At 43.4% G+C, this 69,448-nt stretch overlaps 9 protein-coding genes and 1 pseudogene across 11 annotated transcripts in view; 5 read left to right on the forward strand and 5 right to left on the reverse strand.

Moving 5' to 3' along the window:
* The window catches only part of LOC308342028 (histone H2A type 2-A), a 548-nt gene extending 84 nt beyond the window's left edge, over positions 1-464 (reverse strand). The window contains exon 1 of the mRNA XM_080802208.1: positions 1-464. This exon is cut by the window's left edge and continues 84 nt beyond it. Coding sequence (XP_080658334.1) covers positions 26-418 — 393 coding nt within the window. The 5' untranslated portion in view covers positions 419-464 and the 3' untranslated portion in view covers positions 1-25.
* A 255-nt stretch (positions 465-719) lies between these two features.
* Positions 720-4,760, forward strand: LOC308341820 (histone H2B type 2-E-like). Its single transcript, XM_080801842.1, has one exon. It carries the CDS (start codon positions 775-777, stop codon positions 1,153-1,155), a length of 381 nt encoding a protein of 126 aa, XP_080657968.1. The 5' UTR covers positions 720-774; the 3' UTR covers positions 1,156-4,760.
* Positions 4,761-6,851: 2,091 nt separating this feature from the next.
* On the reverse strand, positions 6,852-9,593 carry LOC308341629 (cell division control protein 42 homolog; annotated as a pseudogene). The gene is made up of 2 exons: positions 9,549-9,593; positions 6,852-7,418 (listed from the first exon to the last, which is right to left on the reverse strand). The product of its transcript is annotated as a cell division control protein 42 homolog (transcript).
* Positions 9,594-11,359: 1,766 nt separating this feature from the next.
* Positions 11,360-11,771, reverse strand: LOC308341081 (histone H2B type 2-E-like; the record flags this gene model as incomplete). The annotated part of the gene is made up of 1 exon (XM_080800731.1): positions 11,360-11,771. The coding sequence occupies one exon, from the start codon at positions 11,769-11,771 to the stop codon at positions 11,391-11,393; it is 381 nt and encodes a 126-aa protein (XP_080656857.1). The 3' UTR covers positions 11,360-11,390.
* A 310-nt stretch (positions 11,772-12,081) lies between these two features.
* On the forward strand, positions 12,082-12,629 carry LOC308342224 (histone H2A type 2-A). Its single transcript, XM_080802523.1, has one exon. It carries the CDS (start codon positions 12,128-12,130, stop codon positions 12,518-12,520), a length of 393 nt encoding a protein of 130 aa, XP_080658649.1. The 5' UTR covers positions 12,082-12,127; the 3' UTR covers positions 12,521-12,629.
* Positions 12,630-13,641: 1,012 nt separating this feature from the next.
* On the forward strand, positions 13,642-14,052 carry LOC308342225 (histone H3.2; the record flags this gene model as incomplete). Its single annotated transcript, XM_080802524.1, has 1 exon — positions 13,642-14,052. The coding sequence occupies one exon, from the start codon at positions 13,642-13,644 to the stop codon at positions 14,050-14,052; it is 411 nt and encodes a 136-aa protein (XP_080658650.1).
* Positions 14,053-29,018: 14,966 nt separating this feature from the next.
* H4C14 (H4 clustered histone 14) lies at positions 29,019-29,330 on the reverse strand (the record flags this gene model as incomplete). The annotated part of the gene is made up of 1 exon (XM_080801916.1): positions 29,019-29,330. One exon carries the CDS (start codon positions 29,328-29,330, stop codon positions 29,019-29,021), a length of 312 nt encoding a protein of 103 aa, XP_080658042.1.
* A 7,400-nt stretch (positions 29,331-36,730) lies between these two features.
* Positions 36,731-37,141, forward strand: LOC308340598 (histone H3.2; the record flags this gene model as incomplete). Its single annotated transcript, XM_080799903.1, has 1 exon — positions 36,731-37,141. The coding sequence occupies one exon, from the start codon at positions 36,731-36,733 to the stop codon at positions 37,139-37,141; it is 411 nt and encodes a 136-aa protein (XP_080656029.1).
* A 934-nt stretch (positions 37,142-38,075) lies between these two features.
* On the forward strand, positions 38,076-48,087 carry LOC308341776 (histone H2B type 2-F-like). 2 transcript variants are annotated; one of them, XR_013966720.1, is made up of 2 exons: positions 38,076-38,815; positions 47,106-47,251. XR_013966720.1 is itself a non-coding variant. In XM_080801779.1 (2 exons), exons 1-2 carry the CDS (start codon positions 38,116-38,118, stop codon positions 47,164-47,166), a joined length of 438 nt encoding a protein of 145 aa, XP_080657905.1. In that variant the 5' UTR covers positions 38,101-38,115; the 3' UTR covers positions 47,167-48,087. The 2 variants fall into 2 exon arrangements, 1 of the variants encoding a protein (XP_080657905.1); XM_080801779.1 differs by having other exon boundaries at positions 38,101-38,492; positions 47,106-48,087.
* Positions 48,088-53,241: 5,154 nt separating this feature from the next.
* On the reverse strand, positions 53,242-62,356 carry FCGR1A (Fc gamma receptor Ia). Its single transcript, XM_080800049.1, has 5 exons — positions 62,128-62,356; positions 61,707-61,727; positions 55,835-56,086; positions 54,416-54,700; positions 53,242-53,665 (listed from the first exon to the last, which is right to left on the reverse strand). Exons 1-5 carry the CDS (start codon positions 62,156-62,158, stop codon positions 53,457-53,459), a joined length of 798 nt encoding a protein of 265 aa, XP_080656175.1. The 5' UTR covers positions 62,159-62,356; the 3' UTR covers positions 53,242-53,456.
* Positions 62,357-69,448: the final 7,092 nt, after the last annotated feature.

A 69,448-nucleotide genomic window follows, 5' to 3' on the forward strand; every position in this document is an offset into this window, starting at 1 on the left:
CTGGCTGGGCCTCAGGACGCCGGCCTCACTTGCCCTTTGCCTTGTGGTGGCTCTCCGTCTTCTTGGGGAGCAACACGGCCTGGATGTTGGGCAGGACGCCGCCCTGGGCGATGGTGACTTTGCCCAACAGCTTGTTGAGCTCCTCGTCGTTGCGGATGGCCAGCTGGAGGTGGCGGGGGATGATGCGCGTCTTCTTGTTGTCTCGGGCCGCGTTCCCCGCCAGCTCCAGGATCTCCGCCGTCAGGTACTCCAGCACCGCCGCCATGTACACCGGCGCGCCGGCCCCCACCCGCTCGGCGTAGTTGCCCTTGCGTAGCAGCCGGTGCACTCGGCCCACCGGGAACTGCAGGCCGGCGCGAGACGACCGCGACTTGGCCTTGGCGCGGGCCTTGCCTCCTTGCTTGCCACGACCAGACATGACGGCCACGCTCCCGCAAAACACCTCCCGATAGGCCACCGACAAAGTCGCCGCGCACCACCCCGCTTCACCCTTTTATAGGCAGAACCCGGATTGTCCACCCAGCCCTTCCATTGGCTGAAGCGCATCTTTGTCCTCACGGCCAATAGCGTGGCTCGGCCAGAATCCGCTCATTTCCATAATCTCGTCCCTCCGCGCAGGAGCGCCGCCGAAAACTCGCGAATCACCACGCAGCCCAAGCAGAGCCTTAATTTGCCTACGGCCTCTCTAAGTAGCGAGGCGCTTCCGGCCGCCTGGGCCTTACTGCGCTGCGTGCGCCTGCGGACGGCTCTCGCGTGTCGCTCGCGCTTCCCGCTATGCCCGAGCCGGCCAAATCCGCTCCCGCGCCCAAGAAGGGCGCCAAGAAAGCGGTCACCAAAGCCCAGAAGAAGGATGGCAAGAAGCGCAAGCGCAGCCGCAAGGAGAGTTACTCCATCTACGTGTACAAGGTGCTCAAGCAGGTGCACCCGGACACCGGCATCTCGTCCAAGGCCATGGGCATCATGAACTCCTTCGTCAACGACATCTTCGAGCGCATCGCCGGCGAGGCCTCCCGCCTGGCGCATTACAACAAGCGCTCCACCATCACGTCGCGGGAGATCCAGACGGCCGTGCGCCTGCTGCTGCCCGGCGAGCTGGCCAAGCACGCCGTGTCCGAGGGCACCAAGGCGGTCACCAAGTACACCAGCTCCAAGTGAGTCCCCGCCGGGACGCGGCGCTCGCCCGGGGCGCCGGCCGCTTCGCTCCAAAAGGCTCTTTTCAGAGCCAGCCATCTTCTCCGTGAAAGAAGCTGTTTTTTCTCTACTTGTATTCAAAATTCTCTTTTCGTAACACTTAGTTTTATCTTCTTAGGCAATATCAGTCTTTTCCTTTGGAAAACAAGAAAGGAACCCAAGATGGGTTCTGATTTTCTGCATGGTGGAGAGCTAGGTGTAGAGTAGGTGTATTCATTCTGAAAAGTAACAGCTCTAACTTTAACGGTTAGCGATGCGTGGCAGTCAACGTAAATCTCAAGTAAAGATTGTGGAAGTTAGTGTTAAGGAGTATTTACTGTAAAGCAGTTAGTTGGGATTGTACTTTGTGACTGCATTTTCCTTGCTGTGGAGAATTCATGTGTTATAAATGCGAAGCAATGCTTTTGGAACCACTTCCAGAACCTCTTTCCTTTTCGCGTATCTCGGTATCTGAATTTTGTCGTTAAGTAATTTCTAGTTTACATACCTCTCCTGTTCCAGTTTGGTATTCCTTTCAGGTACACTAGTCAGTACGTAGTTCTCAAATTGGAGACGTTAAATTGTCAGATAATAAAAAGGGTACTTATAATCTATAATAGAACATTTTTGCTCAGGTGTTAAGAAGTTACACAATTCCCCATAGTTGTAATTTTGATATTTTACAATCTGGATAAGGAAGGAAGGAAAGAGGGTTTATAGATTCTCAGGGATTTCCAGAACCTGGGCCTGCTAATCATAAAATGTCCAGGAACTCAACATTGCTAAAACTTTTAAGTCTGAAAAATGTTTGTCACTTTCTTGGAACAGTTGTGTTTTCTTCCTCTCTGAAAATTGAAGCACTAAATATTAGAGAATAAAAAGGGTTTTCTCCATTTTTGAGACTAGATGTTTAAAAGCAGTGCTTCCTAATATTTGAGGCCATTCGACCCTGAATCAGTCTGTTTATCCCTAAAGCCACACATTTCCACTGAACCCAGATCACGGGCACTGAGTGGGGAGAGGCAAGGATGGACAACCTCTGGAACATTCCAGGTGATTCACATATTTGATAACCACTGACATACTGTCTATATAGTTGCCATATTAGTTGGTGAGAACCCGTTGGCAGTTTTCAGTCACCACCCAGACAGTTATTCCTTTTTTCTTAAATTGTCCTTTCCCACATAGAAAATTAGTTTTATATATCCCCTCATTAATTCAGGGCACTAAATACAGCATAGGACTTTGCCTTTCTACCTTCATTAGTGTTTGAAAACACATTTTAAAGAGGTCAAGTGAGAACAGAAAAGGTACTAAAATAAAGGTGTAAAACTAAAACTTCCTGGAAAAAAATGTTAAGTGCACTGCAGGTGTCCTAGCTCATCCCCTTGTGTATACTCTTTTTTTCTCATGTACCCACATAAAATCCCAAATATGATCCTCCAGCATGATTTTTATTGCCTCCTGTCTGCCCTGCCTAATTAAAAAACAGTAACTTATTTCTTAGTATTCTACTGAATCCATCCCTTCTTTCCAATGGTTAGACCCCAGGAAACATCTTCCTGCTTTTGCACGTGCCTTTGCTTGAATCTACTAAGAGATTAGGCAGGAGGCTGAAGCATGGAAATGGGAAGGAGAAAAGAAAATAGGGGGAGGTTTGAGTTTACAGGGTAGGAATATAATGAAAACATTTTAAGAGGCACACAGGATGTTGGGCAAATGCTGTAATTACATGTTGGAGAGGGAGTCATCACTATTTGGTTCTGAGGATTCTCCGAATATTGGGTAGGAAAGCAAAAATAGCTAATTCTTAAAGGTGGAGGTGACTCAGTGTAACTATGTTATCCATCAATAATTACCTTTGGCATCAAAATTTATACTTACAAGTGTGAAAACAAAACAGACATCTGTTCAAGGCTCCACCTTGAGTATTGGTGCACACCACTTCCTGCAATAAAGGTGAGGGGAGGGAATCATATTTTGCACCCTCAGATAAATAAAACATGCTGGGGATGCAGCAGTAAACAGAAGAAAAAGTCCCTGTCCACATAAAGCTATGTGTTCATTGGTAGATGCTGAAAAGAAGCAAATGAAAGAAATATACTATAATCAGGGAATGATAGGTACTATGGAGTACTACAGAATATGGAATCCAGTGTGGACAACAGGTCTGATCACTTAATATTTGAGCAAAGGCCTGAATAGATAGGATAGTGAGCCATAGCCTACCTTGGAGAAGAGGATTCTAAGAATTGGGAAACCAGTGCAAAGGCCTTGAGGCAGGCACAAGTTTGGGGAGTTCAAAAAAAAAAAAAAAAAGGAAAAAAAAAGCAATGCTAGTACGGCTGAAACACAGCAAGCAAAGAGAGTATCTGCAGAGAGAAGAGATCAGGGAGGTAGCTGAAGGTCAGACCACGTAGGCCATAGAGAGGCTTCATAGGCCATCGCAAAGATTTTGTTTTTTATTCCAAGTGAGTTGGAGTGTCTTTGGAGAGTTTGATCAGAGTAACGACATTATTTGACTTATTTTTTTAAAGCTCATCCAGGATGCTATGTTAAAAAATAGACTATAGGAGAGCAAGAGTGGTAGCAGGAGAGAGGTAGGTGGTATCACTAGAGATCTGAGAAGTAGTGAAGACATATTTTAATTGAAACTGATGAGCTGAATGTAGATTATGACAGGAGAAGAATAAAGGATTAATTGCAGGTTTTTGGACAGAGCATTCAGAAAGAGTTGCTATTTACTGACATGAGTGATGTGTAGGTTTGGAGGAAGAAATCCAAAAGTACTGTTTCGGACAAAATTGTGAGACTCCTGGTAGCTATCTGAGTGGAAATATCAAGTAGGAATCAGATAGGAAAGATCAAATTCCCAAATGGGAATATGAAAGATGGTAATTTGGAGTTCAGCGAAGAGAAAGGGGTTGGGGGTAGAAAGTCTGGTTGTTGCTCTTTTGTAGATGATCTGCTGTCTCTTTCTGAAAGCACTTAGAATCACTAGAACATGTCAAGATGTGTTCTCTTCCTGGAAATGACTTAGCTTTGGTCTACGGAGGCCAAACTAAACTCTCCTATGCAACTTCATTTTCAACCTCAGACTTTAGAAGACAGAAGAACCAAATGTCTAAGCCAATGTAATTGGAGCATCCTTGGACTAGTGCCAACACATAAGTCACTGTAATCTTTAATGAGTAGAGCAAGTATGATGAGCGAGAGATAACATTCAGAGTTCTAGTTAGTAGATGGATGATCATTCTCAAACATACATAAGCCCTTTAATGAGATGAAAAATCGTATGTTCTTGATGAAAGTGCATCAGTTAACAGATTTGTTTTATTGTGGGACACCTGGGTGGCTCAGTTGGTTAAGCGGCTATCTTCGGCTCAGGTCATGATCCCAGCGTCCTGGGATCGAGTCCCACATCGGGCTCCTTGCTCGGCGGGGAGCCTGCTTCTCCCTCTGCCTCTGCCTGCCACTCTGTCTGCCTGTGCTCGCTTGCTGTCTCTCTAACAAATAAATAAATTTTTAAAAAAATTAAAAAAAAATTTAACAGTATTTGTTTTATTGCAAAAATAAAATGGATGATAATGTCTATGAAAGCTGTTTCTGTCATACGTAATGTCTTTAATCACAATTTTTAAAAAAATTTCTCAAGAAAGGGGAGTTCAAACCTATAGAAAAATTGAAAAAAAAATAGATCTTCAACCATATCTTCATCTAGATTCACTAATTGTCACAATTTGCTGCATTTGCTTTATCACTTTTCACGCACACTTACACATTTTCTGAATAATTTAAAAATAAGTTGCAAACATTCTGACATTTCTCCCTAAACACTTTAGCATTTCTCCCTTAAAAATAAAGACATTGTCCTATATCACTACATACCATTATTACATACAACAAATTTAATACTGACTTAATATTAAGTTATATACAATCCATATTTAAATTTCTTCAATTGTGAAAAAAATATCCTATATATAGCTGTTGTATTAGTTTCCATGGCCTAATTGGAAATAGTCTTTGCAGTTGTAACAAATTACAGTTGATCCTTTTTTTTTTTTTTTTTTTTTGGTGAAGGGGTTTTTATTTGTTAATACATCTGAAAAGAATGCATATACAAAGAACTGGGACATGAGAAAGCATTGGTTCAACAGTAATCAATCTACAAGAATTAGGATTAGGGGAAGATGAAGAAGATTACCCAAACATTTTTTAAAAAATTGGAAACTGCTACCAAAATAAGTGGATAAAATTCCTATTAACACTCACAAAGAGTCTTAAGACTCCATGATTTTTTAAAAATTAAATTAGAGCCCTCAACTAGCTACTCCAGGGCTCCCATATGCAAAACAGAAATAAGGGGATTCCCCTGACTGGTCTCACGTTGTTAAATGTTCTCCCCACCCCACCTGCACTCCCAACTTCTTCATCCTCCCAGCTTGAAAGAGGATGTGCATCATTCCAAAGATCTGTCTCCTAGCGCCACCCCTCACATTTCCTCGATTTACCAGGTCTTCAACTGTATTCTAGAACACCGTATTGTACACTATTAAGCTGGATATCTCTGCTAAGCGTGTAAGACAATGACTGATGGGGAAAAAATGTTCTTTAATTACGTACTCAATCCATTTGGTGTACTTCCAATGGTGCAATACTTTTCTTCATTTATCAGTGAAAGAAGTTAGAAATTAACTTCAAAAAAAAATCAGCAAATGGCAAACAAATTTCCTTGAAAGTCACAGTCACATATAGAGTGTGCATCCTAGAAGAGAGGAGGGGCAAGACACGTTCCACCCACTTTCGTGAGTTTCATCAAATAATGGACCTACTTAAGGGTAGAGAGAAAAGGCAACTTTCAAAAAGGAGTTGTTTTTTTTTTTTTTTGAGACTTTTTTTTTTTAATAGAGATCACAAGTAGGCAGAGAGGCACGCAGAGAGAGAGAGAGAGAAAGGGAAGCAGACTCCCCGCCGAGCAGAGAGCCTGATGCAGGGCTCGATGGGGGGCTCGATGGGGGGCTCGATCCCAGGACCCTGGGATCATGACCTGAGCTGAAGGCAGAGGCTTTAACCCACTGAGCCACCTAGGCACCCCTGAAGGAGTATGTTTTTAAATGAGGCATTTACTATACTCCTTCCTAAGAGCACGAGGTGAAGAACAAGTTTCCTAAACTAGATCTAGGAAGTGGAATGTGGAATCAATCCGTCCTCCACCCCTTAAGGGCTGTCCAATGGTTAATGAATTTAAAAAACATGACTAAATAAAAACAACCCCCCCAACACTCCCTGTACTGCACCCCACTGCCCCCACCAAAACCAGAAACAAACAAACAAAATTAAATGTCCCAGATTATTCTCCAGAGTGGATGGAGCCTGGAAGCAACTTCAATATCCTACATTAATCTGCTAGAGTCATCACAAGCATGCCTTGCTTTTAAACAAATGACAAAACAATAACTAGTACGAATCACTTTTCTGACAATACACAATTACTCAAATTAGAGAGGGGTAAGGGAACCATACGTCCGGGCCTTGTCTCACATGAGTGCATGTGGGTAGGTGCAGACATTTGTCATTATTGCAAAAATGAATTTTAATCTTTAATCTTGAGTTTGATTTAAAATAGCTTTTAGTATGATGCTGACACCAGCCGTAGGGAAAGGGCTCTGGAGAGACGTTCACAGCAGCACACACCGGCGGCTCTTCTCTGGTCCGGCAAGCTCCAAGGAAGCCCATGTTGCTTCGTCAAATACATTCTTCAGGCCTTTCCGTGCCAGTGCAAAACACTCCACACACCCAACTGCCTTCAGGTCCCCAGGCCAGCTTTTCAACCGTCCCTGGAGTGATAGGCTTCTGTCTGTTGTTGGCAAGTTTCTCAGTCATAGAGGGGTCATCTCAGATATGAATTTGGATCCCAACAAGCAAGAAAGGAGTGTTTGGACAATGGGGTGTTATCTCAGGCACCCACTTTTCCTTCACATTTTCAAATGAGGATGGTGAGACCACTGACGAACAGATGAAAATATACCTGTTTGTGGATAACTCAGTGGTCGTAATCTGTCACAATCCTCTTGCCCTGCAGTGTCAAGAAGTCCAAGAGTATATGCCCTCCACCAATCGTAACTGACTGCATCCTTGTCAAAAACAGCCGGTACATGGGCAGGTGGAAATCCGTTTGTTGTGTAGGATATCAGGAGACATGTTTTACCAACGGCACCATTGTCCACAACAACACTCTTCATTGTCTGCAGTGCAGACACCACTCTGTATCCACTTGAAGTATTTCAGATTCGATGATGACCTCAGCTTCTCCACCGGGGCACTGGCAACACCACCTACAGTTGATCCTTGAACAACAATGGGCTTGGGGCACGGACCCTTGAGTAGTCAAAAATCTGCATATGAATTTTGATTTCCCCCCAAACGACTACTAGTCTACTGTTGACTGGAAGGAAGGCCTTCTGATAACATCAGTCATTAACACATAGTTCGTGTCATATACTATTTTCTTATAATAAAGTAGGCTAAAGAGAAGAAAATGTGATTAAAATCATGAGGAAAATACATTTGGAGTTCTGGCCGCATTTATCCAAAAAATGTGTACAAGTGGACCTGTGCAGTTCAAATGTGTTGTTCAGTGGTCAACTAACTGTATTACAAACTTTGTGGCTTAAAACACACATGTATTCTCTTACAGTTCTAGAGATCAGAAATATAAAATCAGCTTCACCAAGTGGAAATCAAGATTGTACTCTCTCCAAAGGCTCTATGAAGAGACTCAATTTCCATGCATTTTCCAGCTTCTAGGCGGGGACCTTTCTCTGCTCGTGGTCCTTTCTTTCCTCTTCAAAGGTGTCATATCATCTTCAAATCTCTCTCTGCTTTCATCACCATTTTCCGCCCTTGACCTTTCTGCTTTACTCTGATAAGGGCCCTGGTGATTACATTTGGGGCTCACCCAAATAATTGAGGATAATCTCCCTATTTCAAAATCGTATCAGTAAAGTCCCCTTTGCCATATAAGGTAACATTCACAGATTCTACAGACTTAGATGTGCATGTAATTGGGGGCCATGTGCAGTTTACCACAGCTGTTGACTACTGTTAGGCATTGAATTTTGTCCTCTAAAACGATATGTTGAAATCTAACTCGCCAGGGCCTTAGAATGTGGCCTTATTTGGAAGTAGGGTCTTTGCAGTGATGTACAGGCATAACTCTGACATATTGTGGGTTAGGTTCCAGACCACCACAATAAAGCAAATATTGCAATAAAGCAAATCAAATGAAATTTTGAGTTACTCAGTACATATAAAAGTTATGTTTACACTGTGTTGTATTTTATTAAGTGTGCAATAGCATTATGTAGAAAAAAAACAACCCGATATATATACCTTAATTACAAAATATTTTATTGATAAAAATGCTAACAATCATCTGAGCTTTCAGCAAGCTGTGATCACTGATTACAGGTTGCCATAACAATAATAATGAAAAGTTTGAACTGTTGTGAGAATTACCAAAATGTGATAGACATATTGAGTGAGCAAATGGTGTTGGAAAAATGATGCCAATGGGCTCGCTCCACATAGGGTTGGCGCAAGCCTTCAATTTGTAAACAGTGCATTACCTGCAAAGCACAATAAAATGAGATTTGCCTGTAATCAATTTAAAATGAGGTCATTAGGGTGGGCCCAAATCCCATGTGACTATGAACATGAAAATGTACAAACACACAGGAAGAAAACTGAGCCAGAGGTCGGAGTTATGCAGTCACATGCCAAAAAAATCACTGGAGCTACCAGAAGCTGGGAAAAAACAGAGGATTCTCCTTAAGAGCCTTCAGAGGGACCGGGTCCTGGCAACACCTTGACTTCAGATTCCTAGCCTCCAGAACTAGGGCAGAATAAATCCCTGTTGTTGTTGTTTTAAATGATTTTATTTATTTATTTGAGAGAGAGTGAGAGAGATCACAAGTAGGCAGGGAGGCAGGCAGAGAGAGAGGGCGAAGCAGGCTCCCCACCAAGCAGAGCTCCCGATGTGGGGCTCGATCCCAGGACCCTGAGATCATGACTTGGGCGGAAGGCAAAGACTTAACCTACTGAGCCACCCAGGCGCCCCAAATTCCTGTTGTTTTAAGACACTCAGTTTCTGGCCCTCTGTTATGGAAGCCCTGAGAAACTCATACAAATACTAAGATTTTTAGTAATAGAATTACATTAAGTTTTTAAATAAAATCTCAGATTTCTTTAAATCCCAGACATTCCTTCTGGATGGTAATATTAATCTTTGGCCCTGGTGAAGTATTGATTTTAATTTAACTTGGAGACTTGGTCCAAATGTGCAATTGGAGCACCTCTATTTTTTTCTTATCTACCTCATTTAACCTCTTTGAGACCTTTCGGGACAAACGGTCTATCATTGCTTATGCTGGGAAATTGTGTTATTATTTCCCAAACATTTCAAGATTCAAACTAGTTTAAATGAAAGTATGTCAGATAAATGGGCTTAACTGGATGTCCGACGGTAGAACAGGGCTTCCAGTCTGGCTGAATTCCATGAGTGGTTGGTTCAGTTATCCGATTCTCCCCTGAGGATGTACTTTTTCCTTTACTGGGATCATGACCCCAGCTGAAGGCAGACACTTAACAACTGAGCCACCCAGGTGCCCCCCAGTATTCCATTTTGATTTACGGCCCCAGTTGTTCAGAGGCGTTCTGGGGGGCTCAGTCGGTTAAGCATCTGACTCTTAATTTCAGGTTAGGTCATGATCTCAGAGTCTGGAGGATCAATCCTGCCTCATGCTCCCGGATCAGCAGGGAGTCTGCTTGAGATTCTCTCCCTCTCCCTCCCTGCCTGCTCCACCCCCCTGCCCCCACTATCTCTCAAATAAACAAATCTTTAAATGAACAAAAAAACCCACACAGCACTAATTGTTCAAACCAAAAACTTAGGGGTTTTGCTCTTACATAATCTTATTTCTCACCAAAACCAGTCCATTTTACCTCCAAAATATAATCCTAATTCCAACATAGCTAACCATCACCATTACCATCACTGTATTCCAATCCAAAGTGTCTAGACTTCCTAGGGGTTCTCACACTTAGGCACCCATTGGAATCACCCAAAGGATCTGTTAACACAGATTATCAGGGCCCGAAATTCTCACTTTTAATAGATTTTTCTGGGTAATGCTGATGCTCCTGATCTGGAGACCAGATTTCAGGAAACACTGCTCTAGTCCGCAACACTACAATAGCCTCCTAATTGGTTTTTTTGCTCCTGCTGTGGGCAACCTAGGGTCTATGACCACTAAGCAACCAGAGTAATCTTTTTTAAGGTTATACAGATCCCCGCCGAAAACATTCCAAGAGTTCCCAAAACACTGAGAACAAACTCTCAAGCCAATCAACTTCCTTTTCACTTTCCCAACCATATTGGGCTTTCTGCTGCTCTAGCATTTCAGTCTCTTTCCTGCTTCAGAAATTACCCATTTCTCGTTCCCAATATGTGAAAATAGACGTTAAATCGGACAAACTAATCTAACAATTCTTGGGGAAAATCACTATTACCGTATTTTAGGCAGGTTTTGTGGGATTTGATTAGGGGTAGAGAAGGCAGAAAGAAGGCACCGTCACGAAGGGTTAATTCCTCTTTCAAAATCAGCTTCAATTTTCCTAATGGGAGAATTTTCCATAAATGATATAGGGAGGTGTTTGTAAATCGAGGATACCGACTCGAGGGATTTGTTGGAACCAAATATAAAAGCCATCACTTCTTAGCATACATAATGAAATATTTAAGTACACGATAGGATTGCTGGTTTTATCCTGACGACTATCTTATCGTGCATAAATAAGTTTATGAAGATCAACACAGCCTTTCTCAGTCTAACGTAGTAGTGTACATGTTCAACTGCACGTAGCAAAACCAAAGCCAGTTTCAAGAACAGTCCTCTCCGACAAGCCACATCATACCTACACCCCAGTTCGTTTTTCACCAACCTAAGTAGGCATAAACTATTCTATCGCTTAACTGAAAAGAAACGGAACAGGCATGAATTTAATGTACTAGAAAGAATCCCAATAAACATAGTAGGAGTTATACATAACACAGCACGTGAACAGCTTCTTTCACGGAGAAGATGGCTGGCTCTGAAAAGAGCCTTTTGGAGCGAAGCGGCCGGCGCCCCGGGCGAGCGCCGCGTCCCGGCGGGGACTCACTTGGAGCTGGTGTACTTGGTGACCGCCTTGGTGCCCTCGGACACGGCGTGCTTGGCCAGCTCGCCGGGCAGCAGCAGGCGCACGGCCGTCTGGATCTCCCGCGACGTGATGGTGGAGCGCTTGTTGTAATGCGCCAGGCGGGAGGCCTCGCCGGCGATGCGCTCGAAGATGTCGTTGACGAAGGAGTTCATGATGCCCATGGCCTTGGACGAGATGCCGGTGTCCGGGTGCACCTGCTTGAGCACCTTGTACACGTAGATGGAGTAACTCTCCTTGCGGCTGCGCTTGCGCTTCTTGCCATCCTTCTTCTGGGCTTTGGTGACCGCTTTCTTGGCGCCCTTCTTGGGCGCGGGAGCGGATTTGGCCGGCTCGGGCATAGCGGGAAGCGCGAGCGACACGCGAGAGCCGTCCGCAGGCGCACGCAGCGCAGTAAGGCCCAGGCGGCCGGAAGCGCCTCGCTACTTAGAGAGGCCGTAGGCAAATTAAGGCTCTGCTTGGGCTGCGTGGTGATTCGCGAGTTTTCGGCGGCGCTCCTGCGCGGAGGGACGAGATTATGGAAATGAGCGGATTCTGGCCGAGCCACGCTATTGGCCGTGAGGACAAAGATGCGCTTCAGCCAATGGAAGGGCTGGGTGGACAATCCGGGTTCTGCCTATAAAAGGGTGAAGCGGGGTGGTGCGCGGCGACTTTGTCGGTGGCCTATCGGGAGGTGTTTTGCGGGAGCGTGGCCGTCATGTCTGGTCGTGGCAAGCAAGGAGGCAAGGCCCGCGCCAAGGCCAAGTCGCGGTCGTCTCGCGCCGGCCTGCAGTTCCCGGTGGGCCGAGTGCACCGGCTGCTACGCAAGGGCAACTACGCCGAGCGGGTGGGGGCCGGCGCGCCGGTGTACATGGCGGCGGTGCTGGAGTACCTGACGGCGGAGATCCTGGAGCTGGCGGGGAACGCGGCCCGAGACAACAAGAAGACGCGCATCATCCCCCGCCACCTCCAGCTGGCCATCCGCAACGACGAGGAGCTCAACAAGCTGTTGGGCAAAGTCACCATCGCCCAGGGCGGCGTCCTGCCCAACATCCAGGCCGTGTTGCTCCCCAAGAAGACGGAGAGCCACCACAAGGCAAAGGGCAAGTGAGGCCGGCGTCCTGAGGCCCAGCCAGCCCTGGTATGGAAGGGGACACCTGTGAAATCAAAGGCTCTTTTAAGAGCCACCCACTCTCTCAAATAAAAGAGTTGTTACAGTAGCCAGCTTGCTCCGTTCCGCCTTTGCGGGTGGTGGGCCGATCCCCTCGGAGACACCGCGGCGAGGGGAGGGGAAGGGGTTGCCCTTCCCCCGTTGCTCGCCTCCAACCCTGAGCTCTCGACCATCTTTATTTTGTTGGGTGGCTCGTAGACCTCAGGACTGGACGCAGGGAGAGGGGTCAGGCCTCTTGGGGTGCAGCCACGCTCGATTGGGTCAGGAGTACTGTTGGGCGGCCCCGGACTCTTTTTAAGTGGGGGCCGAGGGCGCAGCTGGCCCGCTTCCCGAGGCCTTTGCCCAACGCACACGTGCACCCCCTGCCGGCCGGCAAGGGAGCGGGCAGTTTGCGGGAGTGCGGCGGACCTGGTCCTGGGCTTTACTGAGCGGGCTGTTGGTCAAGTAAAAGTGAGGGACGGCCTTGGCAGCGGCGGTGCGGGCCCCCACTTAGCTTCCTGGAGGCGGGATCTCGCGCTCGGAAGGCGGAGGAGGGGTTGAGGGGATGAGGTGAGACCACTTTCCGACCTGAAAAGCCCCGACAGGCGGGGGGGGGGGGGGAAGGCCCGTCAGACGGAACGAGGGGGCTCTGCAAGGGTAACAAGGCGTTTTGGGGGACGGAGCCAACGCACGATTGAGGTCGAGTTGGGGAGACAGCGTGGGAAGGAACGGGGAGCCGTGTGTTCTACGGGGCTGAAGGGCTGGGGAGGAACAACATCCTGACCCGGTTGCGAGCCAACACGCCCCTCCCCCGCCCGCCGAAAAGAAAGGAAAAACAAGGTGCGGAAGGCTGTTGGCAACCTGGAGAGTAAGCGAGGCGGGCGAGGCAGGGAGGATTCTGCCCAAGCCAATGGGTGACGCCAGGACGGGTGACGTCACGGCCAATGGGCAGGCAGCGCGGGACTTTCAAGTGTTGTCCCGCCCAATCGGAGACAAGACGGTGCCTATAAAAAGTGGGGCGGCGGGCGGAGGCGGCGTTAGTGTGGCTGCGGCAGCGCGGGTGACGAGGTGATTTGGTTGGTATGGCTCGCACGAAGCAGACCGCCCGCAAGTCGACCGGTGGCAAGGCCCCGCGCAAGCAGCTGGCCACCAAGGCGGCCCGTAAGAGCGCGCCGGCCACGGGCGGCGTGAAGAAGCCGCACCGCTACCGGCCGGGCACCGTGGCCCTGCGGGAGATCCGGCGCTACCAGAAGTCCACAGAGCTGCTGATCCGCAAGCTGCCGTTCCAGCGGCTGGTGCGCGAGATCGCGCAGGACTTCAAGACGGACCTGCGCTTCCAGAGCTCGGCAGTCATGGCGCTGCAGGAGGCGAGCGAGGCCTACCTGGTGGGGCTGTTCGAGGACACGAACCTGTGCGCCATCCACGCCAAGCGCGTCACCATCATGCCCAAGGACATCCAGCTGGCGCGCCGCATCCGCGGGGAGCGGGCTTGAGTGAGCGCTCGGCTCGAGGTTCCATCCCATCCAAAGGCTCTTTTCAGAGCCACCCACGACAGCACTCGGAGGAAGCTGTGCCACTTAAGTGTCCAGGTGTCCGTCCACCCCGGACACGTGATGTAAAGGTCACGCGCCGGGTCCAGGTGCCCTGTTAGCTGTCTTTTCTCTTCGAGGCGGCTAGCTCCCCCCACACACCAAGTTCCGCTTCTGCGAGATGCCGGTGCGTGCTCGCTTTACTCTGGGACGCGGGGGGAGGTGTGTGGTCTTTTCGTCGCTCCACCGTGACCTAGGTTGTAAGCTGTCCGAGCAGGAGAAGAGGGGCTTTCAGGCTCGAGGGGAGCCCGAGACGACCAAGAATCCTTAGGGAACGCTTGGGACTCGCCTTCCAGAGCGCGCCCCACGCCTTTCTAGGCCACCGGGAGTGGCGTTCGCGCCAGCGACCTCCACTTCCCCGCCGGAAGTGGCCCCGAGAGGCACAGCGCTCCAGCTGGGGAGGGAAATCGCCACCTTCTTATGGCCCGACCTCTGCCGGGTCAAGTTCGGGATTTCTGAGTTTTGAGTGTACCTAATCCTGCCATTTTTCACAGGTAGGATAAGTCCTATCTTTTATCTCTAAGAATTAGGGTCGCAGGGACCGGCTGGAACGTGACTGGTGAGCTGGGCCTTCGCTGATGCACTCTCCGCATAGACCCGTAGAAGTGAGACTCGTGTGTTCTGTGAAGGTCTCTAAAAGCTTGGACTCCTGTCTGGATTTTCTGTTCAGACTCGGAATTGTTTTTTTTTGTTGTTGTTGGTGGTGGTGGTTTTTTTTGTTTTTTTTTTAAGAATTTATTTATTTATTTGAGAGACAGAGATCACGAGTAAGCACAGAGGCGGGCAGAGAGGAGGAAGCAGGCTCCCCGCTGAGCAGAGAGCCGGATGTGGGGCTCGATCCCAGGACCCGGGGATCATGACCCCAGCTGAAGGCAGAGGCTTAACCCGCTGAGCCACCCAGGTGCCCCCAGACTCGGAATTGTTAGGACACGTGGGAACTCTTCAGGTATCTGAGAGGTTACCCAGAGAAAGAACAGATAGGGGGCTTCTGAGTGAAAGTTCTTGGGAAGAGTAAAGAGACAGTCCTCCTTTGGGAGATGAATTTCCCCACAATCAGAAAATAATGAGGGTGCAGGCCTTAGGAATGGTTCTTGCACCATTTAGGAAGTGAAAGTGCAAGCCCTCTGGAGTGGGATGGAGTCTTGCCGACTCCCCTCCACAGAGCTATACAGGTCTGAGATGCTACGGGTACAGGTGCAAATGCTCTGCTGGTCTTAGATGACACCTCTTTTTAACCTTAGTCACTTCCTTGCCCTGGAATGGGCCAAGACTTGGGTTTTCTGTTTTGTTGCAGCGCAGTGACAGGTTAAAAACATTCCAGCAGAAATTCACAAGGGAAAGAAGAGGAAAGGAAGGAAACAGTTCTGTTTTGTTTTGTAAGTTCCTGGTCCCTCTCCTGAAAAGCTGGAGACCAGTGTATTTTCGTAGGGACTGGGTCACACCAATCTCCAGGGCATACCCCCAGCCCTCAGTGCAGGATAGTTCCATGGGTCTTGTGTCTGTACTATCTGAGTTAAGAAGTAGCTTTTAGAGGTGGGGGTGGGAGAGGGCACCACCTTTGCACCTATCATCTCATCCATCCATCTTTCAGGCACATAATAGGGCTTTCTGAGGTACAATCTGAGGCTCTCAGGTGTGGCTTGTCCAACATCTCAGGCCCAGGAGTGGCTGAACTGACCCTGGAAGCTGTGATGTTGGTTATAGGTGTCAGTCCTCTACATCTCGCACTTGCCCCCAGTATCACACTGCTTTAATCTACCAGTCTGAGTGCCTCTAACCTCCAGGAAGTCTCCCTGTCTGAACCTCAAAGGGAAATTTAGTGGCATTGTTGCTAGTCAGAAATAGAAGAAAATCTTGTGTTCCTGTTACTAGAAAAGCCTCCCCTCCCAGCAATCTTTCCAATCTTTAAGAGACCAGCACAGACAGTACATCAATACAAAATAATAATTTAAAATGTAAGTTTTCATATTTAATAATTTCTGTACTTTACTGTCTACTCTTAGGTAAAAGTTAAGAGATAGTTAAGGACAAGGTAAATAAATGTTTTTCCTGTAGGGATTAGCTTCTACATGTCTAGCTGGGTTGCAGGAAAAGTCTACCCTGAACCTTCTTTTTTTTTTTTTAAAGAATTTTATTCATTTATTTGACAGAGAGCACAAGCTAGGGGAAAGGCAGAAGGAGAGGGAGAAACAGGTTCCCCACTGAGCAGAAAGCCTGTTGCAGGACCCTGGGATCTTAAACTGAGCCAAAGGCAGGCATTTAACCGACTGAGTCACCCCGGTGCCCCAGAACCTGGGATTTTCAAGAAGTGAAAACCAGTTTTTGTTCAGATTTAAATTGGCCTTAGGGTAGAGGGTGTGCTTGCATGTGTAGATGTAAGCTCTGTGGTATGGCCCTGTGGGCACTACCTTTTCTTCCTTGGAAGAGGACTTGGTCTCCCGGTTCACACCCTCTCCTAGTCATCCTTATCCTTCTCCACATCCCCATCTCAAACTTCTCGTGTTCTCCTCCTCTTCTCTGCCAGGCCCACCGATATTCCTGGTTTCAGCCATGCTGGCCTTGGCTTTTTCTTCCTTCCAGCTCAAAGGAGATCGTGGATTCCCTGCTTGTCCTATCTCTGCTTCTCTCAAGTGCTCCCAAGTTGGTATTTTCTGCCATGTCCCCTGTCTTGAGCTGTACACCAATATTTTTAACTGCCGGGTGGCCAGTTTCTTCGGGATAGGTTAATAAGCCCTTCACACTCATCTTATTTCTAAAAGTACATCATCCTTCTTCCCAAAGCTATTTTCCCCCTTCCATATTCACCATCTTGCTGAAAGATACCTTCATCCCCCAGGCTGTTCGGGGCAGAAGTTCCTTCCTCTTCCCCTTTGTCCAAATTTCAGGAGGCACCAAATGTTATCAAATTTACTTTCTGACTTTCAATTCCATCACCCTTTCTCTATCCATCCAGAGTCTGTGTTAACTGAGCCCACCCCGCCACCCCCCACTCTGATCTGGAGGATTAAGCTTTCAGGCTAGACTCTGTCCTGCCAGTAAGCTTCCACTCTGTCACTCTCGTGTTTTAATTTTTTCTACCTCCTTCCCATTCCCGTCAGGTTAAAGCCTACCTTCTTTGGTATGGTAGTTCAGAGCAATGGAGGTTAAATAACTAGTTGGGGCTCAGCCGTTAGACGAACCCAACCTTGAAGGCCTTGACTTCAGCAGGTAAATCTCGGTAGGCCTTACTTTTCCAGTTTGTAAAATGGGGACATTTGTAAAATGGGAACATCTTGCAAATAGTGTTTTTGGAAATATTAAAAGTGACCATTCTTAAGGAACCTAGCACAATGTCTGGTCCAGAATAAAACATTCACATAACATTCAGTTAATTTGAGCTACTTTATTAACCGTTATTAAATTTAAAAGATCCCAATAAGAATTGATGTACATCTAATTTCTGCCATTTCTCAGAGCCTTCCCAGCTTTTGGACCCCCTGCCAGGCAAACAAGTAAGTTCTAGCCCCATGGAACATCTGCAATCCCCAAGGATACCATGTCTTCACACATTCCATTTCTTCTATCTAGAATTTCTTCTGTCCTCCCCTTTTTTGTAACCCCAAGAATCCCTGCTCGTTCTTCAAGATCCAACCCTATGTAGCCCCCCCTTCCCTTTGTCTTCCTCCTCCTCATCTCCTTGCCTCTCCCTCTACCTCTACTTACTCCCCTTCCTTTACCCTCAGCAGTAGGCCAGCAGCATTGCTCAGGGTGAAGATCATCTTGTTTTCCCTCTTGTTCAGGCCTGTGGCATCAGCACCCAGGGTGCATGGCATGCCCCAGGGAGTCAGGAAATGCTTGACGAGGGGCCCGCCCTTTGGCTTTTACATGAAGAAGTTGGGAATAAGAGGCCCCAGCTCGTGGGTCCCTGCAGTTAGAGATGAAGAGGAGGTCTGAACTGGACCTCGGCAAAGAACTTCCAAGGTCCTTGGGGGCGTGTCTTGGAACGTGGGAGCAAGAAAGTGCCCGAGAGCAGAGTGTCTGGAAAACCTGTTCCTGGTGATAGTAACTGAGAAAAGAGTTCCCTGAGCTCTACCCCCACCAGCACCCCCAATCTGTTCCTGAATGTAGATGATCTGGGGAGAAATGTCTCCCTTTATATCCCCAAAGACCTCAGATTTAGAACTGCTAATTGGATTTTTTGAGGATGTAATGGGGGACCAGGAGCAGACAGTACAGTGTACGCAAGGAGAGGTGGGAAGAGGAGGAAGGATGGCACAGGAGAGGCAAGGGGATAGAAAACGAGGCCCAGGGTCCTTGCTGCTACAAACTGGGCTTGACGTCTGAGGCCCATTGCAGGTAGTACCAGGGCTCCTGACCCCTAACCAGGGAAAGCCTCCCAAGAGAAAAGACCGGGATCTCTATTTCTTCCTGTGTAAAGCAGGATCATAAATGCACCCAGTGCACGAATGTCGTGAGGATGAAGAGAGACCATATAGTCCACACAAAATGCTTGGAACAGAGCCTTACATGTCATCATAAATCAGTATTAATAGTATCATTAACATCGAGGGTGTAAATATTAGTGACCTTCATAGGAATTGGTGTAAGTTACAACCCTGTCAAGTCACAATCATGACACACATAAAAACTGACGAATAATTGTAACTACACGACCAGCTTCTAGACTGTGTGAGTCTGGCAGTGATAATATCTAGGTCCAGGTTCCTAGATGGCTTAGGGCTCATCTTTCACTCACCTGTCATTCAATTCACAATAAGCCTGGGAGTAAGGAAGGGCTTTTTTTTCTTTTTAAGATTTTATTTATTTGTCAGAGAGAGAGAGCACAAGCAGGGGGAGCAGCAGGCAGAGAGAGAAGGAGGCTCCCCGCTGAGCAGGAAGCCCGATGCAGGACTTGATCCTAGGACCCAGGCAGACGCTTAACCAACTGTGCCACCCAGGCGTCCCTGGTTCCTGTTTTCTAAATCAATTCTACCACCTGCTAATGGGTTACAACCTGCAACTGAAAACCACTGCAATAAAGAAAATTATGAACAAAGTAAAATCATCACTGAAATGAAAAATTGTTATTATTTTGTTTGGCAGGAATCCTAGCATCTCTTCATGCCTGGAAGCACATGCATGAGTTTGCAACATTTATGGAAATGAGTTCTCCAGGCTGTGTGAGGAGCCCTGCGCTATAACGGAAGGCATGCTGTGCCAGGTGGCAGAGAAGGTTCGGATGAGTTCTCCAGAAGCTCAGAGGGAAAGGTGACTTCTAACAGAGGGAATCAGGGAGCTCTTCCTGTAGGAGAACTTGGGCTGAGGCAAGGAGTCTTAATCCAGGCAGAGAAACGAGAAAAAGATGAGGAGAACTGTGAGTGGAGGCCAGATCACAGCGTGACCCAAGGGTGGGAATGGGAAATGACTTTTCAGTCATTTCTGACTCTGAGGCCAGCTTCTGGGGGGTCTTTTTGCGGGTCAGCATGCTGACCTGGGGAGGGGTAAATTTTATTCTGTAAACAGCATAGGGAAAAGGATTACAGAAAAGGAAGCAAAATATGTAACAAATACATAAAGAGAGATGCTCAGAAATATTAGCAATGAGATGCACCCAGGTGGCTCAGTGAGTTAAGCGTCTGGCTCTTGACTTTGGCTTAGGTCATGACTGCAGGATCATGAAACAGAGCCCTGTGTCAGGCTCACAACTGGGCACAAGCCTGCTTAACATTCTCCCTCTCCCTCCGCCCCTCCCTACCTCCCAAAACTTGTGCTCACGCATGCTTTCTATCTCTCAAAAAATATATAAATAAATAAGCAAATAAATAGATAAATAAATAAAAGTAATCAGAGAAAGGCAAATTAAAGCAATAGGAGATGGCACTTTACTCTGGACACTGGGAAATATTGGAAAGCTGAATAATGCCAAGGGTTAGCTGGAATGGAGGGCTTCAATGGTTGGTGTTCTGCTGGTGGGGTGTGGACTAGGAAAGCCTTTCTGAAGAGCAGCCTGGTGCCTCTTAGACCAATTAGGGATACACATGCGAGGAAGCAACAATTCTGTTTTTGGGTTTTTTTTTTAAAGTTTTTAAAATTTATTTGACAGAGAGAGAGACACAGTGAGAGAGAGAGCACAAGCAGGGGGAGTGGGAGAGGGAGAAGCAGACTCTCCACTGAACAGGGAGCCCCATGTGGGGCTTGATCCCAAGACCCTGGGATCATGACCTGAGCCGAAGGCAGACGCTTAATGACTGAGCCACCCAGACACCCCAGCAATTCTGCTTTTGAATATTTATTCAAAACTTTGCCCACAGGCCTATCAGGGCACATGACAGTAGAAACCATGTGGATATTTGTCACTGGGAGAGCAGTTGGAGAAAGCATTCTGGGTTCACTCCCTGGGGGACTCTGCGGCAGGAAGAGACAGTGGATTAAATGGACACATAACTAGGACAGATCTTAAAAACATAGTTCTGAGGGAAATAAGATAATGAATGGAATTCGATGTAAAACAATACTATTTATGTTAATTGAAAGACGTAAGTATATTTTGCAATCATGCATAGAAACAAAAAGATAGTTAAAACATAGTAGAATGGTTTTCTGTGTGGAGTGCAGGAACGTTTGGGAAATGAGGATAAAAGAGAACAAGGAAAGGTAGGGAAGCCAATAAAGGGTTGTGCCTCAAGTAGGTGGGTCACAGAATGAGAGCTGTGTGTAAAGAAGGCCAATCTGGGGTGAAGGCGCAAAAGGAGTGAGAGGTGAGTAGCGCCCAAGGTGGGAGGCCAGGACAGAGGTCACAGATGAGGGGTGTTGAGGATGAGAACAAGGAAATCAGCCACAGCGATGGAGGGGAGGGAAAGTTTTGACATTTTTGCATGTGGAAGATTGCCGTAGCCTGGAATGGGGAAGGGACAGAAGAGGTTGTTGTGGCCAAAAGTGATCAAAGATTTCTCCAGACCTTCCTGCCTGAGTGACTAGGAGGATGTCACCTTCACAGGAATAGGCAGCCTGGGAGGGGGCGCCACTGAGGTTTGCACATCAAGCCCCACGAGGTCAGAGCTGTCAATAGACAGGGGCAAGTAGCTGTGACCTTCAGGCAGCTGGGAATGTGGATCTGGCCCTAGATCTAGTTACCCGGCTAGGTTCTCTCATCTGCCCTTAGGAGCTAGAGAAACACTTGGGCGGTCCTGGGAAGAGCTTGTAAAGACATGGCCCAAAGGAGAGGCCTCTTAGAAACATCTACACCACTTAGGGGTCTGGTGGGGAATGGAAGCTGGTGCCAAGTTTTGTCCTGGAACCAGAGGGAATATTTAGATTATTTATTTTTTATTTGTTATTTTTATAAGTATATATTCATATTTACATAAAATACATAATATATTTATATATTTATATTTATAACATATAATATATTTATGTAAATATAAATATATATTATATAAATATTTATAAAAATATATAAATAACAAATCTATATATAAATATATAATAAAATATATGAATATACACTTATATATAAATATATAAATAATACATTATAAAAATATTTTTATGCATTTATTATATATATTTATTATGTTATAGTATTGTTATTATATTTTCTCATTATATTTAATGAGAAAATTGGACCAGATGGGGTCCTTTCCATCACCAATATTGTGTGGTTTTTAATTAACAGTTAACTCAAATCAAAGAATGGTATCTAAATTCCACCCAAATGCCCCCACAAATTTGGGGAAACCAGGGATTTCCATGCCTCCTGCCAGCACCATCTCTTTGTCCAGTATCTTCTTCAGTGCTGCTGCCACCATTCTTGTCCAGGGCCCTCTCTGGCTTATAACAGCCTGCTAACTGGTTTCAGTTTCTCATTCTCCACCCCCTTCAGTCCAGCTTGCACCCAAAAAGGTCACTCTAAACTTGCCCAGAATCAACCCAGATCTCTAGGCTTTATTCTTTTGACTCTAATCGCCTCTGTCTTGTCTCAAGATTCTCCAAGATTCAGCTTTTTGGGGTGTTGTTAGCTATGGTATTGTGATATACAATAAGAAATATATATTTGGCCTTTGTCCCAGTTAATCTCACTCTCTAAAGCTATATAAACTCTATATAAACTTCTTCTGTCTCAATGTGCCTCATTCTTATTAAAGGATGTAGCTTCTCATTTAAAAGATGCTTCTTGGGGCACCTGGGTGGCTCAGTGGGTTAAGCCTCTGCCTTAGGCTCAGGTCATGATCTCAGGGTCCTGGGATCGAGCCCCTCATCGGGCTCTCTGTTCAGTGGGGAGCCTGCTTTCCTCTCTCTCTCTCTGCCTGCTTCTCTGCCTACTTGTGATCTCTCTTTTTGTGTCAAAGAAATAAATAAAATCTTCAAAAAAAAAGATGCTTCTTATTTACTCAGACTCATGTTAATGGATATGTAGGTACTATCCAGGTTTTTGCCACTAAAAACACTACTACAATTTATTATCCTTGTGCACAGAACTTAGAGTATATTTTTCAGTAATTTTGGTAATTATTGCTAAATGGTCTTCCAAAAATTTCGGTACAACAGGCTCTGGACGTCGGTTAACTTTTAAATCTGACTGGTTTGTTATCTGGTTCTGAATCTCACAGTCCCTCTCAGGCACCCGGATGAGTAAAAAGTTAGGTGTTTCCTGGTCTTGCACATTCTCTGAAGGCAGCGGTTCCTCTCCAGCCCATCAGGGCCCCTGCTCTGGGCTAAACTTTGAGCTTCTGATTAAGTTTTCTCAGCCAGGTTTTGATTTCAGGTCTCTGTTTCTTTTTAAACAGTCTTTTTTTTTTTTTTTAAGATTTTATTTATTTATTTGACAGAGATCACAAGTAGGCACAGGATGCAGGCAGAGAGAGAGGAGGAAACAGGCTGCCTGCGGAGCAGAGAGCCCGATGCGGGGCTCGATTCTAGGACCCTGAGATCACGACCTGAGCCGAAGGCAGAGGCTTTAACCCACTGAGCCACCCAGGTGCCCCTCGAGTTTCTGTTTCTTTGATTGCTCTTTTTCCCTTCCTCTCTTCCTTTACTACTTGGTTTTTGTGTTTAGCTCTCTTTGAGGGTTTATCATTACATTGCCCTGGCATTGCAAAGCTGTAGAAAAGGAAATGAAGGGCTGGTGCCCCTTGGGTCATCGGGATGACCTCCTGGGTCCTTGCTCAGCCCATTCCAGCCTGGTCCGTGACTCTGTAGACTCACAAATTTCATTTACTGGTAGGCTGGGTGTAGGGGTCTCTGAGGACCTAGATCGCACTAACCAGACTCTGAGGGACAAATGCATAAACCCTAATAATAACTGTTCTCATTAATAGGAAGTAGCATGTATTGAGTGCCAGACATAGGGCTAACTGCTTTGTAAACATTAATACATGTTATCCACATAAAACCCTGACACAGTAAATATTCTTTCCCTCCCAATACTACTAATAAAGAATATGCAGTTCAGAGATTAAGGAATTTCCCCAAGGTTTTAATGTTAGTAAATAGTGAAGTTAAGACCCTAACCCGAAGAGTCTGGTTCTAGAAACTGTGCCCTTAATTTCTGATGAGAAGTGGAACTGATTCACTCATTAGCTCCCTGCTGGCAAACCTGTACAGGAAGCCAAACTTCAGTCAGAAAGTTGGGGAGGAGCATGGAGGCAGGTGACTCAGGCGCTGCCATTATTGAGTCGGAATGCTGTTTCACTCTAAAGGTGGCCTCATTGCAGGAATTGGATATGCTCCCTAGAGCCAGGATCCCATCTGCCCTGGAGGGTATCTGGATGGTCACAATGCCATGGTTGTGTCTTTACCGAGCCACGCCTTGTTTCTAGCCCTCTTCTATAACGTAGTTGTTGTGGTAAGAAATTACTTCGCTGTAATCATGGCTTCCCACTCTGTCTCCAGACAAGGAATCCCAGAATTCACCGAACACAAAGGTTCACAGGCCATATGAAGACAGATATACCAAATCACACAGTTAATTACAACCAGTTAACACATACACCAAGGAGGAAGGGGAAGGTGATGGGGGAAATCAGCACACTTAGAAGAGGGTGTAGTGATGGCAGAAGCACCACACAGTGTCCAACCTTGACTTACACGATCTGTCCCAGCTCGATCAGCCTTCCCAACCCATGCTGCAGTTAAGAGGATTACAGCTGAGCAGGAGCGTGGAGGCTCAGCAGATGGAAGGTGTCTGAAGCTAACTTATGCTCACTCCATCACAATAACCTGCTGAATAGCTATGGATTTCCCTGTGTGTGGCAGGCAGAGGACGTACTGGGCCGAGGTTGGTCTCACCAATGGATGGCTGATTTAAGGCCTGAACACTGGGTACCTCATGTACATCATGAATATTCAACATGGCTCTTGGCCCTTCCAACCCCACCTCCATATCTTTGTTTACCACACATACTCTACTTACGTTATTTCTGTTAACGTGTCTCAAAAGCTATGCTTACTTATTATCTACAATTAGTTTCTTCCCTCTTATTTTTCTTTCTATAGAAGAATTGACTTTTTTTTTTTTTTTTTTTTTGAGAGGGAGAGGTTTGGCAAAAGGGGAGAGACAGAGTCTTAAGCAGGCTCCATGCCCAGTGCAGAGCCCAAAGCGGGGCTTAATCTCACAACCCTGAGATCATGACCTGAGCCAAAACCAAGAGTCAGACACTTCACCACCTCAGCCACCCATGTGCCCCAAGAAGTGAATATTCTTAAATAATACATTTAACACATTATAACAGTCAACTCAGCTGGGGAATCTATTTGATTCTTTAAGATGACTTTACGTTTTTCTGGTTTAATCCTGAAAACTATGGCCCTGCCAACCTGTTCAGACCTCATTTTTATCACTGTCACCATCCTCTCAAAATTTTGGCTGTACTGTCTCCCCACCACACTCATTATAGAGCATGTAAGAACTAGATTGGGTGAAATAGGCAATAAATACACCAACTTTAGTTTCTTTTTTTATTACTCCAGGGCTTTAATCTTTCACATAGATCTCCTTTGATCCTTAAAACATTCCGGTGAGAAAGACAGGAATTCTCGGTAACACTAAAGATGAGAAAACTGAACTTTGGCAAAGCTAAGATTTGTCATGGTTCATACAGCCCAGACTCCCTCTCTACCTATCTATCTATCTATCTATCTATTATCTATCTTGTGATTGTTTGGGGGGAAAATTATACATGCTTATTTTAAGAAATTCAAACAATTCAGAAATGTTCAACAAATGTAACAAAAACCAACACCAAGAAATCATTCTACAATTTTTTTAAAGATTTTATTTATTTATTTATTTGACAGACAGAGATCATATGTAGGCAGAGAGGCAGGCAGAGAAAGAGGAAGGGAAGCAGGCTCCCTTTCGAGCAGAGAGCCCAACGCAGGGCTCGATCCCAGGACCTTGGGATCATGACCTGAGCCAAAGGCAGAGACTCCAACCCACTGAGCCACTCAGGTGCTCCCATTCTACAATTTTTATAAACCTTCCTGGTAATTCTCCATACAGCCATAAATATCTATATTATATATATATATGTATGTATATATAATTTAAAACTTTCTGTGTAAATGATAGCTCAGGTCTTTTGGCTCAAGTAGAGAAGTAACATGTTAGAAGTAGCATAGCTAGAATAGGAAGCACAGAGTGAAAGGTTTCCAAGGAAGAAAATAAGAACGTAGTGAAGGATGACTCAGCAGCGGCTGGCCTGGGTTTCTGGGAGGATAATGCAGCTATTCTGACAAGTAGGGAGCCTTGGAAAGGGAAGGTCAGGCTTCAGACTGGTCCACTGTGAGGTTTGATTGGCCAGCAGGACACTTAAGTGCCTCTACTTCCATGTGGAGGTAGACCAGCAGACTGGATTCTATAATCATGGAGATATATATATATATATATATATATATATATATATATATATATTCTAGTCGAAGTCCTGAAATCACCCAGGGAGGAAATCACAGGTGGCAGCCACGGCTGGTTCACAGAGAGCATCTGAGTCATTCAGGGGTGGAAATGAGAAATAAATTATCTTGTCGGAGATTAAAGAGATTAAGTAGCTATATTCATGTTACAGATGGTTAGGAGCAATAACAAAAAGCCACATATTAACGCAAAAAGATGCAGAACGTGTATTCTGTAATTCGGCAATACTCAGGCTGGGTAGAGCTAACAGAAGATTCAGTTATGCCATATAGTAGTATTTAGTGAAGGAGAGAAGATGAGAACAAGGATCACTGTTAAAATCACTGTAAAGAAGATGCCTAATTAATAGGTAAAGGACCATAGCTTGGAGAAACTTGAGAAGAAAAAACATATCCATTGATTACAAAATTCAATAGTATTAAAACACAAGCCGTTATTATTTAGGAAAACAAGCTGGCTACACTTTTCATTCATACATCTTTTATGTTTGCCCCAAATACTTTGAGGAAACAAGCTGTTTTACCTTTTCCTTCTGTAATATTTTGTACTAGAGAAAATTTACTAGGATCATTTCCCCAGCATTTGTGTGTGTGTGTGTTTATTCCCTTCAAAAAAAGCAAAATTTAACATTTTGGTAAACAAATTAGGGCAATATATATTCAGATGTAAATACTTTAGTTTCATTTAGAGAAAAACTGCTACGTAGACCAGAGATTCTCAAACTGGGTATCATAATCACCTGGAAGGTTTGTTAATACACAGATTGCTAGGTCTTACTCCTTTGAATTTCAGTAAGTCTGGGTGGATCCAAGATTTTGCATTTCTAAGGAGTTCCCAGGTGATCTGAAGTTCTAGACGAGAGACTACATTTGAGAACGGCCAGTTTAGGCAAAGGACGTGTTCCCCACCCTCTTCCGTTATTCTCTGAGTTCTCTTCAAACTTTGGTATCTCCTCCTCCAGAGTACCTCAGTGAGGATCAGATATAGTCAATCCTCATTGCCCTTAAAATAAAACAAACAAACAAACAAACAAACAAAAACACAGTGATAATTGTCACAAGCCCCACTTCCACAGCCAGTATTTCCCATTTCCCAGCAACCGGGGACTTCCGCAGGGTTAGGACTCCTACGGAAATTATTGTCTACATTTCTCATCCTATTGGACCTGTGCAACGTGTGCCATTCTGCCATTTATGTAAACATATATGTATTTTATGTATTTTTCCTCCAACAGGGCAAATCTCTCATCCTTTGGCTTTCTGGCGTCTCCATTGCTAAGCCCCAGGTTTTACACCTAGTCCACCTTCAAGTGTTTGATGCTAATGAGAGCAGCCAAGTGTGGAGACCAATCAAAGTAAGAGCGAGCCTATCTGTGGGGAGCTGACCTAGTATTTTTTGTCTCAACTACATACATAGACAAATTCATCTGTAAAATTATAAGCCAGGAATGCTGAAAAAAAATTTCTGCTTGCAAATGTAGTAACACAAAACTATAATTAGGTTTAAGGATAAGCAATGTGGAACCACCACTCAATCCAAATCAGAACAATTAGAAGTAGTAGTGCTGGGACGCCTGGGCCACTCAGGCGGTTAAGCAGCTGCCTTCGGCTTAGGTCCTGGGATCGAGTTCCTTATCTGGCTCCTTGCTCGGTGGGGAGCCCGCTTTTCTCTCTCCCTCTGCCTGCCACTCTGCCTGCTTGTGCTCTCTCTGTCAAATAAATAAATACGATCTTTAAAAAAACAAAAAAAGTGGTAGTGCAGAGAATGCCTTACTGTGATCTAGTCTAGATCAATTGGTCTAGAACAATTTGCTTTATTTTGTCAAAAATTGTGCTTTCTGTATTGATGGGTATATTCCTACAGGTCTCTACAACAGACCCTAACAGAAAAAGTCAAATACCTGAATTAACTGTTTCCTCCAGACTTGCTTCCATGATGTTAAAACTATATGGTTTGCTTGGCGCTCGCTCTCTCTCTCTCTCTCTCTGTATGTGTGTGTGTGTGTATATATATATATATATATATTTTTTTTTTTAACTTATTTGTCAGAGCACAAGTAGGGGAATCAGCAGACAGAGGGAAAAGCAGGCTTCCTGCTGAGCAAGGAGCTGGATTCAGGACTCAATCCCAGAACCCTGGGATCATGACCTGAGCTCAAGGTCATGAGCCACTTAGGGAGCCACCCAGGCGTCCAAGTTTGCTCAGCTTTTATTGAAGCTGCATCTGCATCTTTGCAATGTCTTCACTGAAATCGTCTTCTAGGCCTTTGATTTAAGTTCTTCCTTGGATATAGCATCAAAAAAGACCAAAAAAAAAAAAAAAAGGTACTCAGCAGACAATATGCCACACTTGTTCTAAAACTGCACTAATGAGCTCATCTGTTCTAATAACCTAGATTTATCCTGAATGTTGGCTGGTTGATGACTGCACTTCAGTGCTCTTGCACCTTTTGGGTAAGAAGAATACAGATCACAAAACAAGGCCCACTATGAAGAGGGCCCTTAAGCCATCTAGTCCCCACCCTCTTGCTGTAGAGGTGGGAAGTGAAACCAAAAATAAATTGAGGCTTAAATCCACCGAACAGCCTAGCCAGCACCTCTGGGTTGCAAGCCTCTTAAGTTTGCCCAAGCGGATGCAGCAAGCTAAAGAACTCGACCTTTACAGAACTCTACTTTTCACAGACCAACAACCACAAATGATAGCGTACCAAGAAACAAACGGAAAGACTGCTTAAATCTGAAACCTAATCTTTAAAAGGAGACGAGCGAATGGAAGGCATTTTTAGTCAACGACTTGGATTCAGGGTGGTTAGCGCTGCAGGAGCCATTACTTCTCACTAAGCTTGCTGACTCTAGCCCAACTCCCAAAGCAAAGTTCCCCAAGGTCTACCCAAGCGTCCAGCTCCTCTGAAAACTAGATGGTTGGCCCTAAAAAGGGCCGTTGGCATGGATTCACGCAGAGCCGAAGTGGCCGCTTAGCCCCCGAAGCCGTACAGGGTGCGCCCCTGTCGCTTAAGGGCATACACCACGTCCATGGCAGTCACCGTCTTGCGCTTGGCGTGCTCGGTGTAGGTGACTGCGTCCCGGATGACGTTCTCCAGGAACACCTTCAGCACTCCCCGAGTCTCCTCGTAGATGAGGCCGGAGATCCGCTTGACACCTCCACGGCGGGCAAGGCGCCGAATCGCCGGCTTGGTAATACCTTGGATGTTGTCCCTCAATACCTTGCGGTGGCGCTTGGCACCACCTTTGCCCAGGCCCTTACCGCCCTTCCCTCTTCCAGACATACCGATCGCAGCTCGCAAACATAACCTTTGGAGAAATGAACGTACCCGTCCCCTTAATATACAAGAGTGCCGGACCAGATTGAGAACAGAAGGCGCGGAGCAGGGAAGCCCGCCCCAAATTGTCCCCGCCCGCTCGACGTCGCGTCCTTTCTTCTCTGCGGTGTCCCCAGTTCCGCTTCTTTGCTCTCCACGGCTCCCTCTGGCGGGCTCTTGAAACAAGAACCTACGGGCCCTCGTCCCCGGGAGAACACAGATCCCAACGCCAGGCTTCCGGCTGCCCCAACTGTCTTTCGCCTTCGTCTCTCTCCATTTGCGGACTCCCCCGGGCATAAAATGTAGGCTAAGAAAGGTCTTTCTGGTGGAAGATGAAAGGAAGGGCAAACAGAGTGGAGAGACGGGGAGAAGAAGACAGCGCCGGCGCCGGGTCTCATCCCGAGTAAAGGGGCGCGGGGTTCCGAAGCACGGTTGCAGAGAACAGCAACAAAAGCAGGTCCGACGCTTTGGCAGACCTAGAAGGTCATGGCCAGGGCCGCCACACCTGTGTATGTGCGGAGCGCGGGCAGAGAGCGCCGTAATTTCTGAGTCTAGTGTGTTTTGTTGATGGTGGGGGCATGGAATTTCACGTCCCCCGGGAGAAATCAGATCCTAGGCAAGTTGATTTTACTATATTTGCAAGCCGCCTCGTGGAGGTCAGTGAATCCAACCCACTGTCATCCAAAGCTCGGCCGAAAGAAGCAATATATACAGAAAGAAGACGAGGATGTTCTGTGTCCCCGTTTCTACAGATCCTCTAAAGTCGACCCTTGCTTGCAGCCAGAAATCAGTGGCAGAATTGTGTCCCCATGGACGCCCCACGTGGAGCTAGCAAAGTTTGCTGAATTGGGTTTCTCAAGGGGAAATCTCCCTTTTGAAGATCACTACCAGAAACTGCCCTATGAAGTTGGTTGGGGTCCTTTAGTGATAGCATGTTTGTTACTTTACCAGGGCCTTCTGTAAGGAGAATCCACCAGAAGATGTGGTTTCTGTATCAGAAAGAATTATCCCTTTTTTTCTGAGGGATGTGTATTATCTTAAATGTTACATGCCCTTTTCCCTCTCCTGGCTCTATCTTTTATATGCCAATGAGTCCCAGTAACATATCTTTATCCAGACTTCTAGGCTCCAGGCATAGAGATCTTCCTGGTTGTTCTTTAGTCGTTTTAAACTAAAAAATCTCAAAATGCTTAAACTTCAAAGCTCCAAGGTGTGTCTCTAACAGGGGCTGAGAGAATCCATTCTCTTCCTTCTTCCCCAGCCATAAACCTTGTTCTCTGCTCATTGAATGGTGCCACCATCATCACTTGCCTAAATCAATACCCTGGGATTCACAATAGGTGTTGATTACAAAAATGAAATGAAAGGAATGTTGATAAAGAAAGTACCTTTAAAAAATAGCCTTTTTCTTCCTTCCTTCCTTCTTTCCTTCCTCTCTCCCCCCTCCCTCCCTCCTTTCCCCCCTTTCCCTCCCTTCTTCCCTCCTTCCTTCCTTCCCTTCTTTTTCTTTTTCTTCTTTCTTTTTTCCAGACAGGCCGTATATTCATTGAATTGTGAACATTCTGTCCTAATTTTCCCCATAAACCAGAGATAGTGTTATACTAACATCTGTGGCCTGAACTTAAAAACAACAACAAAAGACCCCAAGTAATTTACCTTTATCATGGGAAATTTTCTGAGCTGCTTTTAGGTGGAAAGGGGAAGGTCAGAGAGCCTCTTCTTTATCTGTTGTTTCTCTAGTAACTTCAGCTCAAAATAATTAATCTACCAGAGTGGCATATTTGGGGATGGTATCTTCTGAACCCTGCCAACTAAAATCTGCTGTAGAGACAGGAAAATTTTACCTCTACCTGCTTAGGTTTTTTCTATTGGGCCTGATCATTAAATTGACACAAGGCGGATTAACAGGAGAAAAGCATAGAAATCTATTCACTGAGTTTTCTTTGACACTGGAGCCCTCGTAAGTAATTGAAGACCCAGAGAAGCAGTTAGAGTTGACTGTTTATAGACTGAATTGGACAGAAGAGTGAGTCATGAAAATGTCACAAGAGGGAAGGGTTTTGGCTAGGGCAGTTCATGGTGGAAAAATCGCTAGGAAGATAAGGGTTAGTTTAACAAAGGTTTCTTTGTGCAGATTTCTCTTGGCATCAACTCCCCATCCTCGGTGAAAAGAATGCTGTTTTCCTCCTGGTATAGGGAAGACATCTTCCATGTGGGTGTTTAGTCTCCTGTTTTTAGGAAAGAAACAGAGGTCAGAGCATACTTCTTGCACCTGCTGTTTTTCATGTACCTTTAGCTCAAAATAATTCATGTGCCAAATGGCATAATTTAGGGGTGGCATATTCTGGGTTGGCATATTAGGGTTTGGGACATGCATATTAAATATTTTAAGCTGAAGAAATCTTGAGAAAGGGATATAAGCAGGAAGGTCGTTGTCAACTTCCCGCCAAAGCCTTCTCCCTTGAAACAGGTCATAATATCTTCTTGTGGCTTCTCTGTAGGACTAGAGGGACAGATGAGGAAAGGAGCATCTTTGGTTCTAAAGACAAAGGGACCCACAGAAGAAACCTAACAAACAGGACTCGTTGCCTTCTCTGGCTTATTAGACTTACTTCATACTCTGTACCCTACCGCATTTCTTTGGAGTGCCTACCCTTCACCACAGTGAGCATAAAAATACTACAGTCAAACTGTTTCTTTGGATCTCCATTTCCTTAGGAAAGTTCCCACATCACATAAAACTTGTATTAAATACCTGTGTGTTCTCTTCCGCTGTTGGTTCTGTCTTTGTTGGTTTAATTTTCAGTCCCCAGCTGGGTACCTGAAGAGGACTGAGGAAAACTTTCCTTCCCTATGCCACCCCTCACTGCATAGGACAAGGACTAGTGTTAAGGTAAAAGGGGGAAGTTTTCATCCAATGAGCAAGGTGTTGAGGGTATGACTTTATCTCAGAATGGAGTTAAGGAAAGAAGGTCAAAAGTCCCTGGTTTCTGAATTCGGTCCAGGGCTAAGGGCCACCTAAGATAAAAGGAAATCGTGTCGTTCATGTGTGGAATTTAAGAAACAAAACAAATGAACAAAGGAAAAAAAGAGAGCGAGACAAACCAAAAATAGACCCTTAAGAGAAGAAACTGATCTATACCAGAAAGTGGGGGGTGGGAGCAGTTAAATAAGTGATTTAAAAATTAAAATTAAAAAAAAAAAAGGATGAAAGGCAATCAGGCACATGGCTGGCCCAAACCACAAACCAAAGATTCAGTCTCATCTTGAGGGTACTTGAAGCCCTGGGGTGTCTGCAATCAAAGACTGAACACAAATTCAGTCTTCTTGGAACATATAATTTAGTCCATTACTTTTATATTAAGAACAAACACAGGCACATACAAAACATTATCCTTTTCTTTTACCTGTTTATTTCCTGGGGCAAATGTTAAATTTCGTTCATATGCTCTTCCCCCCATTCAGCACTAAATAATGAAACTTCAGGGCTCAATCTGGAAACTGCAGATTCTTATTATTCCTGGCAAAAGAAATCTCAGAGATATTTGTAGGAGAAAAATACTCCCTTTTCCCCCACAGCAGCAGCAAATCAGAGGTTCTTCTGCATTGTCAAATTTACTTCTTTTTTTTTTTTTCAAGATTTTATTTATGAAAGAGAGAGAGAGAGAGCTCATGCACAAGCAGGCAGAGGTGGAGAGAGAAGCGGGCTCCCCGCTGAGCAGGAGCCCATGGGGACTCACCCCAGGACTCTGGAATCATGACCCTAGCCAAAGGCAGCGGCCCAACTGACCGAGCCACCCAGGCATCCCAAATTTACTTCTGATAGAGTACTGTATTGAGAACACTCACAGGGATCATTCCGTTGTCCGATGTGGAGACCGGGGGAAATCAAACGATTATGGATCTGAATTCTGTTATTAAAGGTGACTTCTAAGTGTTGGGGAGCAAGAATTTCCTGTCTCCTTCAAGGTCCTTCTACCTAGACTAAGAATCAAATTGACATGAGACAGATTAACAGAAAATCACATTTAATTCTGTAGGTACAAGGAATCTACACAGACATGGAAATTCTGAAGGCAGGTAAGATGAACTAAGGAGAAGGAGTAGGGGCCTGGGACTTCAAAAGGAAGGAATGTGATTCACAGGAAGATGAAAAAGAGTCCATGTTTGCTAAACACATGTGTGCTGGGCCACTCAGAAACAATGGGACACAGAGGACTTTGATCAAACAGGCCTTGCTAGGTTCCTCCCTGTCGACCAGACCTAGTTCATGGTGTAAGGTAGTTATCCACAGTGACAGATCTCTTTCTGGAGCAGGTCCTCTATCTCAATTCCTCTTAGGTAGATGTAGGAGAGGCAAAACGCTTTTTTTCAATCTACTGGGTTTTGATTGCTTTTTTATTTATATATATGTGTGTGTGTGTGTGTGTGTGTGTGTGTGTGTGTGTGTGTGTGTATTTTTTTTTTAAGGATTTTATTTACCTATTTGTCAGAGAGAGAGCAAGAGAGCCAGCAGAAGCAGGGAGAACAGCAGTCAGAGGCAGAAGCAGTCTCTCTTCTGAGCAAGGAGCTCGATGTGGGACTAGATTCCAGGACCCTGGGATCACGACCTGAGCCAAAGGCAGATGTTTAACCGACTGAGCCACCCGGGTGCCCCTTTTGATTGCTTTTTAAACTTGAAATAATCTCCACGCTTGACCTTCGCATCTGTAAATAACAACTTGTTCTATTCTGAAGATAGCCAGAAGAAGACTCTTGGAATTTTCTTATTCTCTATTTTATAGAGGTAAAATACATCCCATGACTGCGGAATTTTGTATGAATGTACATTGTAGGGGAGCAAAATTTTGCTCCCCCAAAAAGTGTTTCTTTGGCACATAATTTTAGACTGATTATTTTTAGGAAGCAGAAGACTCAAAAAAGTTTTTCTTTTTGCCTCCCTCCTAACAGCTTAAAAGAACTTGGATAGAGGAGCTGCTCTAGGAAGGGAACTATGTATGGCCCTAGAAAACTACTGTACAGTATGCCCTAGGTGTGGTAGACAGGGAGGAACCCGGCAAAGTCTGTTTACTGAAATTCTTTTCTATACCCCATTGTTTCCCAATGACCCAGCAAACATTTGTTCACCAAACATTAACTCATGTTATCTTCTTGTAATGGTCTTTCTTCGCTTTGCAGTCCCAGACCCTGACTGATCCCTTTCTTAGCCATGAAAAGCATATAAACCTCAATTGCCTGACTGCCTGGGGTCTCATATTCTTGTATGATTTTCTTATATTCTTATATGATTTTCTCCTGTTAATTGGTCTCATGTCAATTTAATTCTTAAGCCAGCCAAAAAAAATTGAGGGGTAGAGCAAAGTTTTTACTCCCCAACAACAGCTAAACAATCTTTTTCATATCTAAATGAATGTCATGGCCAAGAATGCATCTATTAAAAAAGAACACCACAAAGAAATGTGAGGCCATTGTGGACTGCTTTAGGCTACCATCCAGATCCCCAGATGGTAGTTTCCTATTCTGATGGCAATAGTTCAGTGGGGAAGAAGTACTGAGGAGTTTGATTGCATGATGGGAATATTCTTCAGTGCTTTAAAATGTGCGCCAAGCCTGGTGAAACTGGAAATCCATTATAAGTTCATTTTTTTGTTTTATGGTATCATGCAGGCCTTGTTACTTGTCTGGGACAAGCCATAACTTCTCTGAGACTCTATCTTTTTATCTGTGGAATGGGGAAAAAAGCATCTATTTCACAGAGTTGGGATTAAACGAGACAGTGTATGTAGAAGAATTTTTATTTTTTATTTTTTTTAAAGATTTTATTTATTTATGTGACAGAGAGAGAGACAGAGAGAAGGAACACAAGCAGGGCGAGCAGGAGAGGGAGAAGCAGGCTTCCTGCTGAGCAGGGCACGACCCAAGCCGAGGGCAGAGGCTTCAACCCACTGAGCCACCCAGGTGCCCCTGTAGAAGAATTTTTAAATACTGAGTCATGGTCTCTATATGTTCGTCATTATTACAAAACAACCGCAGGAAGGGGTGACAGCTGTTCACATCAGTTACACTTTTGCAGGACATCTAAGGTCTCCCTAGAGCAGGAGACTGTGCTGCCCATGGGGACACTTGAAGATATAAAAAGAAGTTTCTAGGTTGTTTAGTGTTCAGGAAATCCCCTCAAAATAACTTTTATTCTGCCTTCAGCAGGAAGATGATCATTCACATTGATACCATAAAGTAAGTTTTAAGCTCGATGGGCCTGACTGTGTTCACAGGTTTGAAGTTTGGTTTTTTGTTTTTTTTTTATAGGGTTTGGATGCAATGCTTTTTCAATAGAATGAGCATATGATTAAAAGTTATATATTAACTCTTCACACTTTTTAAGCATTGGTAACCTTACATGACTTGTTTTATGACATGTAATTTTCTGAGCAATACTTCAAAGCATATGAAATAACTAAAAAGCAGAGGATCTTCAATTTTCTTATAGAGAATAGAAAAAATGAAACTTTTAGGTGAAACTTTTAGATGGAACTACTTTATTGAAGAAAATATGTTAGCAACTCAGTAATCAACGGATAATTTATTTGCTTTGAAATTTTATTATAGCTTTTAATCTGATAAGCAAGTTGACTCTTTACAAACTATTCACTATTCACAATTTCTCCTTGTAAAGGAGAAATTAACGTTTCTGGTCCTATATTCCTTGACTTAGAAGCATCTCCTCTACAGGACCTGGATGGCCATTGATGGATTGAGGGGAGGGAACCATACTCCAAGGTGAAAAACCCAAGGAAAGGCGGAAGGCTCTACCCTGCAGGTTGCGACTGATTAGCACACGACTTTGGAGTTCCGAAGTTGGGTAAACGTAAATTCAATTTTTTGTTCCTTCAATTACATATTGTTTTGTTGAATCACCGTCGTACTGTAATGCAACTAACGCGCTTAGCACAGAGTCAGGCGGTAAATAAATGTTAGCTATGGGATTGGAGTTACAGTAACTCTTAACTGGAAATGGAGGCTGAAACCCTAGTTCATGGAAAGGCGTGATTTTATTTCGAAGGCACCAGTTAAAAAACAAATCCCAGGCTGGCGAAAACACTTTAAAAATTGCTCTTACAAAAATGACACCAAATTAAAGGAAAGATCTAAAAAGAAAAACGTCCGTGATCGGTGAGATTACAGAAAAGTACGGAAAGGTGAATAAAGGGGGACAGATTAGCATAACAATCTACCCGAGCAAAGAGGATTGAATTTTAGCCAATGACATCACACTCTGGAGGTTCCTAACCCTCCTGGCCCAATCAAGACAAGGCTACGTCTATAAATAAGACTGCCGGGCACTCGTCGGAAAAAAGTAGTAACACATCATGGCTCGCACGAAGCAGACCGCCCGCAAGTCGACCGGTGGCAAGGCCCCGCGCAAGCAGCTGGCCACCAAGGCGGCCCGTAAGAGCGCGCCGGCCACGGGCGGCGTGAAGAAGCCGCACCGCTACCGGCCGGGCACCGTGGCCCTGCGGGAGATCCGGCGCTACCAGAAGTCCACAGAGCTGCTGATCCGCAAGCTGCCGTTCCAGCGGCTGGTGCGCGAGATCGCGCAGGACTTCAAGACGGACCTGCGCTTCCAGAGCTCGGCAGTCATGGCGCTGCAGGAGGCGAGCGAGGCCTACCTGGTGGGGCTGTTTGAGGACACGAACCTGTGCGCCATCCACGCCAAGCGCGTCACCATCATGCCCAAGGACATCCAGCTGGCGCGCCGCATCCGCGGGGAGCGGGCTTGAGTGAGCGCTCGGCTCGAGGTTCCATCCCATCCAAAGGCTCTTTTCAGAGCCACCCACGTTTTCATGAAAAGCAGCTGTGCAGTTTTTCGCCTGGGGCGGGCTTGCTATAGCGCACCGGTGTACTGGATAGAGACATCAGGGGCAACTCGCACGTGTCGGGTAGTGAGATCATAGAATCAGTGGCTTAGTCTGCTGGCGCGCTAGAGGGAACAGCGGAAATGGTTTATAGATCGTTTTTGCCAATCCCGCTTTTTAGGTGTGGAGTTACTTAAAAGTCTGGAGCGTCAGATACAGAAATTAAGTGGGAAGGCCATCATGTGGGTTTGTGATAACGGCTGGAATGGGAATCTGGGTTTATCAGCCAGATTTTACAGTTGGGAGAACTAAACCAGATGTAAGTCCCTGTTTAAGTACTGAAGCCTTCCCCCGGTTTGTGTGTTAAGAATTGTAAAGGCAGTGACCTAATATGTTCCTCATTGCCTAATCTAAGCGGCGCAAACAGGAATTTGAGGGAAACACCTGATTTTTTTTTTTTTTTGAGATGTGGGTTTAGGTATTCTAAAACCCCAAAAGCAAAACAAACTTCCACAAAGCGTAGAGAAGTAAAACGGTGCAAAAATAGGAGAAAGTTGTCTTCAGCTGTTCCTTCAGATCTCTTTCGTACGCAGGCGTAGGACTGAAAAGTGAAAACCATCCTCTAACGCCCCAAACAGGTGAAACTATTGGGTAGCCTGAAATGGAACATTTTGATTGGCTAAGAACACATTTACTCTCCTAGCCACTAAGGAAGTACGAGCCGGTGCTTTATCTATGTGGACTCCACCCCCCCATGACGACATTGTTGGAAATTAACCAATAAAAATGCAGGCGTGTGCGAGCCTTCATTTGCATACAGGCTCTATAAGTAGCGCGTAACCAAGCCCTTCGGAAATAGTCTGGCTCCTTCCTGGCGTGTGGCGTTTCTTCCTGCAAAAATGCCTGATCCAGCAAAGTCGGCTCCTGCTCCCAAGAAAGGCTCCAAGAAAGCTGTTACCAAAGTGCAGAAGAAGGACGGCAAGAAGCGCAAGCGCAGCCGTAAGGAGAGCTATTCCGTTTACGTGTATAAAGTGTTGAAGCAGGTGCACCCGGACACCGGCATCTCGTCCAAGGCCATGGGCATCATGAACTCCTTCGTCAACGACATCTTCGAGCGCATCGCCGGCGAGGCCTCCCGCCTGGCGCATTACAACAAGCGCTCCACCATCACGTCGCGGGAGATCCAGACGGCCGTGCGCCTGCTGCTGCCCGGCGAGCTGGCCAAGCACGCCGTGTCCGAGGGCACCAAGGCGGTCACCAAGTACACCAGCTCGAAGTAAGGGCACGTAAAGAACGCAATAGAACAGCTACTTGACCCAAACGGCTCTTTTCAGAGCCACTTAATTTGTCACAGAAAGTGGCTGTAAACACCTGCTAAAAGATTCTGGCTTTTGGTTAGGCGGGGTGGGCCTGTGAACTCGAGAACATTTGGGTTTGGGGCTAGGTTAGGACTGTGGTAAAGATTGCCATGGCTCTTAAAATCTGGAGCCTGCGTGTGGTGATGTCCCCTAGTGGCACGACTCTTACTGGTAAGGAAAAACTAGTTGCCAAAATGGTCTCTACCTTGTTCTATACGGAGTCGGCGATGGAAGCTTAGAGGTAAGTGAGCAAGCAGGTTTGCTATAGTTTAAAGTTGTCTTGTTTTGGGTGGGGGGTGCTGTTCTACTTTTCTGTCTATAAATGTCAACCCAAAGGTTTCTCTAAGTGAGCTGGAATTTGTTTTTCTTGGCGTACCCGTGGAAGTCCCTCCATTCCCCACTGCCTTAATGTTGTATTCCTAAACATTTCTAGGCGTGTGTCAAGAAGGATGAGCGATAAAGCAATATGCTTTAGTCTGTTGACCTATGTGTAAGTTCCGACTTAGCACTCCTTACCTAACTTCTTCCCTAACCCAATCCTTCAGCCAGGTAAAAAATTCTGTCTTCCCATCCTTTGGAACATTTAGTCCCAGCCTGGAGACAAAGTCATCTCCTGGGGAGGGATGCTAAGTGCCATTTAGTGGGTAAAGGTCAGAGATGCCGATAATTCCAAAATGCATAGGGCAGCCCCCGCAGCCAAGAGTTCATCACCTCTGTAACCCCAGTCCTTGTGCCGCGGCAGTTGGTAGACCCAGCGCCCAGACTTCCTTTACATCAGGATTTCTCTTTTGGTTTAAATCTTCCTTCCACCCCACCACCTAGTCAATGTTACTGCTCTTGGTGGAAGCTGAGCAGAATGCAGATTTACTCTGATTACTTAACACTGCACAGGAAAATTACCTTGTTTTTCTGTAACAGTTTCCTGGTTATAAGAACCACCTTGGTGCTTGTTAAATGCATTTCCAGGTGCCTGTCCTGGAACTTCCTGATAAAGGCAGGTTGAAGTGGAGACTGGGGAGTTAGGTGGTTTTTAGTGTTCTCTGGTGTATTTAAAAAAAAAGTTTGGGGGGCATGGTATGTAAAGGACACAACTAACCTATGGGATGAATTTCTAAAGACCCCTTAAATCAAAACTTGCATAATTCAAGACTAATCCTGAGAGAGGCTGGTGAATGCTTTACCAAACCACAGGTACCCTTAAGGTGAAAGGAAAAATCTTCGTTTCCAGTTCATTTGGCAAGCTTTGAAATTAAGCCATTCTTGATCAATATTAAGGAATTTGCTTGACAAGTTTGTGCTTAAAACAAATTTCATTTATTTTAAACATTTTGTCAGCACAAGCAGGCAGAGCGGCAGGCAGAGGCAGAGCAGCCGGCTCCCCACTAAGCAAGGACCCTGATTCGGGATTCGATAGCAGGACCCCAGGACCATGACCTGAGCTGAAGGCAGCCGCCCAACTGACAGCCACCCAGGCATCCCATGAATTTTATTTATAATGTAAGAGTTCAAATTTACATCCACTTAAAGTTACATAAAGTGGGCTATATATTATTTCTTCCCCTGGAAAATGAAGATTTTTCTGAGTCATTTTCCCTGGCGAGAGGAATGACTCACTGAGAATTTTAATTTCCCAGTGAAAGAAAAGAAATCGTTATGTGGCACATTTTATAGTTGGAAAAGTTAATAAGTGAAAAGGTCAGGGTGCCTGTGTTCTACTCCGTCAAGTTAGCAGCCTCTCAGAGACCCCATCTGGCGTCCTCCCCTTGGATCTTGCAGGCTCTCCTCGCTGAGTGACCCATGTTTCTCAGGGTCTTTGGAAGTTGTTAAAGCATCGTCAGCTGGCTCACCTAATCAAAAGCTATCATTAATTACTCATGACCAAAGGAGTAAGCCTCAGCCCCTTATCCTGAAACTAAAGGTCTTCTGTTATCTGGCCAAAACTTTCCCCTTCTAAACTGTACTACTTTCTGTTGCTCTCACATTACTCATAGTCTGTCCATCCGCTGGTACCATTGCTCACATCTTGGTCCTTGAAGCCTTCCCATCCATTCTAGGTCACAGGAAGTCTTTCTCCTTTTAATTCTTAAGGCTTTCTTTGTTCCTTGCACAATGAATTTGCAATTAACTATAGCGTTGTGAACTAGGTAGCCTTTTTCCTTAAATTTTTTCCTTGTTTTTACACGTTCTTGTTTGTCTTCTAATAGAAGACAGGGTTTACTTTTTTTTTTTTTAAGATTTTATTTATTCATTTGTTAGCACACACAAGCAGAGGGAACGGCAGGCAGAGGGAGAAGCAGACTCCCCACTGAGCAAGAAGCCTGATGCAGAATTCAAACCTAGGACCCTGGGATCACAACCTGAGCCGAAGGCAGCTGCTTAAAGGACTGAGCCACCCAGACGTCCCCAGGGTTTACTTTCTTAAAAAATTACTCCTTGGGAATTTTCACAAAGGCTGTTCTAGTGTCCACTATAAAATAGCATCTTGGAGCACCTGGGTGGCTCAGTTGGTGCAGCGACTGACTTTTGGCTTCAGCTCAGATCATTATCTCAGGGTCATGAGATCAAGCCCTGAGTTGGGCTCCCCACTCAGCCGCTGAGTCTGCTTGAGATTTTCTCACTCTCCTCCCTCTTCCTCTGCCCCTCTCCCCTCTCGTGCTCTCTCTCAAATAAATAAAATATTAAAAAACAAAATAAAACAAAAAAATCACAGGGAAAGTTTGTTGACTGATTGCCCAGACCAGAGGATGCCAGAAAATTGGTCTGAAGGTGGTACATTCATGTACTCCAATAGGCTTTTTTTTTTTTCCTCCACTTCTTCCCAAATTTTCTTGCTCCTTTAACCTGAAACACTCGTAATAATTACTGACCCAGTTAAAACAACTCGGAGATTAAAAACTCCTAAGAGGGGCAGAAAGAGTACTGCACTTGATTGCTTCCTTTTATTCACTGTATCTATGTGACCAAAACAATGGGATTCTACTGGAGCTTTTCCAGCCTAGTTTAGATGCTGCTTTTCCAGTGCTGCAAACAACCATGAGGAGGGAGATGCATTCCAAAAGATGAAAAAAGTCTGTGGAATGAAGATAAGGAGCTTTAAATATCAGATCCAGTAAGCATTGCAAATGGGCTTGGGCTGGGTTAGGTCAAGTGTCATTAAGATTGGTTAGTCATTATTTCAACAACTGGGGAATGGATTGTGGTATCTGTATAAACTTACAAACGTGACCGTTTAACTTTGTCATAATTTGTAGACAAATGCCTCATTTTAAAACTGGGTGCATTTTCTCAAAGTGATCTAAGAGTCAAAATACTTAAATTCGGGTGACTATAATTCAAGCACAGGACAACAGATGGGAAATAAGTTATATGATCTCTTTGAGGAGCATAAAGTAGAAGTTATGAAAGAATGTCAATCTTAAGGAACAAGACTGTTTTGGAGAATTACTAGATAGTGATTTTTTTCTACATTTCCTAACTATAGCTGAGCCATCATGATTTGACAAAAATAGAAAACTTGATAAAAAAAAATTCTAGATCCCATATTGCAAACATGAACAGACTTTTGAAATATAAAAGCAGGGTGTGTTTTCTTTTCATGTGTAATCAAAGAAATATATCAAACATATATTAGCAAAGCAATGAGATGGATAAAAAGATGTAACTACATCTCATAAAGGGATTACACCAGAATAAAAATAATTACAACTCAAGGCAAAATGTGTTATTCCCAGAAGACGGGGTAAGAAGGAAATATTATGAGTTAAGGAGAAGGATAGGTTGCCTCTGGCTGAAGGGTTCAGGAACATTCCATGAGGAGAACTTACATGTGCCAGGTCCTATATGGGTGATGGGATATAGAGGTATCCTCCTTCCCAAGTCCATGAGGTTTCTCTGGAATATTGTTTGTAACCAATATATCAAGTGTCCTTTGGAAATTTTTTTTTAAGTTTTAGTTTTATCCAATTTTCTGTAACCTCTTTCAATTTTTTAATCATCTGATTTTGGTAGACGAAATTCTCCACCATTCTATACCCGCTCTTCCCACTTGTAACATTTCCCCAAACCCTGCTGAGGTTGCAACAACTATGCTCTGTAACCCAGTTGAGAAGCTTCACAGTGTAAGTCGTTGGATATTTATACCAACCTACACTGATTGAGAAGCAGTAAGAGGGTAAAAGAAAACTTGTTGCCTCTGCTACTCTCAATACTTCCAGCCACCAAATGCGCAGGTTCTCCACACCAAGCAATTCTGACCTTACCTCCCTGGATTTGGCACAGATACCACAGATTAAGGGCTCAGCCCCATAAGACCACCCCCCCTTCAAACACTACTCACAGTAGGGGGTCTCCAGGTTACCCAGGCTTCTGTTAGTCTTGGCTACAAATCAGCGGTTCCCATTGCCCCCTCTTCAGGTTTGATCATTTGTTACAATGGCTCATGGAACCCTGGGGGACATGTTTACCAGTTTATTATAAAGGATATAGGAGAGGATACAGATGATGATGATCCAGATGAAGATGTACACAGGGCAAGGGCCAGAAGGGTCCCAAGTGCGGGAGCTTCTGTCCCTGTGGAGCTGTGGTGTCCACCCTCCTGAGATGTGTGCACCAACCCAGAAGCTTTCTGAGACCCATAGTTTGGGAATTTTTATGGAGGCTTTATGAAGTAGACATGATGGATTATTGGCTCAATCTCCATCTCTTCTCCTCCCTGGAGGATGGCAGGGGTGGGGCTAAAAGCTTCTAATTATAGCTTGGCCTTTCTGGTGACCAGCTTCCATCCTGAAGCTTCCTAGGAGCCCACAAAATCCAACTCTTTAGAACAAAAGACCCTTCCCATTACCCAGGAAATTCCAAGAGATTGAGGAGCTCTGTGTCAGGAACCAGGGGCAGAGACCAGATATGTATTTCTTATTATGTCACAGTCCACCCCTGGTCTCTAGGCAGGGACCCATTACAGCAAACTGATTATAATAAAGTCAAAAGATACTGGCTGAGGGGCCCCTGGGTAGTTCAGGCGGTTGAGCGACCAACTTTTGGTCTGAACTCAGGTCTTCATCTTGGGGTCACGTGCTCAGGCCCCACTGCGTTGGGCTCCATGCTGGGCATGGAAGGTGAGTCCCAATTTTCCCACCTAAGAGCCATATGACCTTGGGAAAGTGTCTTTACTCCTCTGACTCTTAATTTCTTCCTCTGTAAAATGAGCAAAATAATGGAACCTACCTTATAGGTTTGTTATGGAGATTAAGTGAGATAATGTGTGCGCTTCGTAGAGTACTTGGAACACAGTAAATATTTGATCAGCGTTTCCTTGTGATTGTAGTTAGGCACTTCCTGCAGGTACCACTGTATCTCTGGAGCACTCTTCCTATCCCAACAAGTATGGCTTTAAGAGATTTCTAGTGATTTGAGAGTCACATTCCTACACACTGAAGCAATAAGACCTTCATTTTCTAAAACATCATCCAAGAAGGCAATTTCACAATTTACTGGTCAGGCCTTTGATTCTGTAGAAACTTCAAGTATCTGCCATGTGTCCTGAAGGAAAAAAATGAATTGGGATACAAAAGACCTTATTTATAGTGTCTGTTAGCAGTGCTCTATAAAGATCTATATTATCTGGCAAATACCTTTTTTTTTCTTTTTTTAAGTTAGATGATGTTTGCAATACTTCCCATCGATTGTTCTCTGGAAAAATGAAATACTTTCCTTAAATACTTCTTTCCTATTTCTGATTTCTGAGTTGAAAGCTCTGGATTTTAAGGACTTAACCCAGGAGCAAGGCAAGTGAATAAAAATTATTTAGGGCACACTATTAGGTACCACAGAGAAGGACACACCTTATAACCAAAAGGAGACCGAATAGGCAAATATTTGGGAAATGTTAAAATCAGGAATTTTAAAATGGGCTTGGTGGAGTCAGGTGGATGACTTATGACCTCAGCTTTGTTTTTTGACAATGTTTTTTGGCAATGATGTTTGAGCCTTGTCTAAGTTTTAGTTTCTACTTGGTAGTATTCTAATTTTCAAATGCATTGAAGGAAAACTCTTCGCCAAGAAGGAGTGTGAAATACAGTTCAGCTACACCACAGATACAACCCTGGGCAAAAGTTGTTCAGTGTTCTAAATATAATTCCCAATCCAAGGGTTGGGCCTTGCACTACTTGAATTTCTTTCTGGAGATGTGTTTCATCTAGTTTCATCTAGTTTGGCATGTCTAGATTCAAGACCCACATTATAACATGTAGAATGAGGAGAAAGAGAAAGACACACTGGTTAACCTAGATATAATAGTGTTATTCCAACACTATATTCCAATACTATATTCCAATAGTATATTCCAACAAGTGAATATACTCTTGTTTCCTTAGGCTTCTTCACTCCTCTGCCTGCTACACTATGAAAAACGAGGAAAAGTTATTTCGCTTATTGAAGTGTCTCTGAAAGGGACTTTTCCCCTGGTGTCTTTTTAAGTGTTTGAATTGTTGAATTGTTCATAGTTTTTTGTTTGTTTGTGGTTTTTCACATTACTGTCAAGGGACTGGGCAACAGAAATTATTCTTAAGTGAAAATTTTTTTTCAGAAATAGCAAGTATGTGTAGAGAACATCATTTTAGGATTAGCAGGAGAGTTAAGTAAGGTAAAACTTGAATTTCAATCCTTGGCCTACAGAAAAAAAACCTAAGAAACTTTTCATCGTCTAAGGGAGGTGTATTTCATGGTATTAAGATTGTGGGATGTGTTTAGATGGGAAAGGGGCATAACAGATCAATCTTTCTGGATTAGTATACGCAAATCATTTCTAACGGGGAAAAGTGGAGTCTCAGGCACTGGCAGATCAAGTCGACTAAAACTTGTTGAGGATATAGAGGATTTGAAGAACATGGTTAACAAAATGAGTCCTAACTATACTTACCCCCACACCATCTTGTATCCAAAGTAGAAAACGTACATTTTAAATTCAGATAAATACTGATAACAACTGACCATGTGAAAGATGACAAATGGAAGCTCAACAAGTGTTGAAAAACTTGAAAGTATATGAGACACATTCACTAATCCTAATGCAAGGACATAACTTAAAATATTCTTCTTGATCTATACTGTTAGGAAAAAGCACAAGGACTAAAGAGGACGTAAAAATAAAAATTATATACTTTTTGGTATACAATAATAACATAGATAGCACTTATATGTAGAAATCAGGAAAATTCATAGCTTTAAAATATTAATAATGAGAACTATTAAAATTCATTTATGAGATAATGAGAACTATTAAAAGCACTATTAAAAGCACAAGGACTAAAGAGGATGTAAAAATAAAAATTATATACTTTTTGGTATACAATAATAACATAGATAGCACTTATATGTAGAAATCAGAGGAAAATTCATAGCTTTAAAATTCATTTACGAGATAATGAGAACTATTAAAAATTAACTATTTAATGAACTAAAAATGAACTATTAAAAATGAACTATTAAAAATGTTATGTTATTAACATAACACCGAATAAAGAGACACCAAAACAGGAGAGAAGTAGAGGCATAAATTAGGGCTGAAGCAGAAATGAATAGATCTTACTTCCTCACTCCCCCAAAATAGAATCAATCAATTAAGCCAAAATCTGGTTCATTGAGAGAAAGTTAAAGGGTTAATCCTTTGGTAATTTAATACTGAAAAAGAAAAAGTGCACTACTATACCAGCAACATCAAATACAGAAGATATTTTAAATGGTATGTGTATTTTCATACAAGGATTTGCAAATGTAGACAAAATATTTAGTTTTTAATATAAGTGATCAAAGTTGCCTTAAGAAAGGTAGAATGACTGAATAAAAATAGCTGAAGGAGAAACTGAAAAAACAGGCAAAGACCTACCCTTAGATCTACCAGATCCAGAGAGTTTCATCACACATTGAGGGAAGAGACAATATTTATATAAATGGATCAAGATAATGGAAAAAAGATTAAAATCTGCATGCAAATATTATGAGGCAAAGAAAGCAACAGATACTATTAAGTTTAAGTGAACTGAAGGTGCCTGGGTGGTGTGGTTGGTTAAGCATTCAACTCTTGGTTTCTGTTCAAATCATGATCTCAGGGTTGTGAGATCGAGCCCAGCATCGGGCTCTATGCTCCACACAGAGTCTGCTTAAGACTCTCTCTCCCTCTGTTCCTCCCTCCTGCTCTCTGTCTCTAAAATAAATAAGTAAGTCTTTAAAAAAAAAAAAAAAGATTAAGTGAAGTAAGCCTTGCATAGCAATAAAAGAGTGTTTGGTAAGGAAAATGAATCCATAGAAGTTAGATATTATGGGCCACAATATAGATTTCAAAGTGGAATGAAGAGTAATTGGGATAAGAAACCGGGAGCTGTTAGGTACATGGTTAGGATTTGAATTCTAGTGTGTTGGACCCAAAGCCTGTGAAATGTCAAGACGTGACTGAATTCAAGTTAGGAAATTACTATTTTCTAAAATACATATGGTACTTACAAACCTGTTGCAAATGTCTAGTTCTTCTCTTTCAGGCCTTTTTCTGCCCTTTCAGAAGAAATGGTCTTCAAAGTCACAGCCAGACTCCAGAGATGATTCCCCGGAGATCATGCCATGGCCTTCTCAAAATTATCTCCTGATGGAGAACCACGTTTGGAGAATTTACTTTTTCAGAATGTGTAAACCAATTATTTTGAGTTTTTCTTAGAGATATTCTGTCTCCATTAACTCGCTTATCATGTTCGGGAAACTTCCCCTTTAACACATGGTCCCTCTTCACAATTTATTCTTTTTTTTTCCTTTTTAAAGATTTTAATTATTTATTGTCAGAGAGAGAGAGAGAGCATGTGCACACAAGCACAGGCAGGCAGAGGTAGAGGAAGAAGCAGGCTTCCAGCTGAGCAAGGAACCCAATGTGGGACTCGATCCCAGGACTCTGGGATCATAACCTAAGCCGAAGTCAGATGCTTAACCGACTGAGCCACTCAGGCGTCCCTTCACAACTTATTCTTAAGTGGAGGAGGTAAGGAGTAACATGTACTTTATGTGGTATGGAGATGAAATGGGGAAGGCAGAAAGATGAGCTTCTCATCCTCTAGGGATTTGGACCCTACAATTAGAAACAAACCTAGAAATAAGGAATAAAGTAAGGACAGCAAACAATTTTATTGGCTCCCATTTGACTGCCAGTGTGCATTCCAAGGAAGTCTATATCTAAAAGACCTTCTGGAGGTCCAGATTTTCAACTGACTAGAATTTTTTTTTTTTTTTTACATCCTGCTTCCCATTGCCAAGCTTAATAGACAGTTCTCTTAGGGTCTTTCAGTTTTTAAATTATCCTAACAATGAGATTGGTAATAATCACTTCTTAAGATTTTAACAATACTGTTTACAATAACTTACAAAAATGAAAAAGCTTGGAACAAATCTAATGGAAAGATGAGCAAAACTTCTAGGGAGAAAATCTTAACATTATTGAGAGATTATCAAGGATATAAATAAATGGAGAGTTATACCATGTTCATGAATTGGAAAGTCAGGTATGTATACATATGTATGTATATGTATGTATACAATGATGCCCGTATCTCTCCTTCACTCTCACTCCCCAAATCTACATAGTTAATGCAATCCCACTGCAAATCCAGTAGTCTTCTCAGGAGAATTTGACATAGTTTATCACTGGTTTTTTTTTTTTTGAGGCCTTTCTTCTTTTCTGTTTTTCTCCTATTTAACTAGCTATTCCTTGTCAACATCCTCTGTTTCCAATGCTTTTATACAACCTTTAAAATTTGGTGCATCCCAGGGTTCAGCCTTAGACCCTTTTCTGTTCTCTATCTGTGCTTTCTGCTTACATTGTCTCTTCTAATCCCATGGCTCTAAATGCCATATATATGTGATGATTCTCAAATTTTTATCTCTACTTCAAAATTGTTCTCTGAACTTCACTGCTTTTTCAGTAGTTAAATAGGAATCTTGATGTATCCAATACAAAACTTTTACTTCTTGCTACTCCTCTCTCCTGTTACACCAACTTGCTCTTTCGCAGTTCCTGGTCCCAGTCAGTGGAATCAGTTTATTGCTCAGGCCCAAATCTAGAAGTTGTTTCTGGTTCCTCTTTTTCCCACATTCACTACATCTAATCAAATCAGTACGTTTTCTGGGCACTTCTCAACACCTCCACTGCTCCCTCTAAGTCCAAACTACCATTGTCTGTCACCTGGATTCCTAACTGGTTTCCATGCTTCCACTGTTGTCCAACCCTTGCTGCCCATGGGCTCTGTCTCCAACTGGCCTGGTGGCAGTGAGGACTGCTGGTCCCCTTCCAGCCAACTGCCAGCCATGCCTCCATTCCGTTTGGTTTTCAGGAGGTCTGGCTATCTTTGGCTTCTGGGGTGGAGGTGGGGTGATTCCTAAATCCAGAGGCTCTAGGGTTTCTCCCAACTGTGCGGTAGCCAGGAAAGACCTAGAACGGACACAACTCTTCCCACTTTACCCCAAACCAGTCCATATGCCCTGAGGTTTCCTTCTCAGGCTAGTAACACAAATGGGCCTGAACTCCTCTAGAAGCTGTAATGAGTTTAGGGCTTTCCCTGTGGAGCCTGGAAGATGAAAAACTGAACCACCCTTCTCACAACCAATTGCCTGTTCTGCTGTGATTGTCTCCTCTGGGATGTTGTGCTTAGTTCTGCAAGCCCTGGGGATTACAGAATGTGCCCGAGCACCGTGATAGGTCCAGCAGGTTTTTGGGTATTGTCCCTGAGGAGTCTCAAAGCTATGAAAGAACACCCTCCCTCCGTCCCTCCCTCAACACCAACCACCCTCCTCCCTGCCACCTGCACCAATCCCTCCGGGGCCTTGTAGTCAGTCCTGGAAGCTCTGATCACCCGGGATAGGACCGGCTTTGGGAGAAGCCACGTGATGTCCGAAGGCATTTCAGAGCGGCTCCTGAAGAGCCCAGGGGCTCCCTGCCCACTGCCCAACTGGTTCTGCGGGCCCGGGGTCCCTTCCTGGCTCTGATGGTGGTGGAACCGGTAGGAAAGTCATCTGTGTTTGAATGAACTGCCGTCATTCACTCCTAACCTGCTCCTTCCCCGCGGCAGTCTCCTCCAGCCACCTTTCCACTGGGTCTCCCGGCTGGTCAGCGCCCGTCCCCTTCCGTGGTCTCCCAGTCGTAGTCCTCCTCTCCGTGGAGTGGCGCCACCGCCGGGCCTTCGAGCAGGAGGGTCGGCCCGGGGCCGGCCTAGAGAGGGGTTTTTCAGCTCCGCACTTCCGGGAAGCCGCCCGCCAACCCGCGCTTTTTGTTTCCCGCCGTGCTTCCTGCGGCTGGCGACCGGGCCCAGTGGGGAATCGGGCTGTCACACTTGCCAACCCCGAACTGGTAACTACTTCGGAGTTTGGGGGGCCGCCCACGAATTGGGTGCTCTTCTGGGTACCGGGACGAATGGGACACGCACTACTCCTTGCTCTCCTCTCCCCATCGGCCGCCGCGGCCGCCGCCACATCCCAAAGGCCGTTTCTCGCCGCTGCAGGCTCTGGGGAGGCAGATCTCTCACCAGGTTTGGGGAAGGTTGCGAAGAGCGGGAGGCGAGCTAAGGTGGCAGTGTGCACGGGTGGCCACAGGGTGGAGCCAGTGGCCCGCTGCGAGACTCTTTCGGAGCACAAGTTCTCCGGGCGGTGCCACAAACCGCCTATTGATCCAGGAATTGGTTGTAGCCATTAATTAAACGTAGAGCTTAAAAGAGTGTATTCGTGACCGTGAAAACCTGAATGCAGTAGAATCTACTAACAGTGCCAGTTAGGAACAGAGAAATGGTTGATGAGCATATTTGCAACCAAGTAAAAATGTGACCACGGATTTACAGTATCCAGTACTTTTTTTTTTTTTTTGAAAAATTCTTCTAAATTGCTTAAGAAAGTTCAGAACACCAACTTACTTTCTGTACATTCCTTTTACTTGGAGGTGTAATATTGATCTGTTAGAGGTAAAAGAAGTTTCATCTCTTTTTGAAATCAGGCAGAATACGCAACTGAGAAACACTGAATCATGGGTGAATGAGTTGTCAACTCCTTCCTTCCCTTTACTTAGAATACTGAAAATGCAGGGAGAGACTGCTCTTGGAAACCAGTTGATAATTCCTAGCATGCTTTTTATAGATCTTAAATACTCCATGTTAGCATTTATGCTTTTACAGTATTTCCAGCTTCTTGCCTTATGCTTTCTTTAGGATTTTACATCCTCTTTGTGGTTGAATGGAGCTAGATAACTAGGTCTGACCAGTAAGGTGGAAGTGTTGTGTGTCACTTCTGGGCTGGAGAATTTAATTCCTGGTTTGGGATGCTCCATGCTCTCTCTCAGCTCTGACACAACTGCTGGCAGTGTTCCCCAAAGTGCCACCTTAACAGCCTTCTCATTTGCCTCTGGTGTAACATGAATGAATGATAAACCTCTTTTGGTTTAAGGTGCTGAGATTAAGGAGTTACTTGTTACCTTAACAAACCCTGGCCTCTTCTTACACAGCCTAATTCACAGATGAATGGGTCAGGTGTAGAGCTGTGCTTAAGTTTGTTGCCTAGATAAGATTTGGTTATTAGTATTTCTTAACACTCTTTGCCTTGTTCTCAGGACTCTCCCTCAAGAGCCAGGCTGTTTTTGTTGTTGTGTTTTTTTGTATAAATAATAATAAGGAAGACGCAAGGTCTTTAAACAAAAATTGTCATAAATTCTGCTTTACCTGTCTTTACAATATACCAGGATTCAGAACATCTCAGCATGGGCCAGAATATTTATTTCTAATTCCTAGCGTTGCCCTTAATGCCCATAAATATGAGACACAAAAACTTACCTGTTTTGTCTCTGGTACACAGAAATTTTTTATCCTTGGGGCAATAAATCATGATTAGTATGATTAAGAGGTATGCCTTTCTTTTGCAGCCTGGGTGAAGGGTGAGTGGGAAAGAGTAGGTAGAAAAGCAGAACTGGTTTCAAACATTTACAGTGAGGGTGTTCTTAGGCACACAGTATAGTGTTCTCTTTTAAAAATATGGACTTCTTTAGAACTGTTATTGGGACAAATGGGTTTTATAAGACTCCAAAGACTTTATAAATTTTGCAGTGGTGTACAAAGCACTCAGACTGGCCCTGGGAGCAGATGTTGGATAGTTTGAGGCGCAAAATGTTTATTAAGGATGAACCCCTATAAAAGGAAGAGTGAAGAGGTAAGAGTGGGCAGTGGAAGAAATCAGAGTGCAACGAAAGCTTGCTAGAGCCTTGACCATCCCGCTGAGGAGCTCTGGAGCAAATACTGCTCGCAAGCATGGCCTGCTTTGGGCTGAAATGTCCTGTTCTGTTCAGGCAAGACATGCTGGCTACTCTGGGAAGGATATGACTTTGGGAGAGCTGTGGAGGGTCTCAGCAGACAACAGTTTGCCTTCTGCTGGGTTTTGCAATTCTTTCCCTTCTCTCCCTTTGGGCCACTCGCTCCCCACTTGGATCCAGTCATTTTTGTGTGTGTTTCCAGTACTGGATGGAATGAAAATAGTGAGCCCTTAGATAGGTAGGGACAAGTGTCAGGGACAGGGAACCCAACCACTGTAGGGAAACTGGAGGGCTGGGCACCCACCTGGACAAAATATGAGGTGGTACCAGGCCTTGACCAGACCGAGCACCAAGGCTGGGAGAACCAGCAGGTAGGCATCAATTTGGGGGACTCCCAAGAACCTATTCCTGTCACAGCTATAGGCCAGAAGTAACGGCAGACTGAAGTGCAAATTGTTCAAATGTTAGAGTAGGCAGTTAGGTTCTAACAGGATACCTGGAGGCCAGCAAAGAGGAAGTCATGGCTAGGATTATGAATGTCAGAGGCCCGTCCCCACAGAGCCCGATGCGGGGCTCGATTTGAGGACCCTGAGATCATGACCTGAGCTGAAATTAACCAACTGAGCCCCGAGATCAGTATTATCTTGAAGTTAGTTAGTAATCATCCAGAAAATCGGAAGGGCAGAGTAAATCTCTGGAGGGAAGAGCTGGGGCTTCATGACGTCACTACCCCTCCCCAGCTGAAGCTGCCCCTTGCCCCTCCCTGCTGGGAGGTCTGGGTATAATTTATTAAGGAAAGCCTCGGTTATATGGTCTTCCTGTGGGGTTGGGGAGTGGCAAGCAGAACTCCTGGTATCTCTGGACACGGAGATGTTATGAGAAAGCCTCATACAAAAGGGCAGAAGTCATGCCCCCATCTGCCCTAGTGAGCATCCGCCGTGTTCTCTGCAAGCTGTGTGGATCTTCCCCTGCTTGTGTGCTGGAGAGAGAAGATACCAGATAACCATGCTGACTCCAGGGATGGGTCAGCGCTCCACCCACAGTCTCTCAGGAGCCATCTGCAAGTTTCCTTTCCTTCTTTTGGGTCTGCGTGCTTTTCTCCTCTCCCTGATCCATTCTCTTTATCTGCCTCCTTGTAACCCTCATTCTGTCTCTTTCTTTGTCTTAATCTCTTGTACATAGGCACAAACTTACCTTTTCACCCTGTCCCTAAAAATAATAATAATGTTCAAACTACCTAGTAGGATAATCAGGTTACACTGGACTTCCAAGTTTTTAAAGATTTCTTTAGAGTAGGTCTCAGTTCAAATCATCCCTGATGACCCATTTTCCAAGTTCATCTCCACTGAAGTCAGCTCATTTGTTTCTTTTATTTCAGAGTTAATCAGATGTCATGAGAGTCACAGTTTTAATGTCTTTAAACTTTGGGATGTTTGCACCCCAGTGCTTGCACAGAGAAGAAGGGGAGGGACTGTCTGGGTCCGTGGGCACCGGCTGGGCTACTGCTGCAGCCCTTCTTCCAGGGGCTTCTGGTATGTCCTTTCTTGCAGTGCTCTTGTTCATGACATTATGGCTCTTCTAAATACCTCTCTTTTTGAAGGTAGGAGTTTACTTTTTTCTTTTGACCGGAGTCCAAAGAGACTTCTAAATTGCACTTTTTCTTTCTTTCCAGTTCCTTATATATAATCATACAGAAAATGGTGTCCACCAAAAACAGTATTCCTACTGCCAGGTAGAAAAGAACGTGAAACCAAACAGGAGGTTGTGTCTGGAGTCCTGAAAAAGTGACAAGGGGAAGAAATGCTAGTTAGAATGCAAAGCGATCTGGCTGAGTTATGTCTGGGAGGGAAGGCTGGCTGACACCTGGTATTCCTGTCCCCAGCAGAGACACAGGTAATTTCAGGGGGCAGGAAGGCGCTGCACCTGGGCTACGTGGTGTACAGTCCAGGGGCAGGCTCCTCATAAGAGCTTAATTGCCAGGGCCCTCAGTGGACTTACTTCCTAGTTTTGGACATAGTCTATTTCTCTGCCATTTAATGCTTGAAATGAATTTGGGTTGAAGGTAAATTTTTCCCAAAGAGTCTTTGTTTTAGAGCTCACAGTCTCCCTATCTCAGCCAGACAGACACTTGGGCAAGTATTTATGTGCAATCCACAAACTCCCTACCTCACCAGTCTACCATGTGAGCTCCTTGAAATAAGAACTGTACCCCCAGTGTCTTCATATCCCCACACCAATGACAATACACACAGAAGAACTCAATATATTGATTAGATTTGGGGGCTGGGGGGAAAAGCGAGGGGGAAAGAAAGAGGAGAGAAAATAGGAAATGAAGAAGAAAGGAAGGAAATAAAAGGGAAAAGGAAAGGGAATTTAATGAAGTTCATGAGAATAGTAAAGGTACAAATCAAGAGTGGAAAGGCCTGTTCATGGGTTTTTCCTGGCTGGGCGATGAAATCCCCTTAAACAGACCTCAGCCCTGAAGGAAAAAAGGGAATATCTCCTGTCAGTTCCCCTCATTCTCACCAAGCACCTGAAGCTCCAACTCAGGGCTGCGCTTGACCATGCTGCCATCTTCCGTGGTAGCCTCACACCAGTATAAGCCCGAATCTTCTCTCGTAGCACTTAGTATCTGGTATTCAGAGGCTGTGTTCCTGCTCAGCAGGGTCTTGCTGCCCATGTAGAAGGAGAAGTAAAGCTGCAAACCAGGTCTCTGTAGGAGCAACTTTGTTTCACAGCTCAGGTTGACCAGATGCCCCTCCAGGATGGGTGATGACAAAGATGCTTTTAGCACTGGGGCTGGAAATAGCTCTAAAGAAAAAGTTGATGGGGACAGGGTTGTCTGCTTCAGTGTTAAGGTTTTGTTGTTGTTTTTTAACAGGAGATATACCCCCTTCCTCCCTGGGAAACCTGCCCCTAGAGAATGCATCCATAAGACTTTTCCCACTTCCAGCAGAGAGGTATTCCACATAGAAACTCTTATAATGGCCAGCTTCCTCATTTCCTGCTGTGGCCCTCCACACAGTCCAGGCTTCCCTGAATAGCCATATTATTATGTGACCATGCCTTTTGGTAGTGGTCCACCAGGAGTGGACACCGATCCACACACTAGCCAGGTCACTGAATCATTATTTGTATTACTACCTCAAAAGATAATCTGGGACAATCCTCTCTTTCCCATTACGAATGATGAATTCTTCTTCAGACAGAAAAAAATTGCTTGTAGTTAATGAGTACTAAGATGAAAGAACCACAGTCAGGCCCACATGCAAGCTGGAACAGAGGAAGCTGCTTTAGTTAGCAGACGTTCAGAAAGAAGTAGAACTAGAGAGGCCACATTGCCTCTGAGAGATAGAAAGTATAACCAAGTCCTAATGTCTTCATGGCTTCTGTTTCTATGGAGCTTTTTATGAGATTCCATTGAGTTCTTCTCTTACTTTTTTTTTTTTTTAAGATTTTATTTATTTGACAGAGAGATCACAAGTAGGTAGAGAGGGGGAAACAGGCTCCCTGCTGAGCAGAGACCCCAATGTGGGGCTCAATCCCAGGACCCTTAGATCATGACCTGAGCTGAAGGCAGAGGCTTAACCCACTGAGCCACTCAGGCACCCCCCATTGAGTTCTTTTCTAATAACTCTCCTACCTCCCACGAGTGAATCTCTATTCCTTGCAACTAAAATAAAATTGATGAAATAGATCCTCACCATGCCCTGGCCTTCATGTTAGCTCCTGGAATTACTGAGGAGGTATTGTGGTTTATTGGAAAGAGCAACAGACTGAGGCCCAGATGACCTCAGTTCCAGTCCCAACCTAGCCACTGGTCATTGCATGGCCTTCCATGAAACAGCGACTTCCCCGGGAACTTAAGTCTCTTCACTTGCAAACTTAAGTGATGATTTATGATGGTCCTTAAAACTACAGCTTTTTGACTATTCAGATACATACCTTTTACAGTGATATGTACTCCTGCTGATTCAAAGCGTTGCTTTCCCATGGCTGAGCAGTGATAGATGCCATTGTGACTCAGGTTGGTTTTCAGAATGGTGAATTCAGAATTCCCAGTAGAAAATTTAAAGACCTTGCCATTTTGGTAGAAAAGCACATTGTATATCGTCTTATTCTTCCATCCATGACACCTCAAGGTCAGAGGTTCCCCTTCCGTGACAACTCTGCTAGAGACCTGGAGTAGTAGCCAATCTGGAAATTGTAGACCCAAAATGTATCTATAGAGTAGCAGAGGTACAAGGAGGCTAGAACTGGGCCCTGGGGGGGGGGGGGTCTTATCTTCTTTTTCTTTATAACATTCCAACCTCAGAGCTCTGCTGAGTTTGAGGCCTGTTGCCCATCCCTCAATTATCTTTAGCTCTACTGGGGAAAAAAGTAGTCTTTACTACTTTTATTTTTATTTTATTAATTTTTTTACTTTTACTACTTTACTGCACACAGCCCCTTCTTATCTTCGGTTTCTGATTTCAGAAGTTGGTTGGGATAAGAACAATTTACTGTATGTGGTAGGCAGTACTCTAAGATGACACGCCCCACCCTCGTGAATCACGCCCTTGCATAATCCCCGTGTGTGTGGAACCGGAGACTTGCTTCTAATCAACAGGATATGACAAAGGTTATGGGATGTCTCTGTCATGATGATGTTGCATTATATGACTCTGTCTTAGCTGACTGGCCTGAGAGTCTTCCACTGGCCTTGAAGAAGTGAGCTACTCTATTGGGAGAGGGCCAAATGGCAGGGGCCTGCCTCCAGGAATCTAGCCTCCAGCTGACAGCCAGCAAAAAGGCTGGGACCTCAGGCCAACTACATAAGGAACTGAATTCTCAAGTCTACCAATGACCACGTGCGCTTGGAAGAACTATAGGAAGGAATCTGTCATACCCTGATTGCGGCCCCTGCGGAGCACCCGGTGAAGCTGTGCAGACACCTGACTCATGGAAAGATAACAAATGTTGTTTTAAGCTGCTGTGTTTGTGGTAATTTGTTACACAGCAATAAAAGAAGTGAATACACTCCAACTCTTAAGTTGTTAATGGGATCCCACATACTAAAACAAACGCACAGAATAGCAAACATGTCCAGATGATATGTACTTCTAATGTACTTCTAAATTGACAGGATACACGTATGTGCAGATCAGTGATCTAGTTGGTAAAAATGAGCTCCAAGTCCAAGGGGCCCTCCCTTTAGATGTACACCTCTACACATAACTAAAAATGCTTCCTTTTTCTTTCCCTGGGGCAGTGGGTTTGGCTAAATGAGGACCAGTATCTTAAATGACAAAGAGAAGGGACAGTAGTGCTTTTTCCCCCTCCAGAACTTAGACCAAAGAATGGAAGGCAGGTATTCCAGTGCTAGATGGAGCATGATTTTTCTAGTTTCGGATGCTGCCGTAGTGTTTCTAAATATAATGAATACTCTTCTCTCCCTTATTCCCATTCGCAACCAAGAGGTGCTCTACCAAGAGACTACACTACCCAAACACAGACACCTTTGCTTTATACATCTACAAACACAGTGGTAGATTTTAACACCCCTCCATCTGAAACGGTCAAAAATACTAGTGATGATATATAAAATATTTGAATGGCACAATTAATAGAGTTGGTTTTGTGGATTTATACAGGGTGCTTAGCTTAGAGAAGATTCATACTTTCCCAACATACAGGCAACAGTTACAAATAGTATGTACTAGGCCACAAGCAATTTTCAACAAATACTAAAGAACTGGTATCATATTTAACAAATTCTTACCAAAATGCCATAAAATTAGAAATCAGTAACAAAAGGCCACCTTCCTAAAACTTCTAAATAATTTACGAGGAAAGAAAATTACATACATACATACTAATGAAAATTAAAAATATTTAGCCTTAAGTGGTAGTGGGAGTATTATACATCAAAATTCATAGGACGCAGCTTTTAGCAGACATTACTGATTTCCTACTCAAAAGCCATTCTCCACCTTAATCACCTTGGAGCAGGAGGGGAATGGTCACTAAGCCATATAATTAAGACTTAGGTCCTCAAGCCAGCTGTATTTTTGTGGTCTCAGCACACACACACTTAATTGAAGTAACAGAGAGCTACTGTAACTGCAGTTGAATACTCCACTGCTGGTTAACAATGGCAAAACATTTTTTTTTTTAAGATTTTACTTATTTGACAGTGCAAGCACAAGCAGGGGGAGTGGCAAGCAGAGGGAGAGGGAGAAACAGGCTCCTCCAGGGAGCAGAGAGCCTGACTTGGGGCTCAATTCCAGGACCTGGGGAGCATGACCTAAGCTAAAGGCAGACATTTAAATAAATGAGTCACCCAGGCGCCCCTATGGCAAAATATTTTTAAATAAGGGCATAGAGAGCACCAACCCAAAAACTATACTACTGTATAGTTCTACTATAGTTATAGTTATACTACTGTAAATGTAAGCACTTCTTTCACTGAAAAAAGAAAACAGCATAGATAGCAAAAAGACAAGCCAGAGTGGAAGATATTTGCAATAGTTGAAAAAGGACTGATTTCTGAAATATAGAGCCCCTACAAGTCCATAAGTAAAGACAATAAAGAAAAACTGGCAAAAAACCTAGACAGGTACTTTACAAAAGAGGATATCCAAATAAGTAAGAAGTCTGTAAAATGCTTAATGTCATGAGTCTTCAGGAAAATGTAAATTAAAGCTATGTGATAACTATTGCACATGCACCAGAATGGCTAAACTAAAAAATATGGAAACTAGTGGTTTGTATGACAGTCTATAACTGTTAAAAAACTGTATGACAGGGGCGCCTGGGTCGCTCAGTGGGTTAAGCCTCTGCCTTCGGCTCGGGTCATGATCTCGGGGTCCTGGGGTTGAGCCCCACATTGGGCTGTCTGCTCAGCAGGGAGCCTGCTTCCCTCTCTCTCTGCCTGCTTGTGACCTCTCTGTCAAATAAGTAAAATCTTAAAAAACTGTATGACAGTCTATAACTAGTTAAAAAAATAAATAAATAAACCCACCGAGCGTTGAGGATGAAAAGGAACCAGAACTCTCAAACTCCACTGGTGGGAGTGTAATACAGAATAACTGCACTTTGAAGAACTAAAGCTGACCAAATATATGCACATTTTGTGACCCAGCAATTCCACTCCTAGGCATATTCCAGGACATATCTATACATATGTACAGCAAAAAACATGTATAAAAATGTCCACAGTGAATATATTATATGTTTATAAAAAAATTTTTTTTTAAAAATGTCCACAGCGGGGGCACCTGGGTGGCTCACTGGGTTAAAGCCTCTGCCTTCGGCTCAGGTCATGATTACAGGGTCCTGAGATCGAGCTCCACATCAGGCTCTCTGCTCAGTGGGGAGCCTGTTTCCCTTCCTCTCTCTCTGCCTGCCTCTCTGCCTACTTGTGATCTCTGTCTGTCAAATAAATAAATAAATCTTAAAAAAAAAAAATGTCCACAGGGACGCCTGGGTGGCTCAGCTGGTTAAGCAGCTGCCTTTGGCTCAGGTCATGATCCCAGCGTCCTAGGATCAAGTCCCACATTGGGCTCCTTGCTCAGCAGGGAGCCTGCTTCTCCCTCTGCCTCTGCCTGCCACTCTGTCTGCCAGTGCTCACTCTCTCTGACAAATAAATAAAATATTAAAAAAAAAAATGTCCACAGTGGGGGCACCTGACCAGCTCAGCTGGTAGAGCATGTGACTCTTGATCCTGGGGTTGTGAGTTCGAGCCCCATGTTGGTTGTAAAGATTACTTAAAAAAATAAAATCTTTAAAAAAAAAAAGTTCACAGAGGCCCCAGATAGAGGGGCCCCTGGGTGGCTCAGTTGGTTAAGCATCTGACTCTTGATTTTGGCTCAGGTTGTGATCTCACTGTCCTGAGATGGAACCCCACGACAGTCTCCACACTCAGTGTGGAGTCTGCTTGAGATACTCTCTCCCTCATGTTCTCCCCTCTCTCTCAAATAATCTTTTTTTAAAATATATTCTCAATACATCATCGTGCTGGGGCTTCTAGAGTCTGTGCAGAAGTAAAGAAAATGGCCTCTTCCCACCCCTGCTTCATTTTTTGTTACTTGAACCATGAAACACTTTGCTTCTGCTTGACTACACAAAATTCTTTTTTTTTTTTTTAAAGATTTTATTTATTTGACAGAGAGAGGTCACAAGTAGGCAGAGGAAGGCAGAGAGAGAGAGGAGGAAGCAGGCTCCCCACTGAGCAGAGAGCCTGATGCGGGGCTCCATCCCAGGACCCTGAAACCATGACCTGAGCCGAAGGCAGAGGCTCAACCCACTGAGCCACCCAGGCGCCCAAAATTAGATCATTTTAAATAATAAAATCTTGGGTCTGAGTTTTATACTGGATAACCTGCTCACAGCTGTCCCAGTTGGGGTGCTTTGGGGGTAGTTAAAGGACCCTAATGTGATATTCTGAGTATGTTGACTTAATTTCATCTAGTAGGCACATAGAGCTGAGACTCATACTCCAATAAATGAAAACACATATCTGGCATGCAAAAAGGAGAAAATACAAGGAACACCTTGTGATTTCCAACTCTCCTGCTCCATGCCATACTTACCACTGTGGACTTCCAGCTGTACTGGGTCACTTGGCACTGAGAGACCTGTCTGACACCTGTATTCACCATTGTCATTGACACTGGCAGCAGCAATTCTGTGTCTGGGGGTCAAGGTGTGAATGGCTGTGCCATTGAGAAACCACTTTGTAGAGGTGTCCCCAGGTAAATGAGGTCCCTCACACCATAGGTTTACATTTTCCTCTTGGAACACACTGACCCATGGAGGTTGCAAGGTGATCACTGCCTTTGAGGGGTCTGGGGATTTAAAAAAAAAAAAAAGACCAAATGGAATAAAAGGAGGGTCTGAGCAATTGGTAAAGTTTTCTGGGTAGCACAAAGGTAAAAATATATATTTAGATGAGACAGAAAAATAAGCAAATGGGAACCTACAAAAACTAGCTACTGAGAGTATCCAGAACCCGTGCAGAGAGCTCTGTTCATGTTATCAAATCAACATCAGGACATTGGAGCTTAGGGGTTCCTAAGAAACAAATGACTAATTTAGTTTTCACTGTTGGTAAACAAGGAAGCAGGGCTTTTTTGTTTTGTTTTGTTTTTCACTTGACAAAGAGAGATCACAAGTAGGCAGAGAGGGAGGGGGAAGCAGGCTCTCTGCTCAGCACGGATGCTGAGGCAGATGCGGGGCTCGATCCCAGGACCTGAGATTATGACCTGAGCTGAAGGCAGTGGTTAATCCACTGAGCCACCCAGGCGCCCCACAGAGAAGGAGGGTTTTAAACCAAGGAAAGTCGACTGGAGCTGGTTGTCTTGCCCACCCCCCCCCCCCCCGTGCAATATTTTCCCTAAGGGTTAAACTCAGGCCTTAATTAGCATCTGCACTGGAAAACAATACTCAAACTCTCACTTTGAAACCTTCAGTACTGCTTGGTTCTGTCTGAGGAGAAAAAAGTACTTGGCTTTCTTCTCAAGGGGACTGGTTCAAGGAATGTTACAAAACCCCCCAGAGCTACATCTATGGTTTTGCAATTCTGGCCTTTTCCTGCTGTTATATACACATAGGCATTTAGTTCTGAAGTCGGGGCTTTTCCAGGAAATCTTAGAGAGAAACCTTAAAAACCAGGATTTTATCAAAATTATGCTCTGAACCTATAGGGGATTTTACATAATTTCTAAATCCTTCTTGTTCTATCCTCTTCCCATACTCTCTTCTTCAGGATAACAAAACTCACCCTTTAGAACAGGAACACGGCAGAGGAAGAGAAACTAAGTTAAAGATTACTCACCCGTTTGCGCACCAGCTGGCACTGTAAGAGACCGAAGAACAGAGGCATAAGTTGGTCAGTGGGAGATGACAAGGAAAGGAATCGAGGAGACAAAACTAATGTGGACATAGAGGGGCCAGCTTAGGTCTCTTGATTCTCTCTCTACCCTCTCTCCAAATCAGGTACTAGTGGTATGTACAGTCTATAGATGGTTATTGATAAGGCTTTATTTTGATATGATGCTTCCAGGCTAAATGTTACTACCAAGTCTCTCTTCCGGTGCTTTTGGTATAATGAACATGAATAAACCATGGAAGCACAGATCCAGTTGTCCCCATATTCATGAGTTCTAGCCTAGGATACCAAAGGAAGACAAAAGGTCTTGAGTCCCCATTGGCAGAGCCAGTTCCCCTCTAGCTACCCCCTTCTAAGTCCAACTTACCCCAAAGGAGCAGAGCTGTCAAGAGCCACATGTTACCTCCAAGCTGATGGGAGTAGTGAAGTCTGTAACATGCAAGATATTGAAGAGTTTCTGCTGGAGGCTCTGGAGTTGAAATTAGAAAAGAGGAAGGAAATTGCCTCTTCTAACCACTACCATCATGCTCCTTTTTTGGGAAATACATCCTTAATTCTTGCAGCATTCTCTCCCCATTCTCTAACTTCTTAGCCTCTCTTCCCCAGTTTGAAACTCTGGGTTTGAGGCTTATGAAACTCTCAGAATTCAAGGGAAAGACTAAAGTTTTTATTCATATTCTAACCGTATTTTCCCTTTACTAATTCTGTTTCTTGGGGCTAAAATATGGCAAATCCTCGTTTCTAAAAGTGGTTCAAAGCCTGGCCAATGCCTCTAAAAACTTTATCATTTGAATCCAGATTATTCTATAACAACCTCTACATGACATGGGAGTAATAACTCATTTATAAGGGTTCCTCTACTACAATGAGATCTCTATTCCTCTGGGAATGCATACAGGATCAATGTCCCATTTTGGTTTGTTTGTTTTTAAAGCCACCTCCCTGGAAGATATTATGAATTTGAAGTGTTTACCTTGGCTACATCTAAGGAAATTAACTGTTCAAAGTAAATGCTATAGAGAAGAAAAATGACTTATATATGAGTGGAAATATCCCTAAGATGGGCTGTCTCTTCATGGACATGCCAGATATTTCTAATGTTTTACTGTTACAGCCAGCACTGCAATGAATTGTCTTGTACTTAAAAAATTTAAGCACTCAACTTACTATCTCCATAGGACACATTCCTAGAACGAATGTTGCTCAGTCTAAGGAAAGGTATGTTTTTTTCCTTCAGATAAATGTTGTCAGACTGTTATCATTATCATCATCACTGCATATATTTGTAGAGTGCTTATTATATGCCAAGCAAATATGCTTGGTATGTCTCTTTTCATTTAACCCTCATAATAAACTATGAGTAGACAGACACTCTTGTCTCCATTTTGTAAATGAGGAAACTAGACAAAGTATGAAAGGAATTTAGTAATTTGCCCAAGGTTGTAAAAAGTAGAAGCCAGATTTAAACAGGCAGTATGATTTCCTTCACTTTCTCACCAAGAGAATGTAACATTACCCAGCCCATCCCTCACAATTCCTTTGTAGGAAAATAGCTGCTTCTTTGAAAAATGAGTGAATGATCAGGAAAACATGGGGAAATGAATATTGTTGTGGAAGAGGAGTGAAAGACATCCATGATCTGGAAGGATGAAATACTTTTTTTTCTAACAACGATCTGTAGTTTCTAAATGGAGCAAACACTATTAACTAAGGCAGATAGACAAATCTCCAGTATTTAATGATCAATGAAAATCATGATGCCCAGAAGAGCCATAGGAGAATTTACATCTATATATGACAGTTTTATTTCCATATACTGATGTTTTTTATAAGATCATCATATTCATAAGCTTCATACTTTTAAAATCACTTCACAAGTACACTTTTCTCAAAGGCAGATGCAAAGTCTTATTTGCCTATTTTAACTAAAATTTTTTTCTTCTTTACTACAGAAAACAATTAGTGAACAATTATTTTGTATATTTTTAAGGTAAAATAATTTAAATCTCATACAGAATTGACCAAAAATTTATTTTTACACTCTTTACAAGTAAAAAGCAATCAGTAATACTTTATTCTCTACTTAATTCCTTCTTTAACAACCATATTTTTAGGAATTATTGAAACCTATCAACAAAGTTTTAAGTACTTGCATATAATTGTCTACAGCACAATTTTGCTTAATATGTTTTTTTAAAGATTTTATTTATTTATTCGGCATAGAGAGAGAGCACAAGTAGGGGAGTGGGGGGGGGAGAGAAGCAGCCTCCCCCCTGAGCAGGGAGCCTGATGTGGGGCTCGATCCCAGGACCCTGGGATTATGACCCGAGCCGAAGGCAGTTGCCCAACCAACTGAGCCATCCAGGTGCCCCCTTAATATGTTTTGTATACTGTTGTATATCTCTTGAATAGCTGTAATAATACTACCTTTATATATTCACTAATGATGGAAGTGTTTCTCAAGAGATTCAGTAAACTTTATCTGATGTTTTTCTTCAACAGCCATTCATTTTAAAAAGTTCCTGATTGGTTCAATTTCAAGTTTCCATTAGAAATTCAATGAGTTTTTTATCCTTAGTTATTCTTACTACTTGATCTATCAAATCTTTCTCTGCTTCACGTATCCTCAAAATGATTTCATCAACTTAAAAAATTAATTTTCCTCCATGACTTTGTATTTATGTTATCTAGCCTTTATGGTTAATTTCTGGTGGTATTATAATTTGTATTTTATAGGTTGTCTCAGTCTGGGGTGACCTTGTCCATTTCCTCTTTCTCTAACCCCACTTTTTTTTGTCATCATGAATATATTCATCAAGTCCTTTGTCTAATTTTCCTATATACCCTTGAGATTCTTTCCTAAGCTTTTCAGTGATTAAATCAGTGGCTTTACCAAAAGCTCATTGTCGTGGAATTCTATGCATAGGATATTTTCTATAGAAACTCTATTTTATCAAAAAAAAAAAAAGAAACTCTATTTTATCACTTTTTCCTTAAAACTATTCCAACTTACAGCTAATCTAAGATGCTGTCTGCATACTATCAATCCTTTCAACATTCCATTGCAAGAGAAAGGACCCCTTTTATGACAACATAAAAAATTTCTAAGAACTTTACTACTGGTGACACAATTCTGGCCCTCAATATTCTGATGAATTAATGATGAAAATAATAGTGATTTTTTTTTCATAGTGACCTATGAGGGAGGCAGACTAGACTATACGTAAGGAACTTCACTACAAGTGAAATTGGCAGTTTTAAGAGCATTTCATAATGCAATACTACTTCTGCTAGAAGCTTCTACTCTAATGATTCAGCTAATGCTTCTGCCTACAGTTCCTCCAGCGGAGTCCAAATAATAAGTAACCTTCACTTTGTGATCAAAGTTTGTGGGAGTCAAACCAGTTTTTTTGACCTTTGAAAAGCTCTCAGCTCACAGAACTACTGGGGATGGGTTAGTGTGAATTGATGGACTCTAAGATTTTGTGATAGGAGAGTTATATGAATGAAAATCTTGTACTTTTTAGAAATCAGAAGCAGCACATACGGTAGTCTTAATCCTTGAAACTTTCCATACAATAACTTTGTTTTTTAGGGTTTTATCCTGTCTATTTGGATGAGGTTGACTCTTAATCACAGTCTCCAACTTGTTTTTTGCCACCACAATTAGTTTCTCTTCCTCCAATAGCTTCCAGACTGATTCTCAACAAAAAGTAAAAACAAAACTTACTGGAAAGGCAGGGTAGCAAAGTAGATGAATCCATCTAAACAAGACTGGAACACTCCAACATTTTACCTAGATGAGAATATCTTGCTATTACCTATCTCAATTTTGTGCATGAGAAATAAAGCTAAAAGAGGTCAAGCACCTTGCTCATAGAAAGTTAATAAATAGTGCAGTGAGACACAAACAAGCTCCAAGTCTGGTTTTGTGCAGTAGTGATATAATAATGATAAGATTTAGCAAAAACAGAATTATTGTTAATTGACCCCAAGTATGCTTACCTCTGTACTGTAACTCAGAAATCTTTTCTGAGAGAATTGGCAGCTTTATCCTATGGAAAGGAAGTCAAAGCCAGATGCTCTCTGGGGAAAATTAATTCTTTGCTGTAGAATTGTGCTAGAGATAAAGCATTTATATCTCCTGGCAGCTGGCTAGTGTAAATAATGGATTGGTCTCCAGTATTGGTTACTGCAGATTGTGGCTGAGAATTCTATTTTTATCCATGGTCCGGCCATTGTGCCATTTGCATATTCAGTCCTTCAACTAGAATCCACTACAATCTCACCTTTATTCTTATCATTCTCCTGAAACTGCTCTTGTCAAGGCTGCCAAAACCTTTTTGCTGAACCTAATGGTCAGCTCTTACCCTCATTTAATCTAATCATCAACATTTTACAGTTGATCCTTTCCTCTTCCTGGAAACATTTTCTTCACTTGGTGGGGGAAAAAATAAATTTTGAAATGAAATAAAAATAGCTAAAATTAAGAATTCAATGAAAGAGTTCAACAGGAGAGAAGTCACAGCCGAAGAGAAAATAGTAAAACAGAACATGAGGAAGAAGAAAAAATTCAAAATGTAGGAAAAGGAAAAAAATGTAATATTAAACACACAAACAAAAAATAGCATATGGAGTGAGAAAGTTTATCTTATATTTTGGTTAGAGTCTTGGAAGTAGAAGAGAGCTAGAAAACAAGGCAAAAGCAATATTTGAAGAAGTAATATTTGAGAGTTTTCCAGGCAATATCGGGAATCAACAGATTCCAGAAGGCCAACCAATCCCATACTAGGTAAATAAAGCAACATCATTACAGAGAAATCAGTAAAACTGCATAAGATAAAAAACAAAGACAAAAATTGTAAAAACAAAACAAAGCAAAAACAAAAACCCCAGAGAAAAAGGAGAGATTACATTCAAATCAGCAGCAGTCAGACCACTGACTAACTTCTGAAAAACAAAAATCAAATGCAAATTTTTTCAATATTCTGAGAGTAACTGCCTCCTACACTTACATACTTAAAGTCTTCAATAATTAAAGTAAAATAAAGGCACTTTCAGATAAAAAAACGCTGAAACTGCTCTTCCCAAGCAGACTAACACAAAAGAAATTTCTAAATGATGTTTCTCAGGCAGAAGACAAATAATTCCATATGGAAAGACAGGCATGGAAAGATATAAAGAGAAAGGAAACCATAAATACATGGATAAATCTAACATTGATCTTATAAAAGTATATAAATTCTGGGGCTTAATACTCAAAGCTATAACAAATAACAACTGCATATATGTAGATGACACTAAATGGAATTAAAATATTCCAAGGTCTCTACAGTGTCCAGGATGAGGGTAAATGTAGTAAATATTACTATGCTTGATAAACCAAGGGATAAAATTAATGAAAAAAGAAAAATTTAAGATTAAGACTAATTTTTAAATTAATCACTGAAAGAACAGAAGCAAAGTGAAATACAATAAAAACATAGAAGGACAAATGGAAGTAAAGTATATAAAACAATAAAAAAGTTATAGTAGTTTAAAAGATAACTAATTCAAAAAGAGAAAGAAATAAAAACAAAGATCAAGGAGGAAAACAGAAAAAAGATAGTAGATTTAAAATTAATTATATCAACAATTATTATAAAGACAAGTAGACCTAATTATTCAGTAAAAAATAAATATTGCTAGACTGGATTTAAAAAATAACTATATGCTGTATTCAAGGGACATAACAAAACCATAAAGTGATAGAAAGGTTGAAAACAACAGAAGAGAAAAGGAGCACTATTGAAAACATTAACCAAAAGATAGCTACATTAATAGACTTTAAGGCAAAAAGCATGACTTCAGTATATGTCTCTACTGGAATATAACCATCCATTTTTAATTGCCTTTTCTGCTAGTTGGTTATCATGGGTAATGATGTATAAATTAATCTCCAAGAGCCATTTTGTTAGACAAAAAGCTTTGATACTTTCTTCTTTACCCTTCAACTATAATGAATGAATAAATCTTTAAAGATACCTTATTTTTAAATTTGTGTGTGATTACTGTCATATTATAATTTAGGATGATTCCCTGGCCACAGCCTGCACTGAAGTCAGAACTTCTACCCTAGATGAATCCTGGGTTATTAAGTACCTGGTGTCAAGGGAGACTGCAAGAAAGAACCACAAGAAAGCACCCAGGCATGGGGCTGGATAGATGGTGGTGCCAGGTTCCTCACCTGCCTTGCCCAGCTTTCTGCTGCACTTTTGTCTCTGTCTCCCATAGTGTATCAAATGCTCATCAATGTGGCTCCTCTCATGCCAACTGCTTTCCTGATCACAGGGCCAACAGTGGGAAGTATTTGGTCCAGAACAGTCTTCCACTACCCCCACTGAACTTCCAACATTGTCCCCCAACCCTCACCCCTTAATTTTGTTTCCTCAGAACACCAAAACTGGTAATGGCCATTCCTCTGTCCTACTTCTTGGGGTATCCCCTAAATTATTGTGTTTCCTAAGTGTGTAGCAAAGAAACAGAGGTTGTATACTCTCCTGCACTTTCAGCCTTCGGGAGCTGGCATTTTGGACGGAGTAGGGATAAGGTGGACATGCTTTGGCTTTGGCAGTTATCACATTATCACTTGATGTAGTTGCATTTGTGAAGAGTGGCCATGTGATCAGTCAAATCAGTTAGAGAGTTCAGCCGTTAATTGAGTGGTCGACAATTAAAACTGACCAGCTTTTGATTGGCTTTAGAACTTCCTAGCACTTCTCCCACACTTCAGTTTCTTGTTCTGAACAGTTTTCATTCTACATTTGCTATGCCCACCTAAGTCAGAAAGTCTGAATACTCCTCTATTTGTAAAGTACCTGTAGCTGTCTGATAGGTTTTTTCTGATAGAAATGGCAAATACTTAGCATTCAAAAGAACAACTGACTTCTCAGACACTAGGTTCCTGAAGTTAACTTAATGTATGATTTTGATCATTCATGATAAAATGACCTGTACAGTGACCTATAGAGAGAAATTTTCTATTGGCCAAATTTTTCAACTTTCTGGTCCAACTTAATACATAGGTGGTTCAAGAAAAGTTAATGGAATAGCAACCTAAAGGAGAGGATGAGACATTCTTTATGTTCCTCAAGTCTCCTTCCAGGGATATATATATATATATATATATGTATCATGACAATAGACAATCAGAATCAGGATTGACAAGGAAGGGAAATCTTCTGCCCTTTATCCACAAGAAATTCCCAAAGAGAAAAACACACACTGAAGTTACTCTTCATATTCTAAGATACTTATCTGCTAGTAGGTGATGTCATGATATTAGAAGTTTTACACATGAGTATGGCAAGAATATCAGTTCCAAATGTTACATACATGTCCCCAGCAACATATAAGAACTTACTTTACACCCTAGAGGAATAGTTGTGCAACTCATGCCAAGCACTAATCCTTCCATGATCATAGCCCTGTCCTAGTCCCAAAGCTGCAAATCACTGTGCAGGCACACTCTTAAATCATTTTTATTTTCCAAACACTGCCCACTTTATTCTTTCTCTCCCTCTCCTCAACCGACTGCAGCGTTGCCCCTACCTATTGGATCTTTGCATAGACCAGACTTGCCCTTGTAATAAAGTCTCAAGAAGAGGTAAATGAAGTTACTGTGGTGGAGAAAAAAGAAGAAAAACAGT

Source organism: Martes martes, assembly GCF_963455335.1.
Source record: "Martes martes genome assembly, chromosome: 4".
Taxonomy (NCBI): domain Eukaryota; kingdom Metazoa; phylum Chordata; class Mammalia; order Carnivora; family Mustelidae; genus Martes; species Martes martes.

What these genes read in the sequence shown, in the direction of transcription:
- LOC308342224 (XM_080802523.1), top strand. Translation starts at nt 12,128, where the DNA reads ATGTCTGGTCGTGGCAAGCAAGGAGGCAAGGCCCGCGCCAAGGCCAAG.
- LOC308341776 (XM_080801779.1), top strand. Translation starts at nt 38,116, where the DNA reads ATGCCTGATCCAGCAAAGTCGGCTCCTGCTCCCAAGAAAGGCTCCAAG. An exon ending in ACCAAGTACACCAGCTCGAA is followed by an intron (nt 38,493 to 47,105) that starts GTAAGGGCACGT and finishes CTTCTCTTTCAG; the next exon opens with GCCTTTTTCTGCCCTTTCAG.
- FCGR1A (XM_080800049.1), bottom strand. Translation starts at nt 62,158, where the DNA reads ATGTGGCTCTTGACAGCTCTGCTCCTTTGGG. An exon ending in GCCAGCTGGTGCGCAAACGG is followed by an intron (nt 56,087 to 61,706) that starts GTGAGTAATCTT and finishes TACAATTTCCAG; the next exon opens with ATTGGCTACTACTCCAGGTC. An exon ending in GTTGGAGCTTCAGGTGCTTG is followed by an intron (nt 53,666 to 54,415) that starts GTGAGAATGAGG and finishes TCACTTTTTCAG; the next exon opens with GACTCCAGACACAACCTCCT.
- LOC308341820 (XM_080801842.1), top strand. Translation starts at nt 775, where the DNA reads ATGCCCGAGCCGGCCAAATCCGCTCCCGCGCCCAAGAAGGGCGCCAAG.